At 42.2% G+C, this 72089-nt stretch overlaps 1 protein-coding gene across 1 annotated transcript; it reads right to left on the bottom strand.

Moving 5' to 3' along the window:
• Nucleotides 1–10325: 10325 nt before the first annotated feature.
• On the bottom strand, nucleotides 10326–58911 carry LOC126458185 (farnesol dehydrogenase-like). The gene is made up of 6 exons (XM_050095061.1): nucleotides 58749–58911; nucleotides 36610–36775; nucleotides 25796–25925; nucleotides 25582–25711; nucleotides 21279–21425; nucleotides 10326–10473 (listed from the first exon to the last, which is right to left on the bottom strand). The coding sequence occupies exons 1-6, from the start codon at nucleotides 58878–58880 to the stop codon at nucleotides 10420–10422; spliced, it is 759 nt and encodes a 252-aa protein (XP_049951018.1). The 5' UTR covers nucleotides 58881–58911; the 3' UTR covers nucleotides 10326–10419.
• Nucleotides 58912–72089: the final 13178 nt, after the last annotated feature.

Here is a 72089-nt window from a genome sequence, read left to right on the forward strand (position 1 = left end):
GGGTGGAATATGATGATAGAGGGTACCACGAGGAAGATGAAGTATTTTGTGATGGGAAAATAAGTAATGTTTCTTATAGTGAACTCGCAGCAAGAAAGATAAGGGAAGCTAAAGCTTTGATTACAGAGGATAAAAAGGAACTAGGAAAAAAATGGAAATATAGTGATATATTTGATAAGATATAATTAGAGTGAAAAGTTATCAATGCACACCTAAGTTGAAACCTTATGACATGTTTTCCATGAAGCCTAATGTTGTACCCATTTGTAAAAGAAAAGCACTTGAAAAGGAGCTGCAGAAAATGCAAAAGTGGAGGATAGTGGAAACCAGTTGTAGTCAGTGTAATAGCCATTGGTGGTAGTTTGTAAATGACAACATTGGATTAGGCCAGTTCTGGACTCAAGGCATTTGAACAAGTACTTGGAGAGAGAGAGACTTATCTCCCAGAAAACATAAATGACTTAATGAATAAATTTGCGAATGTAATATATATGACTAGTCTTAACTTAACTTCTGGTTTTCAGAAAATTGAATTAGAATATGAACTAGAAACTATATTGAATTTTTATATAATGAGAAGTGTTTACAGTGTTATGTGGTCCTATTTGGGTTGAACGTTTCTGTTGATGAATTCGTCAGGGGTGTTGGATTTTGTTTTGGGGAAGGAACTTCTAGCCAAATTAACTATGTATGTAGATGATATTCTGTTATCCATCAGGAAGGATTATATGTGTGCATTAAGGGAAACTGGGGAGAAACTGATGGCAGGGAGGTATGACTTTGAAGTTAGAGAAGTGCAAATTTGCTATGAAACAACTTACTTTTCTTGGTTACAGAATAACAGAGGAAGGAATTTTGCCTGACAATGAAAATCCAAGCCACTGCAAAATTTCCTAAGTCTAAGAGAGAGCTAAATCTTTCATCAGTCTTGCAGTTTCATATAGAAAGTATGTCAGAACTCAAACTTTAAATTCTCCTTCATTAAACAATATGTGGAAAAAGAATGATATGTGGGAATGAAGAGTGTGAAATTCCTGAGATAAAATAACAAGTTTGTAAGAGTGAAGTTCTATATAGACCAGATCTTTCTATGCCAATCTGTTTAATGACTGACAGCAGTGATTCAGGCTTGGATTTTCACTTGTTTCAGGAAAAAGAAGTAAATGGGGCTAGAGAACATCATTCAATTGCATTCGCCAGCAGAACTTTACATACACATGATAAGAATCACATCATCACTGAAAAACAACTTTTGACAACAGTTTGAGAGTTCAAGAAATTCAGGAATTATTTACTTGGTCATAAAATTAAAGTTTATTAAGATCATAAAGCCTTATGTTATGCTCAGTAATGTAAACTTTATCATGAGAGAATCGCCAGGTGGGCAGTTTATTTACAACAGTTTGATTCCACAGGAGAGGACATTAAAGGGAAAGAGAATGTTACTGCTGATCCATTGTCTAGGTTACCAAGAGGCGGCAGGTGATGATGAACACAGAAATTGAAATCAACAGAGAAATGTCAAAATTATGCAAACAAAATGAGTAAAAGATGAGAAAGGCAACAGGAGAATTTGCGGTCATTTCAGGAGAAACCAAAATCATGATGGCCATTGGAAATTAGTTGAAAATTATTTGGGGAAGGAAGGCTATGAGAAAGCACAGTTTTATTATCTAGTTTATACAGCTATATTATTCTATGGACATAGTACAGATAGTGACAGACAGAAGGTATGTCGGCCTGAGCAGTACATTAACACTCTCATTAATTGTACACATGAAAGTTTTGGTCACTGTCGTTCATTAAAATGCATACAGAATATCCAAGAAAGTATTTACCTCCATAATATACTCCATAATATAGCTAATATATGTAGGGAATGTAATATCACTTGTGATAGATGTGAAAGAGGCAAAGTCGGCAACCAAAGATGTAGAGCTCACTAGCGAAGTGTAATTCCTAACAAACAGAGTGACCTAGTTGGTATTAATCTATTTGACCAACTGCCTAAAACAAAAGGAGGATACACGTATGTACTTGTCATGGTAGACTTATTTTCTAAATTCAGTAAACTTCATTCTCTGAAGAAAGCTATGAACAGGTAGAAAAATTGTAATCAAGATTACACAAGTATACTTTCACAATGCTGATGTTCCAAATGCTATTCTTTCCGATAATGGAAGTCAGTTTACATCAAAAGCCTGTAAAGATTTTACTCATGTTTACAACATAAAACACATAGCTATTTCCGTTTATTCACCATCTTGTAATGCTACTGAAAGATATGTGAGGGAAATAGACCACATGTACACAACTTACTGTGCCAAAAATCATTCGAATTGGATAGATTATATTGGCTGCTTCGAAGATGTACTAAGAAGCTTACAGCACACCACAACTAGTGTTTCTATAAGAATCCTGCCTATCTCATCAATGGATTAGTTGAATTTTCATTAAGTATTAATATTTCTGCAGCTGAGAGAGAAGACATAGTTAAGAAGACCATGGAACAACAATATAGTAAAAGAAAACAGACAACAATTTAAGATTGTAGACCTTGTATTAACTGAGAGTTATGTAAAATAAGAATTTATAAACGGTGAGATTTTGAAGTTTTTTGACATATACGTTTAACCATTTCAAATTTCAGGAAATCTGCATCCAAATGCATACCGACTTACCTATCCAAAATCTAGGAAGCTTTATGGACTTAGTAATGTAACGTAGTTGAAATTATACAGACATACAAAGCGAGCTAATGACTGATATATACTAGTTTGTTTATTTGAAATTTTATGACATAATACAGCTTGACATCCCTCAGGGGGATACACACTCATTTGTGCATCTAGTGTGTGACAAGGGCCCATGTGACATTTACTTCCATGGTAACACAGTTCTGATGTCACAGGTTTTCTTAGACTGTCCTTTATCTCTAACTCACACACCTAACTATATACACTTGACTAATTGAGTTTTACATTTTGATCTTTCGATAGGCACATACTTGATAGAAGATGGAACTTGGATTATGAATATGTACTTCGTTTTTCCCTACACAAACACACTGCTGATACAACATTTGTACCTGGAATAATTCTGTCATGTTATGATGAGATGGTTTTGTTTACACTATATTATACATGTATATATACACATCTTTTGTTTACCGAAAGTTCTTTCATTTGTGGATTACCTGTACACATCCCTGTGTCTAGTAAACTACTTGGTGCATTCATTTGAGTCTTCAATACCTTTTACCATAGTTCTACACAGTATTGGAACTGGTAACTATAAACAGAGTCTTACTGCATTTGTCTTGTTAAACCATGTGTTTCAAAACTCTTTGGACACCATACTCTGTTAATTAATTATTTGCAACTATAGCTACACAGAGTTCAGCAACTACAGAGTGAATTGTGCATAAACATCTTGAGCACACAGTTACTTATGAGTGGAAGCTTTATTAAGCTATGTTTAGCATAATGATGCACTGATGATTATGGATATTATCTATTATACTACACTATGATACTTTGATTATGTGCAGGAGGAGATGACGCTATGTTTACTTATTCAGATTGCTGTTGCATTCAGTTCTTCTAGTGTCATGAATGATGAGAACTGAAAATACTCTACACTTGTTTCAGAGATTATGAATTATGGCCCATAGTATTAACACACAGGAGACATATTGATAATGAAGTTGTGAACTACTCAGCTACAATTCAGGATATGTACTGTTATGTGAAACAAAAATTAGAATTAAACAACTGTAGGAACCTCTTAGCAAGTAACAACTGTGCGCGACTTCCTAAAGGATTATGATACACTGTTCATGTTAACATCTGGCCAAGTCAAAATTGTACCAAATTCTGCAGTCACATTTCATTTATTTAGATATAGAGTGTAGGTTTTGTGCCAATGCCTGCCTGTATGATACTTTTAATTTTGTGAGTTGCAGTATAGCTTTAAACATAGATCCTTGTTTCACCATAAGACAATAGGAGAATTTTTGTTCTATACATAGTATTACTCTTTCAAACGACCAATTGCTGCTAGAGGATGCATTGTTTATATTGTATTTACTGCCATTTGTATGAATGCTTAAGTTAATATAGTTTCATTGCCATTTTGTCAGTTGTCTGCAAATTTTTTGTCCAACTGTCGGTTGTACAATACCTTTTTCATGCAACTTCGAAGTTCATTTGGATTGCATGATTAACTGTTATGTCATGAGATAGTACCCACGCAAATAATTTCGACTTTTGAGCTCTGTAACGTAATTTTCAAGAGCTCCATGTCAAAGCATTCACTAATATTATGTCCATCTACTTGTAGGAACATGTACTGTCAATTTGTTTAACTGTCACTAGGGTTTCACATTTGCAATCAATCAACTAACAAGAGAGATAACAAATATATTGTTGTTATAATGCTTGAAACAGCTCTATTTACCATGCTGTCAGCTTGGTATGCTGTTAGCTGAATAACAATACCTAATTACTTGTAATTACTGTAATTCACAAAATGAAGCAAGATTAGCAATGTAAACTATGTGTTTTTTGGACTGCTGTATTATATTTGGAAATTCTGTTCGCACTAAAAAGTAATGTACTCATATCTGAAACAGGAACGTATGAGAGAACGCAGTTGTAGTGTAATTAACAAAAATTAAATGATGTTGTTTATTCATATTATTTCACTTACTTTTCTATGAAAACAAGAGAGGTGTAATCGGCTTTGTGTTACATTCCTTGCATTCAACTGCAGTGAAGCACCAAAATGAAGCTAAGCTTTGATCAAAGTTCATTATTTTGCACAAACTGTGTTACACCCAGCAAATTTAAAGAAATTTATTTCAGTTACTATCTACAAATTTATATTTCGTGAAGACGCTTACTTTTATTGACTGCATTAATCCTCAGCAAAATGGTTACACAGCATATTCTGACCCCAATTTTGTTCAAGTTCCAACACTTTGTTGCGTGATGTACTCATTGGGGAATCATAAATAGTTTAGTACTATAATAAATCTTTAAGCTGATGGATTGCACCTTTTCTTGCATTATTTTTAATTTGTAACTTGATTGCTACTGAGGGATGACGCATTCTTTCATTCTTAGTGTCCTAAATGTAGTGTTGGCAGAAGAGCCAACACTGTTTTTCTAGAGGAGGCCGAAATGCACGCGTTTAATTACACGCTGACTGGCGTGAGGTCTGGAACAGGACAATATCTTGAGAATTGCAAATAAAGTACGTAGTTGATATAATACTTAACTTTAATCCACAATTGTATAACATCGCCCTTGATGATACATGCTTCACATAATAAATATCAATTGAATACGGCGCCTTGCTAGGTCGTAGCAAATGTAGCTGAAGGCTATGCTAACTATTGTCTCGGCAAATGAGAGCGTATTTGTCAGTGAACCATTGCTATGAACGTCGGCTGTACAACTGGGCTAGTGCCAGGACGTCTCTCTAGACCTGCCGTGTGGTGGCGCTCGGTCTGCAATTACTGACAGTGGCGACACGCGGGTCCGGCGTATACTAATGGACCGCGGCCGATTTAAAGGCCAACATCTAGCAAGTGTGGTGTCTGGCGGTGACACCACACTACAGATCATTTGAAAAAGGAGGATTTTGATGGATATGGAATGAGTCAAGGAATACATTAACAAATGTCAAGCAAATTATAGAGACCCATCGTGTACCCTATATTAACAGTGAAATGCCATTATACTCTTTAATACCATGTGTACTGATGCCATTAAATGTTATATGCTGAACTAGAAGGAACGGCGCTACTTTATAAAAAGCTACTACCTTCTCCATTATAATACACAGCTACTGTTTTTATTTTCTGTTGGTAGCTTAATATTTACTTAATTTCATTGACATTATACAAAGAAATTATCTGCCTATATCTCGAACCACAGAGGCCCGTTTACGATACAGTACTAACTGTCATTCGGTTTTACAATGAACACTGCTATTGACTCATAGCTAAATGGAATTTTCGATCAGTTCCTTGCAGTATTTGTTAGTTCAGTTTTATAACGCTATAACAGGTGCTTTTATATTTATGTATACTGAAATAAGCTAATATTTTAGATACAGCATGGTTTAATAGCTTATAAGCATCATCCAGATTTTTTAAATAAACAAAATTAAGTACATATAACCACTTTCTTCTTCTTCTTTCGATTTCGGCCATCTTTGGACCACGTTCAACAATTCACTTGCCCGGCTTTTTGATCTTTTTTTCTCTCTTCCCAATATTTCCTCATCATTTTCGAGTGGTTCCTCCTCCGCTCTTCCGACCATTTCCTTTTATTATCCTTTTGTTTCGTTTTTTCTGGAAAACACTTAATTTCGTTCACTATTTGTCTAAACTTTTCCCTGTCCCTGATTGACTCACGGGTGACATTAAAATAGGCCAAATCCTTTTTCACCATCTGTATCCATTTATTGTTGGTTTTTTCGTTCCTGTTACTATGTTCAAACACTTTTCTTGTTAGTCTGTTTCCATCCATCCTCGACAGGTGACCATAAAACGTTAGTCTGCGTTTACACATTGCCTCACTCACTTTCTCAATAGTTTTGTATATTTCCTTATTACTCTTTAGCTTGTACTCTTCTCCAATCTTTCTCGGTCCTAATATTTTTCTCAAAATTTTCCTTTCTTTCTTTTCCATGTTTTCTATTTCCCCCTTTTTGTTAAGAGTTAGGCACTCCGATGCATACAGGCATTCTGGTCTAATGACAGTTTTATAATGTCTTAATTTAGCTTGAATCGAAATGTTTTTTTTTGTTATATATGTCTTTGGTTTTTTGAACAATTCACTTGCCCGGCTTTTTGATCTTTTTTTCTCTCTTCCCAATATTTCCTCATCATTTTCGAGTGGTTCCTCCTCCGCTCTTCCGACCATTTCCTTTTATTATTCTTTAGTTTCGTTTCTTCTGGAAAACACTTAATTTCGTTCACTATTTGTCTAAACTTTTCCCTGTCCCTGATTGACTCACGGGTGACATTAAAATAGGCCAAATCCTTTTTCACCATCTGTATCCATTTATTGTTGGTTTTTTCGTTCCTGTTACTATGTTCAAACACTTTTCTTGTTAGTCTGTTTCCATCCATCCTCGACAGGTGACCATAAAACGTTAGTCTGCGTTTACGCATTGCCTCACTCACTTTCTCAATAGTTTTGTAAATTTGCTTATTACTCTTTAGCTTGTACTCTTCTCCAATCTTTCTCGGTCCTAATATTTTTCTCAAAATTTTCCTTTCTTTCTTTTCCATGTTTTCTATTTCCCCCTTTTTGTTAAGAGTTAGGCACTCCGATGCATACAGGCATTCTGGTCTAATGACAGTTTTATAATGTCTTAATTTAGCTTGAATCGAAATGTTTTTTTTGTTATATATGTCTTTGGTTTTTTGAAAAGCAAATTCCATTTTCCTTGCTCTCGCCTGGTTTGCACTCTTGTCTAAACCATTCACTTGAATTATTTCACCTAAATACTTAAATTTTTCTACTCTCTTAATATTGCCGTATTTAGTAATAAGATTTTTCTTGTTATTTCTATGATTAGACATATACACGGTTTTTTCAAATGAAATCTGCAGTCCAGCTCTGGCCGAAACTTCTTGTAGTTTCTCCAGGTAGTTCTGAGCTATTTCTTCGTTTTCTGTAACTATTGCCAGATCGTCTGCAAAAGCTAAACAGTCCACTTCTATTTTTTCCTTTTTTGTTCCAATTCTGATGTCATTCTTGGTGCCTTTGAGTTCTTCTTTCCATATTCTCAATATCTTTTCCAGTACGCAGTTGAAGAGGATTGGGGATAAACCATCACCTTGTCTAACACCTGTTTTAATTTCGAACTTCCTTGAAATTTCACCCATAAATTTAACTTTGGCCTTACTGTTTGTTAGCGTCTGTTTGATAATTTGAATTGTTTTCTTATCGACCCCAAATTCTTCCAATACTTTCAGTAATGTTTCTCTATCTACCGAGTCGTATGCTTTTTTGAAATCTACAAATACTATTGCAAATCTCTGGCCTCTTGAGATTCTGTAACGAATTAGTGTTTTCAGGTTAAATATTTGTTCAACACAGGATCTACCTTGTCTAAAACCTGCTTGATATTCACCTATTTTTTTATCCAGAACTGGCTCCACGATTTGAAGTAATTTCCTTGAGAAAATTTTGTATCCTACTGGTAGTAGCGAGATCCCTCTATAATTATTAACATTCATCTTATCCCCCTTTTTGTGTAGTGGGTGTATCAGGGCACACTGCCAGCCTTCAGGAATTCTTTCTTCGTCCCAGATCTTCTTAAACATATGTTCCAAAACTTGTGGGAGGTTGGTATCCATTATTTTTAGGATTTCTGGTACTATGGAGTCTTCACCTGGGGCTTTATTGTTTTTTAGACTGTGTATTATGTGTTTTATTTCTTCAGCGTCTGGAGGTTTTGACTCGGTATTAGTATTTCGGTGGTTTTCAAAACTCATTTTATCTTTGGGTGGTTCACAATTTAGTAGATTCTCGAAATATTTTGCTAATATTTCACAATTAGTCTTGTTTGTCAAACCTAGCTTGTTCTCTTCATCTTTAAAACATAAATTTGGGGATTGGTATTTGGTTAGCTGTTTTCTAAAAGTTTTGTAGAAATCTCTAGAATTATTTCTTTTAAAGTCTTCCTCAATCTGTTCTAGGTTATCCTGAAATTGTCTTCTTTTTTTATTACGGAAAAGCTTGGCTGTTTCTCTTCTCTGGATTTTAAAATTGTCAAGATCTTGAGGATCTTTTGTGGAGTTCCATTTCTGCCACAATTTCTGTCTCTTCTCCAGGTTCTCATCACATTCATTGTCCCACCATGGATGTCTTCTTACTCTTTTCACGAGACAATTTTCTTTTGCTATTTCAACTATTTCGTTTTTGATCTCCTCCCATCCCGCTTCCTTATTTATTGTGGATATGCCATCGCTATCTTTGTGCAATGCTCTTTGAAACCGTTGTTTAATTTCTTCATTTTTTAAAGTTTCTGTGTTATATTTTGGAATTTTGTAAAAGGTTTTCTTCTCTTTTCGAAATGGGAGTGGTCTGAATTTAATCGTAGTCAAATAGTGGTCTGAATCAACATCAAGGCTTTTCAGCACTTTAGTGTTTTGAATTTCTTCTTGACAATGAAGTGAGATAGCCACATGGTCAATTTGGAATTCTCCGAGAAGTGGATTTGGTGATCTCCATGTTTTAGTTTTTCGGCTCAGCTTTTTGAAATGTGTTGTCATTATTTTCAAGTTGAAATGCCTACATACCTCTATAAGCCTTTCTCCATTTTTTGAAGTTCTTTTGTGACCTGGGAAGAGGCCTACTGTTCCATGGTATTTTTTCTCCCTTCCTATTTGTGCGTTAAAATCGCCTACTAACATTTTTATGTTCTTCTTTGAGCATCTATCCAGTTCCATTTCAAGTATCTCCCAAAATTCTTCAACTTTCTCCGGGTTATTTTTGTTGTCCTGGTTTATGGGTGCATGACAGTTGATTATAGAGTATCCTTTGTTTTTACATTTAATCTCAAGAATGGATAGTCTCTCAGAACTCGAGTAGAAGTTAGTAACTGAATCTAAAATTGAGTGATGTACCAGAAATGCTGTTCCCAGGTATGGCATTTGTTTCATTAAGATTTTACCTGGTTTTCCTTTAAATAAACGATAGTTTTCAAAATCTAAAGCAGTTTCATCTAAAAACCTTGTTTCTTGTAATGCACATATTAAAATTTCTTTCTGGTTCAGCTTTTCAATCAATAATTTCAATTTTCCTACTTTAATTAGAGAGTTTACATTTAGGGTTGCAAACATAGTTGCTTTCTTAAATTTCAGTGTTGAGGGCTGCATACATGTTGGTTGGGGTCCTCCAAAATCCTTTGACCCCTTTGCATTGTTTCTACGAACAACGGAGGATTTGCCATTCGGTCTACCTCTTGGAGTAGTGTCTATCTTTGACGACGTTCCCATCATGCTTTGCAGTAATTGTTGGATAATAAATTGGGGGATCGGGTTGCCCCGAATCCGAAATTAAAACCAAGGTAGTAAGCCCTGGAGTTAGCTCTTCCGCTCTCTCTGCCGTTGGGAAATTGTTCCTCTTCCGCCATTGAGACCGCCATAACCACTTTATATATTCAGGAAGTCACCCCTCCTCGGCGAAAGCTCCAAATATTCTTGTCCCAAATTTCATAATGAATGCCGAAGAATTCACTGTGGAAAATAATGTGTTACGTAGGAAAACATGGTGATAAATTAAGAAGAAATTGAGAAGGTCGGTATTATACATTTATTTTGACCATGCTGACAATGTACATCAACATAACGGCGTGCAGTGAGGTGCCCACGGCAAGGAGACAGTGTGTCCGTTACATGTCGGTCAGCATCTTTTGTTTGACTGGCATCACCATCATCTCGTGCACCTGAAACGTGAAAGTGATCTCTGACAAGCCTCAGCTAGCAATTGCAGGACATCAACCGCGGCATGGTATTTCAGCATCTTCAAACAGGAAAAAAAAATTACGTTCTCAGACAGAACAATACGCGAAATAGTAGGAAATAGAGGTGGCCCTCTTTCTCGTAGGGAGAGAGAAGGGTTGTTAGAAGTTTAGGAAACAGTACTATTATATTTTGAAACTTGTAAAGTAGTGTTCGGAATGTCATTAGCAACGTTTCATGGCTGTTGCGCAGGAGGTGTTAATGTCTGGGTAATGAGTGATAATTCTATCACTGAATGAGTATCACAAAGCTGTGACTGAACAAGATTGCTTCAGCGCTGCGAAGCACCAGATTTTAACACCTTGTTTAGCAGCAAGAAAATATCTGTTCGACCGTCCTTTACCTTAGCTGAGTGGTCAGTGCATCTGACAACCATACAGCGGGCCCATATTCGATGTCCCAGCAGGGTTGCAGATTTTTCTCCACTCGGGGACTGCGTGCTGTTGCTGCCCTCATCATCACTTCATAATCATCGACACCCAAGTCACCCACTGTGGTGTCAACTGAAAAGATTTGGAAGTCGGCGGCCGAACTTCCCCAGGTGGGGGACTCCTGGCCATCAATGCAATGCGATCATTCCATTCCACTTGCTAGAATTATTATTTTCTTATCGCAGGTACAACCAGGTGTATGTCAGATCAACGTTATTTATTCATTACTTTCAGAGGAAATTTTGCGCGTGTGTGTATGTTGTAAGTGGTCTCGCAGTGAAACCACTGGTAAATCAGGTTTGTTCAGTTTTTGTGATGCTGTAAAAAGCAGTTCTTGTTGTGTTCGTACGGAGTCAAACACCACCTGTCAGGTACATCCATTTTTTATGATTGGGATGTCGCACTGCGCTACATGGCGCACACCTTTTCGATTTTCCCTTTGCAATGGTGTGTACTCTTTCAGTGTGGAACGTATGGTGTGCAGCATCTGACGTGTAGCGTTTTATGTGTTTTTGTTGTCAGCGAATACACTGATTGCCCCCATAAGCCCTACAATGAGATGAATTCTAAATTCGTTCTGGCTTTTCCATTGACAACAGCCACATCGAGAAAATGCCTGATCATCACTTACATGATCACCGTCAGAGTACTATTCACTTAATAATCCATCCGGTAGCTGATATAGCACTCACTGGTCGGTCTATCAGGACTCAGATTCCATATTTCTATGGCTGAGAGCAGAATATGACTGTCCTTAATTGCCACTGGTTACATAATGTAATCAAACATGATTTTCTTATTTAGTTCCAAAGTTGACTCGCAATAAGGACTTGCGATATACAGAACATAATTTTAGAGACACATAAATTCTTACCATCAGCAAAAACTGTAATGAGCTGAACTACATACTTACAAACGAAAAAGAACAACTTTGAGAGATTAAACACTATAAGAAGCACAGAACATAAACTTATCAAGTAGCGTACGAAATAAATTAGCAGCGTTTTATAGCTGTAGCTCAGAAGGTATTAGTGTTATCGGTGATCAGTTCGTCACTAAATAACTATAACAAAACTGTGACTGGTCAAAGTTGCAACAGCGCTGGGAGGCACCAGAATTTAATACGTTGGTTACCTCCACAAAATGTTGGTTAGAATTATTATTTTTTCAAACAAAGGTACAACGTGGGTCGGCAACGATGGTAATCGCAAAACCGTGGAATATGGGAAACGTTTGCTATTCAGCACCAAGTACTGAAGGTGACAGCCAGAGATTAGTAGGTACCAGGAAATGTCATGGTTGCGTTGTCACACTGACAAAGTAGATGGTCGACCTAAATAAGGTCCTGTCGCAAAGCAATAACTGGTAGGCATAGGATTAAGTATATAGGAAGCCGAGTAATCTAGAAGTCTCCCAGTCATTCGCGAATAAATCTCATTCCCAACATTATTGTTGTTGTGGTCTTCAGTCCGAAGACTGGTTTGATGCAGCTCTCCATGCTACTCTATCCTGTGCGAGCCTCTTTATCTCCAAGTAGCTACTGCAATGTACATCCCTCTGAATCCGCCTTCTGTATTCATCTCTTGGCCTCTCTTTACTATGTTTACCCCACACAGTTCCCTCCAGTACTAAATTGTTGATCCCTTGCTGTCTCAGAATGTGTCCTACCAACCGATCCATTCTTTTTGTCAGGTTGTACCACAAATTTCTCTTCTCCCCAATTCTATTCAGTACCTCCTCATTAGTTACGTGATCTACCCATCTAACCTTCAGCATTCTTCTGTAGCACCACATTTCAAAAGCTTCTATTCTCCTCTTATCTAAACTGTTTATCATCCATGCTTCACTTGCACTGATGGGTACACTCCACACAAATACTTTAAGAAAGGACTTCCTGACACTTAAATCTACACTCTACGTTAACGAATTTCTCTTTAAAAGAAAGATTGCCTGGACTGTGGAGTCATGCTGTACTCTTGTACTCTCCAGTAGGAGGGGAGAATGCGCGGAAAAACAAATGAGGCAACAGATCCCACTTGTCAACAGCACAGCCTTCAATCCGGTGTAGGTATGAACTGGGGTCCATCATGTATCCAACGTGTTCACGTTTAGAGGGTGCCAGCAAGCATATCGTGTTGACTATCACCGTTCTATTGTGAAGTGTGGCTAGGATTCAATGAAGCTCTAGTCTTGGTCTTCTCTTTGCCATCCGATGATGAAGTCCAAGACCGAAGCCCTCGGATTAGAAAGGGGGTAAGACAGGAATGTAGTCTTCCCCTCCCCCCTTCCCCCCTGATGTTTAATTTGTACATCGAAGAAGCAATGATCGAAATAAAAGTAATGTTCAGGCGTAGAATTAAAATTCAAGGTGAAAGGATATCAGTGATACGATACGCTGACGACATTGCTATCCTGAGTGAAAGTGAAGAGGAATTACATGATGTGCTGAATGGAATGAACAATCTAATGAATACAGAATATGGATCGAGAGGAAACCGAAGAAAGACGAAAGTAATGAGAAGCAGAAGAAATGCGAACAGCGAGATACTTAACATCAGGATTGATGGCCACGAAGTAGATGAAGTTAAGGAATTCTGCTACCTAGTAAGTAAAATAATCAGTGACGGACGGAGCAAGGACGACATCAAAAGCAGACTCGCAATGGCAATAAGGGCCTTCCTGGCCAAGAGAAGACTGCTGGTATCAAACATTAGCCTTAATTTCAGGGAGAAAATTCTGAGAAAGTACGTCTGGAGTACAGCATTGCATGATAGTGAAACATGGACTGTGGGAAAACCGGAACAGAAGAGAATCGAAGCATTTGGAATGAGGTGCTACAGACGAATGCTGAGAATTAGGTGGACAGATAAGGTAAGGAATGAGGAGGTTCTGCGCAGAATCGGGGAGGAAAGGAATATGTGGTGGGCTGTTTGGGGGAAGAGACCAAACAGTGAGATCATCGGTCTCGTCGGATTACGGAAGGACGGAAAGGGAAGTCGGCCGTGCCCTTTAAAAGGAACCATCCCGGCATTTGCCTGGAGCGATTTAGGGAAATCACGGAAAACCTAAATCAGGATGGCCGGACGCGGGATTGAACCGTCGTCCTCCCGAATGCGAGTCCAGTGTGCTAGCCACTGCGCGAACTCGCTCGGTGAATATGTGGAAAATACTGACAAGCGGAAGGGTCAGGATGATAGGACATTTGTTAAAACATCAGGGAATGACTTCCTTGCTACTAAAGAGTGCTGTAGAGGGCAAAAACTATAGAGTTAGACAGAGATTGGAATACATCCAACATATAATTGACGACGTAGGTTGCAATTGCTATTCTCTGAGGTGAAAAGGTTGGCACAAGGGAAGAATTCGTGGGAGGGTGGGGGGTGGGGGGGAGGGCATCAAACCAGTCAGAAGACCGATGACTAAAAAACATGAAGTCCAACACCTTGTTTGGCCTCATCAATCTCCTGATCTCAATAAAATCGAATCTTTGTACGTGATTTTATAAGGCAAGCAGCACAAATGGATGCATTTCACTTCGACTGTTGCGCATGACATGTGCTTGTTCATTACAAGTCGGAAACAAGTTGTAACTCGTGAGAAACGGGTAGTTGGTCCATTTACAAAGATTCTGTTTCCGTTCACAAGTTTTAATATTATTCATATCACTTTGTACAGTCCATCTGATTCTGCACAAACTGGTGTCACCGCTAGGCTGCAACAAGTGGATTGCAGTCGCATAATAGTCTTACTTACACTCAGTTTATAGCTGTGGTATCACATTTTACAGATAAAAAGGAAGTAACACTCAAAGTGCAAAAAAGAGCAATAAGAATAGTAAGGAGAAACCAATATTTCGGCTACAGGTAAAAATCTAATTGAAGAATTGTAGTTTCTGATTGTACTATCTGAGAAAATCTATCAATCCATTATGCACGTTAAGATAAACGTTAGTATTATCACACTAACAGATCGGATTGGTGCGAGAGCCGGAGTTAACATAAACGCATCGAGAAAATGAAACAAAGCCAGCATTTTCTACGAAGGAGTCAAACTGCGTTCTAAATTTCGCAAGAAAATGAAAGAGAAAACTACGACCAGTATGTTTAACAAGCTAATTAAATCATACTTCTCGCGTAATACGTTATGTTGTTCTAGCGGCCTTCAGTGGGAAGATTGGTGTGTAGAGAGATCTGATGATTAATGAGAAAGTACTGAACCAAGAAAAGGAATTTACGGCGCAATTTGACTAAAGGAAGGAATTAGATGATAGTACACGCTCTGAGGCATCAAAGATTCTTCAATTTGTTAATGGAGGGAGGGGCGGGTGCTACAGATTGCAGAAGCAGACCAACACAGTAACCAGAGTCTCATGAATGTAGACTGCAGAACTTCCAGCAGTGATAGAGAGGCTCGCACAGAATACAGTTGCGTGGGGAGCTCGATCAAACCACTCATCGGATTGAAGGTTACAACAACAACACCTTCAGAATATATTCTTGTAATCCAGAGAATTGGTAGACCATATGTTTCTTGATATTTTATTTTAGTGTATAAGCTTATTTCGGCTTTATTGCCTTCATCAGCACGTGTCCTGACGTTGTAGATGGGTATATGTCAACTTTGAGTGAACTATTGCTGCTGTCTGTAATTGTTAAGTGTAATACTTTTTCAGTAACATTTTAAAGTTGTTGCAAGTATATTATAAGACGTTTTTTGTTGTTTTGACAGTTCTGGAAATTTAAGTTTGACAGCTAGTAGTTTACTTTTGTCTACCATAAAACGTTACTGAAAAAAGAAATTACATCCAATATCTACAGACCAGCAATAACAGTTTAGTCATAGTTAACATATGTCCATCTACAACGTCAGGACGTGTGCTGTTGAAGGCAATAAAGCCAAACTAAGCTTATATACCAAAATAAAATATCAAGCAGCGTACTGTCTACCAGTTGTCTGCATAATGTCTCTTTTTTTTTCTTTATTGAGTTTCGATTTACCCCGAAGGGGGCGGGCTGGTAGCAGCTTAGTTCGCCGCTCTTCAGCCTACAGAATTTTTAAAACATAAGAAGAAGATAATAAACAATAAAAGCAGGGGACAAAAACGCCAACATAAATTGTAAAATGGTGGAAAATTGTGAAAGTTCAAACACAAAACAAACGGTTGGCGATGCTAATAAAATACACAGGAAGCAGAACGGGTAAAATAGTAGACAAACAATTAAAAAAACACGGCGACAGTCTAGTTTCTGTTCGCGAGAGATATAAAAATCACTCCCAGCGACAGTATGATTTCCGTTCACAACACTTCGGAAAAGACGCACAACACTTAACATTCACTTGAAACACTGCACTAAAAAGTTGGCACGAAGATGACTCACCACAGCCAAGGGCAGATGGGGGGGGGGGGGGGGAGGGGACCTGGACAGATGAGGGGGGAAAAGGGGTGAGGAGAGGAAAAACGAAGTGGAGGGGGGGAGGGGGGGACCGACAGGGGGTGCATAATGTCCTCCTGTGATATAATAAATGCTGCAGGTCCCACAATAAAGAAACATATTCCACTTTACATTGTCAACAGCTCTCTAAAACTACAGATGCTAAAAAGTAAGTTTCACTTTATTCAATCTACGAGAGGAGTCTCTAAGGGGTAATGCAACAAATTTTTTCTCGGCCAATTTCGGTTGAAAAAATGCAAATTTGTTGTGGGACATAGTGGCAAAATCGTACGACAGCCCCTATAGTTTCATGTAGTTCCAATAGGTGGCTGCGCTATACATAACCTCAAAATGGCGTTTGTAACAGGGACGCGTTCCAAGCAAAGAGCTGTCACTGAGTTTATTTTGGCGGAAAACCGGAGCATCGCAGATATTCATAGGCGCTTGCAGAATGTCTACAGAGACCTGGCAGTGAACAAAGGTATGGTGCTTCGTTGGGCGGGGCGTCAGTTTAACATCGCAACATGGTCACGAAAATCTGCACGATCTCCCTCGTGCCGGTCAGCCGCACACAGTCGTGACTCCTGCAATGTCAGAACGTGCGGACATTCTCCCTCTATTTTTTTGGACAACATGGTTGTGGAGAGGAAGCAGCGATTAGTATGATAATGAATTATTCAAAAACAGTCTTAATCACATTTATTATTATTGTACCGCCAACCGGTTTCATCCCGACGTAGGGGTTATCTTCCATTGGTCGACTGCTGGTGGTGTCACTCTTGTCTACATAACGGCAGGAATGACAGGAGTGACACCACCAGCAGTCGACCAATGGAAGATGACCCCTACGTCGGGTTGAAACCGGTTGACGGTATAATAATAATAATAAATGCGATTAAGACTGTTTTTGAATAATTGACTCTCACTCTAGGTGATAGATGGTTCTCAGTCAAACACCTCGCTCTCAACTGGGCGTCTCTGTCGGCAGTGCTGACACATTCGTCTGCCAGTTGGGGTGCTCAAAGGTTTGTGCCCATTGTGTTCCTCGCCGCTAACAAAAGACCATAACGAGCAACGAGGGAACATGGGTGCGACATTGCTTGCGTGTTATGAGGCTGATCGTGACTGTTTTTTGTTCGAACATCGTCACAGGCGATGAAACGTGGCTTCATCATTTCAAACAGGAGTGGTACCACCCCACCTCTCCTCCGAATAAAATGTTCAAACCTGCTCCCTCAACCAGTAAAGTCACGGTGACGGCCTTCTGGAACTCTGAAGGGGTTATTCTGTTTGGTGTCCTCCTTCATGATGCAACGAACAACTTTGAAGTTTACGTGTTATCCTCAAGAAATTGAGGAAACAACTTCAGCGTGTTAGTCACCACAAAAGTGCAACGAACTTATCCTTCTCCGTGAAAACGCAAGGCTTCAGACAGGTCTGTACACTCGAGAGGTGCTCACAAAACTTCATTGGACCGTTCTTCGTTGTCCACCCCACAGCCCGGATCTCGCACCTTCGAACCTCCGTCTATTTGGCCCAAGGAACGACGCAGTCCGCGGGAAGAAGTACGCAGATGATGGGGAGGTTATTGACGCAGCAAGACGATGGCTCCGACATCGACCAGTAGAGTAGTACAGTAGGGCATATAAGTCCTCCTAGTAAGGTGGCGTAAGGCCACTCCATTGAACTGAGGTTATACTGAAAAATAGGATTTTGTAACGAAAAAAGTGTGTGTGTGTGGGGGGGGGGGGGGGGGGGGAATATGGTGTATTGGAATCCTGAATAAAAGCAACCTGCTTTCAGAAAAAAATGTGTTGCATTAGCTACTGAACGCCCCTCGTATCTTCCACGAGAGTCACTCCAAAAGAAATGCACACTATTTTTGAAAGAATACAGTTGCCATTCTGCATGTGTGAAAGTTTTACAGTGTGTAGATACATCCTTCCCGCTTGTTTTCAAACTTAGTTCAACCTGTTCCCGTGAGTGGCGCCGTCACAGCATGTCAGCATGCCTTCAAGATGGCTGCTACACTTGACGTTCGTCAGAAGCAACGTGCTGTCATAGAATTCCTGTGCTGTGAAAACGAGACAGTGAGAAACATCCACAAGAGGTTGAAAAAGGTGTATGGAGATGCTGCTGTCGATGGGCAAGCAGGTTATTTGATGAAAGCGGGCACGGCAGTATTGAGGATTGTCCTCGCAGCGGCAGGCCTTGTACTGCACACACTCCAGACAATGTGCAGAGGGTTAACGAATTGGCGACTGCTGACAGACGCATCACAGTGAACGAATTGTCACGCTACGTTAGGATAGAGGAAGGAAGTGTTTGCAGAATACTGAAAGTGTTGGCATTAAAAAAGGTTTGTGCTAGGTGGGTTCCCAGGATGTTGACAGTGGCTCACAAAGAAACAAGAAAAACCGTATGTGGTGAACTTTTGGAACAGTACGAGAATGGTGGAGATGAGTTTCTTGGAAGAATTGTGACAGGTAAAACTGGTTCCATCATTTTTCACTAGAGACGAAGAGGCAATGAATGGAATGGCATCATGTAAATTCACCCAAGAAAAAAAATTCAAAACCACATCTTCTGCTGTAAAAGCTATGGCTACAGTGTTTTTCGATTCTGAAGGACTTTTGCTTGTGGACATCATGCCAAGTAGACCCACCATAAATTTTGATGCATATGTGACGACACTGAAGAAACTTCAAGATCGACTGAGTCGTGTTGGACCACATCGGCAAAAGCAGGATGTTTTGCTGTTGAACAACTGTGCACGGCCACATGTCAGTCGAAAAACCATGGAAGCGATCACAAAACTCGGATGGATGACACTGAAACACCCGCCTTACAGTCCTGACCTGGCTCCATTTGACTATCATCTCTTTGGGAAACTGAAAGACTCTCTTCGAGGAACAAGGTTTGAAGATGATGACTCCCTTGTGCACGCTGCCAAACAGTGGCTCCAACAGGTTGGTCCAGAATTTTACCGTGCGGGTATACAGGCGCTGGTTCCAAGATGGCAGTTGAGAGGGATGGAAATTATGTGTAGAAATGAAAATATTGTTCCTAAAGGATGTATCTACACACTGTAAAACTTTCAAACATGTAGAATGAAAGATGGATTTAAAAAAAAAATAGTGTGCCTTTCTTTTGGAGTGACCCTCGTAAGATTAGTTGTAGGATGGTCATTGTCTCGCGGGTTAGTACTTTTCACCGGAACTGAAAATGTTCTTCCCCAAGGTCGGCTTCTACCAATCTTTCCATTCTTTTGTAAATAACTCATGTCACTTTTTCCAGTCTCGACTTATTAAATACTACACTCCCGGAAATTGAAATAAGAACACCGTGAATTCATTGTCCCAAGAAGGGGAAACTTTATTGACACATTCCTGGGGTCAGATACATCACATGATCACACTGACAGAACCACAGGCACATAGACACAGGCAACAGACCATGCACAATGTCGGCCCTAGTACAGTGTATATCCACCTTTCGCAGCAATGCAGGCTTCTATTCTCCCATGGAGACGATCGTAGAGATGCTGGATGTAGTCCTGTGGAACGGCTTGCCATGCCATTTCCACCTGGCGCCTCAGTTGGACCAGCGTTCGTGCTGGACGTGCAGACCGCGTGAGACAACGCTTCATCCAGTCCCAAACATGCTCAATGGGGGACAGATCCAGAGATCTTGCTGGCCAGGGTAGTTGACTTACACCTTCTAGAGCACGTTGGGTGGCACGGGATACATGCGGACGTGCATTGTCCTGTTGGAACAGCAAGTTCCCTTGCCGGTCTAGGAATGGTAGAACGATGGGTTCGATGATGGTTTAGATGTACCGTGCACTATTCAGTGTCCCCTCGACCATCACCAGTGGTGTACGGCCAGTGTAGGAGATCGCTCCCCACACCATGATGCCGGGTGTTGGCCCTGTGTGCCTCGGTCGTATGCAGTCCTGATTGTGGCGCTCACCTGCACGGCGCCAAACACGCATACGACCATCATTGGCACCAAGGCAGAAGCGACTCTCATCGCTGAAGACGACACGTCTCCATTCGTCCCTCCATTCACGCCTGTCGCGACACCACTGGAGGCGGGCTGCACGATGTTGGGGCGTGAGCGGAAGACGGCCTAACGGTGTGCGGGACCGTAGCCCAGCTTCATGGAGACGGTTGCGAATGGTCCTCGCCGATACCCCAGGAGCAACAGTGTCCCTAATTTGCTGGGAAGTGGCGGTGCGGTCGCCTACGGCACTGCGTAGGATCCTACGGTCTTGGCGTGCATCCGTGCGTCGCTGCGGTCCGGTCCCAGGTCGACAGGCACGTGCACCTTCCGCCGACCACTGGCGACAACATCGATGTACTGTGGAGACCTCACGCCCCACGTGTTGAGCTATTCGGCGGTACGTCCACCCGGCCTCCCGCATGCCCACTATACGCCCTCGCTCAAAGTCCGTCAACTGCACATACGGTTCACGTCCACGCCGTCGCGGCATGCTACCAGTGTTAAAGACTGCGATGGAGCTCCGTATGCCACGGCAAACTGGCTGACACTGACGGCGGCGGTGCACAAATGCTGCGCAGCTAGCGCCATTCGACGGCCAACACCGCGGTTCCTGGTGTGTCCGCTGTGCCGTGCGTGTGATCATTGCTTGTACAGCCCTCTCACAGTGTCCGGAGCAAGTATGGTGAGTCTGACACACCGGTGTCAATGTGTTCTTTTTTCCATTTCCAGGAGTGTATATGGGTGAAGGATTACTTAAATGACATAGAGTAGCTGGTTTAGTGGAATGGCACGCAGTTCACTCTCTGGACCGGGTGCTCTCGTTTCGGTGTTGGGAAGTTTCTAGAGTGGACACCTACGTACCAGCACAGAGGGCGGGGCGCCCAGGACGTAGATGACGGCGTCGGCGATGTCCTCCGGCGTGATGTGCGGATGCTTCAGCATCGCTTCCCGCGAGAAGAGCTGCAGGTTGTCGAAGATGTCCGTGGCCACCAGGCCGGGGCTGATCTCCTGAAAGGCGAAGCAAAATCAACACGACTACGGACCACAGTTACTTACGCCATCCAGGTAAACTTCTGATAAGTTTAAAATGGTTCAAATGGCTCTAAGCACTATGGGACTTAACATCTGAGATCATAAGTGCCCTAGACTTAGAACTTTAGAACTACTTAAACGTAACTAAGCTAAGAACATCACACACATCCATGCCCGAGGCAGGATTCGAACCTGCGACCGCAGCAGCAGCGCGGTTCCGGACTGAAGCGCCTAGAACCGCTCGGCCACAGAGGCCGGCGATACAGTTTACACGTAGGTACAGATGATGTAGCAACCCTAACGACATTAGCGAGACTTCATTTTAAAATAAACAAAATACGAGGCTGCCCAGTAAATTTTTAATTATCACTTCCAAAAACAGAGGTTCCTAATTAAGCTTTTGTTTGTTTGTTTGCAGGCGCGTGTCTGCAGTCCCGGTACAAGTTCAGCGACGGTTGTAGGGATGCATGTTGGTAGTTAGCAGGAGGGGCAGTAAAAGATAAAAACAGGTCAAGCAATATACTGAAGAGGAAGGCTTAATTACGACTGTAGTGAGTATGGAAGATAGGTGGAAGTAGCATAGCGTCAGGTGAATTAATGGGAGGTGGTCCAAGAAAGTTACCAAAAGATGAAATAAGAAAATATTAATGGGACGATCTGATCAACATGCTTGTGAAGAGCTGAAGGCCAGAAAACATAGACAAGTTCTGAAGAATTCTTTAGGTAGCAAGGGATAAACATTATGACAAGGATGGTGGTGATACTTTGCAATGGAGAGGTGCCAATGCTGTTATAAAGGAAACAATGACGTCTGAGTGAACTCCACTAAGAGTTCCCGCTTTCGTTTCCTCATTCTAGCAGCATACACTATGTAGGGAAGCGTGGGCGGTAACAATCGTAGAGGAAGACTAAGAGATGATACAGTAAGTAGATTCAGAAGGATGTAGGTTGCAGTAGTTATTCGGAGATGAAGAGGTTTGCACAGGATAGAGTAGCATGGAAAGCAGCATTAAACTGGTCTTCAGACTGAAGACCACAAGAACAACAATGTCAGCCACAGGTCAGACAAGTGATACAATTACCTGTTTCAGGATAGTATGGAGACATCATCAGGTGATGGAAGATGGAAGATACCCCGACAGGCGCTCGCGGTATTTGAAACAAACAGAGTGCAGATATGTTTGATTCAATTGACGAGTCAATGTGTAACGTCTTCAAATCACCTGATGATGGCTCCTTAATAAGTCGAAACCCGTAATTATATCACTTGCGTGTCGTCAGGTTGCAATATAGGATTAAAAAATTCTACTAGCCGGTCACTGTTGTTGCCTGAGGCCTCAGGCAACAACAGTGACCGGCTAGTAGAATTTTTTAATGTCTAGTCTGTGTGTATGTTATTACTTCGCGATTGCGAACATCGAGTCTACATTGTAACTGAAGCAATCTAATGAGCCTATTAATACTAGTCGGTTGTAATTCCTTGTTCAACGTGTGTGAAATCTTATGGGACTTAACTGCTAAGGTCATCAGTCCCTAAGCTTACACACTACTTAACCTAAATTAACACACACACCCATGCCCGAGGGAGGACTCGAACCTCCGCCGGGATCAGCCGCACAGTCCATGACAGCAGCGCCGCAGACCGCTCGGCAATCCCGCGCGGTTATAATTCCTTGTATTCCTCTTCTTATCCTTCCTCTAAAACAGGTGTGACGTGCACTCTTTTCCAGTCCTCGCCGACATTTATACTGAGCAAGTCACTGTACAGTGCATGGCGGAGGGTACATCGTACCAATATTATCAATTTTCTACCCTACTCCATTCGCGTATTGAGCGAGGGAAAAGTGTCTCTATGCCTCTCTACGCACCCTAATCTCTCTTACCGCGTTTTCACGATCTCTAATCGCCGGAGTGGCGTCCAACTGAAAATCCTGCAACAGGCTTTTGAGCCATACCTAATTATTATTATTTACGCTAAATAAAATGTACGTTAGTGGCAGTATAACGGCGGAGCAATCTTACGCAGATACGGGTTCTTTAAGTTTACCTAACAGAATTCACGAGTACTTTGTTGACATTGTAAGGGATCAACGGTCTCATACTCAGAGGTAATAATATTTGGTGGCACAGTTCGAGGTTAGGTACAGAACCGACTGTTAAGCGCCGAGTGCATCCAGCGAGAGATATTGTTGCCAAATGCAGTTGAGTCAGTGAGCGGTAGTGGTTCTTGAAACGGTGTCGCAGGACGAGGCACATCGTACCGGCTAAGTGGGTCACCGTGGCCGTGGGTTGACGCTCCGTAAAAACGTAAGAACTATACCGAATGATGACAAATGTTTTTACCAAAAAGTGATTACAAATACGAACCGACTGCTGAACGGTTCTACTGCTACCAGTTTAAATTGAGGTGACAAAACCCATGGGGCACCTCCTAATATCGTGTCGGATCTCTTTTTGCCCGACGTAATGCAGCAACTGGAAGTCTCCCGTAGAAATACTGAGCAATGCTGTGTCCCGCCCCCCTCCCATAACGGTCCATAACTGCGAAAATGTTGCTGGTGCAGAGTATCGTGCACGAACTGACCTCTCTATTATGTCCCTTGAACGTGTGATGGGATTAAGAACAGGCGATGTGAGTGGCGAAATAGTTTGCTCGAATTGTGCAGAATTTTCTTCAAACCCATCACAAAAAAATGTGGCCCAGTTACATGACGCATTTTCATTCATAAAAAGTCCACAGTTGTTTGCTGTAAATGGTCTCCAAGTAGCCGAACATAGCCATTTGCAGTCAATAATCGGTTGAGTTGTATTAGGGAATCTAGTCGATTTCATTTGAACACAGCCAACGCTATTATGGAGACATCACCAGATTGCACAGTGCCTTGTTGAGAACTTGGGTCCATGGCTTCGTGGGGGCTGAGCCCCATTCCAACCCTACCATCAGCTCTTATCAAGTGAAATCGAGCTTCATCTGACCACGCCACGGTTTTCCAGTTTTCTAGGGTACAACCAATGTGGCACAAGCTGCTGCAGGCGATATCGTGCTATTAGTAAAGGCACTCGTTTCGGTCGTCTACTGTCGTACCCATTTTAACGCCAAATTTCGCAGTACTATCTTAACAGATACATTTGTCATACATCCCACAGTGTTTCTTGACTGTTAGCACTGACAACTCTACGCTAACGCCGCTGCTCTCGGTCGTTAAGTGAAGACCGACGGTCACTGCATTGTCCGTGGTGAGAGGTAATGCCTGAAACTTGATGTTCTCGGCAGACTCTTGACACTGTGGATCTCTGAATATTGAATTCCCTATTTCCGAAATGGAATGTCCCATGAGTACAGTTCCAACTACCATTCCGAGTTCGAAGTCTGTTAATTCCAGTCGTGCAGCAATAGCCGGCCGGAGTGGCCGAGCGGTTCTAGGCGCTACAGTCTGGAACAGCGTGACCGCTACGGTCGCAGGTTCGAATCCTGCCTTGGGCATGGATGTGTGTGATGTCCTTAGGTTGGTTAGGTTTAAGTAGTTCTAAGTTCTAGGGGACTGATGACCTCAGAACTTAAGTCCCGTAGTGCTCAGAGCCATTTTCGTGCAGCAATAATCACGTTGGAAACCTTTTCAAGTGAATCGCATGAGTACAAATGAGAGCTCCGCCAATGCACTGCTCTTTTAAACCTTGTGTACGCGGTACTACCTCCGTCTGTATATGTGCATGTCCCAATCCCATAATTTCTGCCACCTCAGTGTACGGAAAGTTAGTGCTTCCTGCTCGTCGACACTCCCGGCTGATCCTGAATATATATAGAGCAATTACTGTATTTCAGATTTGTTTGTGAACGGTCTAGGGTTTACAAAGTGACGTCTTACATTCTCATGTCAGTGTATGTGTCACGTAAGGACGATGAAGAGAAGAGAAATCAGGGATCATACGTAGGCATACAGAAGTCGTTTCCCCTCCCTCCATTTCCAAGGGGAATAGCAAAGTGTAAGACTAATAGAGGTACAGGATACCCTGCGCCACGCACTGTGTGGGTGCTTGTAGAATATGTATGAAGATGTAGGTACTACAATGTGCCAGGAAATACTGGAGTTTAGTGCTTCAGGAGAGATTCTAAGTTGGTGGGAGTACTCACAGTGACCCTCATGCTGGAGTCCCGCTGGAGGAACTCGCGGCGGAGGCCCTCGGACAGCACCCTGACCGCGTGCTTGGTGCCGTAGTAGAAGGCCCCCTCCGACATAAGGGGTAGCCAGTGGCCCGCCACGCTGCAAGCACACAACACAAAAGTAGTAATGAGGCAATGATTAGCGTGAGCAGCAGGCTGGTGGGAGAAGAGAGGCGAGCGTTACCTGCCGATGTTGACGATGTGGCCGTCGTCGATGCCCTTGGCGCGCATCAGGTTAACGGCTTCCTTGGTGCACAGCGTCAGACCCAGCACGTTTACCTCCAGCATGCGGCGGAACTCCTCTGTGCTGCCCTCTGCACATACACAGCCACACGCATTACCCAGGATAGGTCTGACCTGACATTGCAAGTTTCAGCACTGTGCACTGATGAGCTCAAACACTACGACCACCATGCTCAATAGCCTTCTGGTCCAAGTTTAGAACGAAATACAGATGCTGTCCAGCATGGCATTGATTCGACAAGTCGTTGTCATGTTTTCAGGGGTATGTCGTACCACATATCTACGCACAAGAAACGCGAATTACAGGCTTGTGCTTTGTCGGTGTGGAACTGACGCCTGACAGCGTCCCACATGTCGTTCATCTACATCTACATCTACATCTACATCTGCATGATTGCTCTGCAATTCACATTTAAGTGCTTGGCAGAAGGTTCATCGAACCACAATCATACTATCTCTCTACCATTCCACTCCCGAACAGCGCGCGGGAAAAACGAACACCTAAACCTCCCTGTTCGAGCTCTGATTTCTCTTATTTTATTTTGATGATCATTCCTACCTATGTAGGTTGGGCTCAACAAAATATTTTCGCATTCGGAAGAGAAATTTGGTGGCTGAAATTTCGTAAATAGATCTCGGCGCGACGAAAAACGTCTTTGCTTTAATGACTTCCATCCCAACTCGCGTATCATATCTGCCACACTCTCTCCCCTATTACGTGATAATACAAAACGAGCTGCCCTTTTTTGCACCCTTTCGATGTCCTCCGTCAATCCCACCTGGTAAGGATCCCACACCGCACAGCAATACCCTAACAGAGGACGAACGAGTGTAGAGTAAGCTGTCTCTTTAGCGGACTTGTTGCATCTTCTAAGTGTCCTGCCAATGAAACGCAACCTTTGACTCGCCTTCCCCACAATATTATCTATGTGGTCTTTCCAACTGAAGTTGTTCGTAATTTTAACACCCAGGTACTTAGTTGAATTGACAGCCTTGAGAATTGTACTATTTATCGAGTAATCGAATTCCGACGGATTTCTTTTGGAACTCATGTGGATCACCTCACACTTTTCGTTATTTAGCGTCAACTGCCACCTGCCACACGATACAGCAATCTTTTCTAAATCGCTTTGCAACTGATACTGGTCTTCGGATGGCCTTACACGACGTAAATTACAGCATCATCTGCGAACAACCTAAGATAACTGCTCAGATTGTCACCCAGGTCATTTATATAGATCAGGAACAACAGAGGTCCCAGGACGCTTCCCTGGGGAACACCTGATATCACTTCAGTTTTACTCAATGATTTGCCGTCTATTACTACGAACTGCGACCTACCTGACAGGAAATCACGAATCCAGTCGCACAACTGAGACGATACCCCATAGGCCCGCAGCTTGATTAGAAGTCGCTTCTGACGCCTGTTCCGTCGGGTTCAGATCAGGTGAATTTGGTGGCCAGGACATCAACTCGAATTCACTATCATGCTACTCAAACCGATGTAGCACGATTCTGGTCTAGTGACAAGGACAGTTACCCTGCTGGAACATGCAACATCTGTCGGGAATACAACATGAAGGAATGCAGGTGGTCCATATCAATGTTAATGTGGTCCACAGCTATCATGAGGCCTCTGATTACTACCACAGATCCCACGGAAGCCCATGTGAATAAGCAAATACTGCCACCATGGGTCTGCGTCTTTGGCGTGGTACATATTTCGATCAGCTATTAGCCTGGATGACGGTGTATCCGAAGACGACCATCGATCTGGTGTGACAAGGAATCTCAAAAAAATGGTTCAAAAGGCTCTGAGCACTATGGGACTGAACATCTTTGGTCATCAGTCCCCTGGACTTAGAACTACTTAAACCTAACTAACCTAAGGACATCACACACATCCATGCCCGAGACAGGATTCGAACCTGCGACCGTAGCAGTTCCACGATTCCTGACTGAAGCGCCTAGAACCGCACGGCCACCGCGGCCAGCTGGTTTTATCTCGATGCGCCGTGTACACTGCATTCGTACTTGTCGATAGTGTTGTGTGAACATGAGGAGACGGGCAGTTCATTTGTTGTGAAGGCCTATGCGCGCTGAACAGTGTTTCCTGAAACACTTACGCCTGCTCCAGCATTGTACTATGTCGTCATATCTGCCACAGGTCGCCGCCTATCCTGCTTAACAGAGTCGGCAAGCCTCCATTCTCATCGAGGCACAGACGTCCATCACCTCGTTGTCTACTCATAATTTCGCCGTCCTTCAGTCATTTTCCACACATGCTCGCGACAGCAGCATGGGAACAACCGACCAGCTTAGCCTTTTCCTATATGCTCGTTTCAGGAGGCCAGGCCATAATAATATGTGCTTTGCCAAAGTCGGTTATGTCAGTGCCTTTTCCCTTTTGCAGCTCGTATCGTCACTAGAGTGATTCCCACTCGTCACTGCTCTACTTATACACAGTAATTCAGCTCCGCCTACCTAAGGGTTTTATGCAACTGCAACGTCTTCAAACATCACACATATGATCTTCACATTCTCTCACTTGATATGCTCAAACTATAAAATATGCTCAAACTATAAAGCCTACAGAAAAGCGAGCAGGACTTTTTTGTAGGAAATTTAATGTAGTTAAATTTTGTATGGGGATATGTTTTTGCTTGAGTACTTTATTTTCGAATTATTTAACAAAAACGTACAAAAGTCAGCTTCAAACGCGTCTTTCTTGAGTAATTTGAAAACTGTGGCCTCCAACGGAAACGTATCCCAGTACAAAATTTAAGCACATTAAATTTTCTATGAGCAAAGGAAGTAGGTTACAGTACACTTGTTCGCCCAATGCTTGAATACTGCTCAACAGTGTGGGATCCGTACCAGATAGGGTTGATAGAAGAGATAGAGAAGCTCCAATGGAGAGCAGCGCGCTTCGTTACAGGATCATTTAGTAATCGCGAAAACGTTACGGGGATGATGGATAAACTCCAGTGGAAGACTCTGCAGGAGAGACGCTCAGTAGCTCGGTATGGGCTTTTGTTGAAGTTTCGAGAACATACCTGCACCGAGGAGTCAAGCGGTATATTGCTCCCTCCTACGCATATCTCGCGAAGAGACCATGAGGATAAAATCAGAGAGATTAGAGCCCACACATAGGCATACCGACAATCCTTCTTTCCACGAACAATACGAGACTGGAATAGACGTGAGAACCGATAGAGGTACTTAAGGTACCCTCCGCCACACACCGTCAGGTGGGTTGCGGAGTATGGAGGTAGATGTAGATGTAGATGTACAGGTGGATCCTGTTCATTTTTTTCTGTAGAACTTATTGTTTACGCATAACGGGCGAGACAATATGAAAATTACACGTGTGGTTTTTGAATGCGTTGCGGGTTCCATAAAACCCTCAGGTAGGGGCAACTGAGTCGCTCTGTGTACTTCGCTTACCGCGTCGCGTGTCCACAACGCTGCGAGGTGGTTTCCAATGTCGCGGCTGTGGTCCCAGTGTTTGAGCTCAGCACTATCTGTATGTAGGTTACTACGTTTGCATCATTCAGTGCCGTGAGCCTGACTTGACAGTCCCCGATCATTTTGTGTTGTATTTTGGACAAATGAATCGAGGTTGGGTGCAGACACTGAGTCAACGAAGTGTCAGTGCATATCAGCTGCAAACTACACCCCAAATGCAAACTCGTATGACGACTGTGTAGACTGTGTGCAACTTGTACCTATGTTTGCTGCTCTATGATGCTTAGAATACACTCTTTCTGAAAGTAGCAGGAAGCACAGAGTCATCTACAATTGACGCAGAAACAAGACTAAGTTACAAAGAATCGAAGGTAGTGAAAGAGAAGCAGTCGTTGAGAAGGGAGTGAGATGAGACATGGTGGCAGCTTGCTCCCAATGTTATTCAGTTCGTACACTGACTAAGCAGTAAAGAAAACCAAAGAGAAATTTGGGAAGTGATTTGTAGTTCATAGAGAAGAAAAAACTTTCAGGTTCGACAATGGTAATGTAATCCTGCCAGAGACGGCAGAGACCTGCATGATCAGTTGAATGGAATGCACATTGTCCTGAAAGGCGCTTATAACAGGAACGTCGATGAAAGTAAATCAAAGGTGATGAGTATAGTAGAATCAAACCAAGTGATGAGAAAAATGGAACAGTAAAAGAAGTAGTTGAGTTTTACTATTTGGGCAGAAAAATAACTGACAATGGCCGAAGTAGAGAGTATATAAAATGCAGACTGGTAATAGCGTGAAAAACTTTTCTGAAAAAGGGAAATTTGTTAAAATCTAATAAAAATTTAAATGTTTGGAGCTTAGCCTTGTATGGGATTGAAGCGTTGACAAGCAACTGTTCAGACGACAAGAGAACAGAAGCTTTTGGAATGTGGTGTTACAGAAGAATGTTGAAGATTTGAGGGACAGATCGAATGGCTAATGAAGAGGTACTGAATCAAATGGTGAAAAAAAACTGTGGCACAATTTGACTAAAAGAAAGAATCAGTTGATAGAGCACAACCTGAGGCATCAAGGAATCGTAAAATGAGTAATGGAGGGAAGAGTGTGTGTGTGTGTGTGTGTGTGTGTGTGCGTGTGTGTGGGTGGGTGGGTGTGTGTGTGGGTGGGTGGGTGGGTGGGAGGGTGGGTGTGGTAGGGAGTGCAATTGTCGAGTAAGAACAAGAACAAGAACAAGAACAAGAATACAATAAGCAGCTTCAAATGAATGTGGGTTGCAGTAATTATTCGGAGATAGGGAGGCTTCCATAGGAAGATATGTGTATTGTGGAGAGCTACATCAAACCAGTCTTCAGGCTGAAGACCACAACGCAAACATTTCTGTACGATTTCCATTTGCTCACAGCAAAGGTCTATAAATACGTCGCGCCCCAGTGCTATAATGCAGGCGATATATACATTATATCTGAATGTTTTCTAGCCCTACTCAAGGGTGATGAATATAAATTCCCCTTTCGTGCAGAACATTGAACAAAGCGTTCCATTTGACAGGGATGTAGAGAAAGGATGCGAATGTTCCTAGTAAACTCCAATTTCAGTCCCATCTTATCACGACCACAGTCTCACCAAGTAAAAAAATAGCTAGCGTCAAATATCCGACAGAAGCTGTTCGTACAAAATCACTACTTTTCCTTGAAGATTAACGTAAGAGCAATGTTTATTAAATTTCATACTCGTCAGCCACAATTTTGTCATTTTGGCTATCAGTAATGTTATGTGCTGCAGTATGTCACTTGCAAATATTTCTGACCTATGCACCCTTTGCTCAGTATATGTTTTATTACTTACTGTGTCTACTGATTCTGTTCTACGTTTTCTATTGCTGCACTGCTGGTAAAACTGTTGTTCTTCCTGTAATACTAAAAACAACTTTCAGCACAGTAGACACACTCTTCCACCATGTTAACCTGTTTAGTGTTATCTAGTGTTCCCAACTGTGCGGTTTTTAACAAACTCATACAATACCAGGAATATGTAAGTTGAAAGTGCTGCATGGAAATGAAAATGTGTAAGATTACTGGATATCATGACCGCCTGCTATGCAAACAACTGTTATCACATAAACTCAAACAGGTTTCAGCATCTTTGTGCCACGGTCAGTGGTATTCTTTATCCAGTTCCGTAAAATGAAAGCATGTTTTAAGGAATAATTATTCTAACAAAATTAGGCCTGAAACAGTTTTTTTGTCTTTTGTTGTCATTACCTAATTTTTCTACATTATTGGTTTATGAGGGAATGTCTATACATTATTGGTTATCGGTAGTATCTCATATCCAAAAATTTAAAGAGAGTCCACCACATTTGTTGAAGACGTCGCCCGGTTGCATTCCAATAAGTTGTTCGAACATTTTATACACCAGGAGAAACTCAAGTTTCCCAAAAAACTGTGCGTGTCCAAGACTGTTTATGCGCAAGAATAGAAATCTTAAATGAAGAGAATTATAAATTAGCAACTGTACATCGTAGAACCAATATTTAGAAAGGATGTGTTGTCAAATATGTAAAAAACAACAATAAATTGAAGACTCTTACGTTAAACTTATTACGTCACTTACACGATTTATGTTTGTAAGCAGACTAGCTTAGCGGCTGCTGCTTCGTTCGCTTAGATTGTATGGTCTGCACAGATTTCTTCTGTTTTTCTTTAATCGGATTTTTATATTGTTGACATATTGCAATACCTTCTAAACTATTCGACTAGCCTTAAAGCTACAGAAGAATGGTCTTTTACGAATGTGCTTCTTACCAAAAGGCGATTCCGGTTGCTAAAGTCCAAGGCTTTTATTAATTATGCCTTGTGCTTTCTTGTGATGATATTTCCGTAGAAACTTTCATCCCCTAACACATATTTCTTTGTATCTAACCTAGAAATGAAATATCAGTTTTCATAGATCTAGCTTAAAATTTTTTGTTAATATAACGAAATATTTGCTTAAAAATTTTCATCCACTGTTTCACCCCCTTAGGGGTTGAGTTTCCAAAAAAAGTGAAAAACGTAATTTTTTATTTCTAACAGAGAAACAAAACACAAATTTCATTGATTTAGCTTTGGAAATGCTTTCATAATGAAATAATTTCATAAAACCTTTCACTCCCTATTTCACCCCCTTAAGGGGTTAAATTTACAAACTTACTGCTATACGTATTATTTTTATTTCCAGCCGAGAAGTCAATAGCAATTTTCATAGATATTGGTTTAAAAATTCTTTAGTAGATCTTCACTAATGATTTACTTTCAAAAAAACTTTCACCCCCTATTTAACCCTTTTAGCGGTTAAATTTCCAAAAATGCTGAACGCATATTTTTTTTACATATTTCTCACTGAGAAACCAAATACAAAATTTCTTAGTTTTAGTTTCAAAACTGCCTTAATAGCAACATTTTTTAAAGAAGCATTTCGTCCTATATTTTACCCCATTATGAGGAGAATTTCGAACAGTCCCTTCTTAAACGATAAGGTCCAAACCCTCTCCAAATTTCAAGTTTTTCTCCTAGGAGGTTTGGGCTGGGCGACGATGAGTCATTGAATCAGTCTGGCCCTACTTCGCATCCTCCTAAGGATCGAATTTCCAAACACAGTGAAACACGCATTTTTTCATTTCTAAATGAGAAGCCAAATACCTGTTTGCATAGATTTAGCTTTAAAAATGCTTTCAGAATGAAATATTTTCATAAAACTAGCTGAACCCTGCCAGAGACTGTGGTCATATGTGTGTGTGAGGAGTTGCGTTTGCGTGACTGTGTGTGTATTTGTGTCTGTCGTATATTTTTGATAAAGGCCTTGTTGGCCAAAAGCTTATTTTGTGACAGTCTTTTTCTTGTGCCTATCTGCGACTCAGCATCTCCGCTATATGGTGATAGCAACTACCCTTTTCATAATATTGTTACATTCCATCCCGGATTTTCCACTGTTTGAAATGTGTACTTTTTATTTCCAACTAAGAAGTCAAATTCAAATTTTCATAGATTTGGCTTCAATAATGCTTTGATCCCGTATATCGTCTCCTTAGGGGTTGATTTTCCAAAAAAAAAAAAAAAAAAAAAAAAAAAAAAAAACAATTTTCTTAGATGCAACTTAAAAAAAACTTAAGTACTGTAATTCTTTAATAACTAATTATTTAAAAAAATAACTATCTACCACTTTTTCACTCTGACAGAGCTTAAATTTCCAGAAATGCTGATATACGTATTTCTTTACTTCTGACCAGGAAATAAATACCAATTTTCGTAGATCTGCCTTGAAAATTGCCTTCACAGAGACATGTTTTCAAAACACCGCTCATCCCCTGTTTCAGCTCCTTAGGGCTAGAATTTCGAAAAGTCCCTTCTTAAACGACGCCTACAGTATAAGATAAAAACCCTACCCAAATTTCAAGTTTCTGTCCTCAGCGGTTTGGGCTGGGCGATGATGAGTCAGTGAGTGAATCAGTGAGTTAGGGCATTGCCTTTTGTATATAAAGATTAAATATGATTTTTAGGTAATTTTTAAGAAAGTAATAAAGAGATTTATTAATAAATCTCGACTCATTTCATTATTAATGTCCTTCTCAAAAGAACAGTTCTGTATGGCAGTGAATATGGGATTCTACGTTAGTTACAATTTGAAATCCAGAAGGGTATTTCACTATATGTGCCATCTACCATTCCAACGACTACGTATTAAGATGAAACGAAAAAACTGTTACCTATTTGGATTCTATTTCATCTGAGGAATTTGGCTGTGTATAACAAAACATTTTTCCATTTTTTTTTTTTTTTTTTTTTTTTTTTTTTTGTCTTCTGCGTTGCAACTTAAAATTGGTTCATATTATCTGCAACTGGGAAGAAGTAGTTAATGGAAAAACTAAAACTAAACTAAACTCCTTCCGAACAGGCCATTAAGGCCCAACGGTACCGACCGGCCGCCGTGTCATCTTCGGTCCACAGGCGTCACTGGGTGCGGATATGGAGGGGCACGTAGTCGGCACACATTTCTCCCGGCCGTATGTCAGTTTGCGAGACCGGAGCCGCTACTTCTCAATCAAGTAGCTCCTCAGTTTGCGTCAGAAGGGCTGAGTGCACCCCGCTTGCCGACAGCGCTCGGCAGACCGGATTTTCACCCATCCAAGTGCTAGCCCAGCCCGACAGAGCTTAACTTCGATGATTTGACGGGAACCGGTGGTACCACTGCGGCAAGGCCGTTGGCAGTTAATGGAGTTGCCATACATAACTATTTTCTGCATAGAGTAAAATCACTACTGCTGTTCCTTCGGGTTCAATATGGGCGTCTTCCAATCAATAAATAATTTCCCCTGTTAAATGATAAAGCTCACATAGTTGTCTTAGTTGTTGATCCAAGCATCGTAATTATGTTAGTAGAATTGCACCAAAACTGACTTTCTTAGCATTATAGCGGATGATCGCATGATACAAGCAACATACAGACTACTAAGCTGATAAAATAAACGAAGCCAAACTTGCCAGGTATGCCATTCAGTTGGTCGAGATATACAGGGCGTTACAAATAGGTACGGCCAAACTTTCAGGGAACATTCCTCACACACAAAGAAAGAAAATATGTTATGTCGACATGTGTCCGGAAACGCTTACTTTCCATGTTTCAGAGCTCATTTTATTACTTCTCTTCAAATCACATTAATCATGGAATGGAAACACATAGCAACAGAACGTACCAGCGTGACTTCAAACACTTTGTTACAGGAAATGTTCAAAATGTCCTCCGTTAGCGAGGATAAATGCATCCACCCCCCGTCGCATGGAATCCCTGATGCGCTGATGCGGCCCTGGCGAATGGCGTATTGTATCACAGCCGTCCACAATACGAGCACGAAGAGTCTCTACATTTGGTACCGGAGTTGCGTAGACAAGAGCTTTCAAATGCCCCCATAAATGAAAGTCAAGAGAGTTGAGGTCAGGAGAGCGTGGAGGCCATGGAATTGGTCCGCCTCTACCAATCCATCGGTCACCGAATCTGCCGTTGAGAAGCGTACGAACACTTCGACTGAAATGTGCAGGAGCTCCATCGTGCATGAACCACATGTTGTGTCGTACTTGTAAAGGCACAAGTTCTAGCAGCACAGGTAGAGTATCCCGTATGAAATCATGACAACGTGCTCCATTGAGCGTAGGTGGAAGAACATGGGGCGCAATCAAGACATCAACAACAATGCCTGCCCAAACGTTCACAGAAAATCTGTGTTGATGATGTGATTGCACAATTGCGTGCGGATTCTCGTCAGCCCACACATGTTGATTGTGAAAATTTACAATTTGACCACGTTGGAATCAAGCCTCATCCGTAAAGAGAACATTTGCACTGAAATGACACATTGTTGGATGAACCATTCGCAGAAGTGTACCCGTGGAGGCCAATCAGCTGCTCATAGTGCCTGCACACGCTGTACATGGTACGGAAACTACTGGTTCTCCCGTAGCACTCTCCATATAGTGACGTGGTCAACGTTACCTTGTACAACAGCAACTTCTCTGACGCTGACATTAGGGTTATCGTCAACTGCACGAAGAATTGCCTCGTCCATTGCAGGTCTCCTCGTGGTTCTAGGTCTTCCCCAGTCGCGAGTCATAGGCTGGAATGTTCCGTGCTCCCTAAGACGCCGATCAATTGCTTCGAACGTCTTCCTGTCGGGACACCTTCGTTCTGGAAATCTGTCTCGATACAAACGTACCGCGCCACGGCTATTGCCCCGTGCTAATCCATACATCAAACGGGCATCTGCCAACTCCGCATTTGTAAACATTGCACTGACTGCAAAACCACGTTCGTGATGAACACTATCCTGTAGATGCTACGTACTGATGTGCTTGATGCTAGTACTGTAGAGCAATGAGTCGCATGTCAACACAAACACCGAAGTGAACATTACCTTCCTTCAATTGGGCCAACTGGCGGTGAATCGAGGAAGTACAGTACATACTGACGAAACTAAAATGAGCTCTAACATGGAAATTAAACGTTTCCGGACACATGTCCACATAACATCTTTTCTTTATTTGTGTGTGAGGAATGTTTCCTGAAAGTTTGGCCGTACCTTTTTGTAACACCCTGTATACATATTGAGTAAGCTACCGATCTTTGTGTTGTTTTGCTTCAAATATCAGATACTCATACTGCCGTGTTGACATGTTGATGAGATGGTCATACCTCAATGACTACTTCACGTATGTGCTAGAGGCAAAGTTTAAATGTGCTGATTTGGTCTGTGCAGACTAACCTGTAATCTGAGAGTCAGAGAAGACGCCAGCGTTGTTGACCAGGATGTCGACGCGGCCGAGGTTGTCCTTGATCCAGCGGAAGGCCGCCTGTATGTCCTCCTCTTTGCGCAGGTCTGCCTGGACTGCGTGCAGCTTGCCAGGGTACGAGTCGGACTTAGCAATGGCCTGAAACCAAAAAATATACCAAAAAACTGTCTTAAATGTGTGGATTCCCTGCACAATATCCGACCACAGGTTCAGTACTTCAATTGAGTCAAAATTCTACACTCTTATATACAGCCTTGGAAACGAGACGAAAGCAAACGCAAGATCATGGTATTTGTGACCTCGTCAGCTCTTGATGTGAACATGCAGATTAACTCTGTTACTCCAGAGAATGATATTCCAGGTGGGTGTGGAGAAGATTTTCAAGCAAAAATGGCTGGGGCCAGAGCCAGAGTTGACGCCAGGCAGGCTATCACGCAATATCTCGGTTGGAATGCCAATGAGGAAGAACAGCTGATGAATGTAGAATGGGCAGACCAGAGTTAATTGCCACACACCACCCAAACTAAATGGATGGCCAAAGTACCGTTGCAGCAGAGTGGCCTCGTGGAGAAGGGAGCATAACATCAATTTTTTTTACCACGCACAGTGAAGTAACAACACGTAAGTTGGGTTCAAGAGTGGCTATTCAGCAGGCAGACAGACCAAACTGGAAACTTTAAGACTGGAATTATGAGACCGCAGTGTGGTGTAGAAATTTGACAAGTGCAGGAAACTAGGGCACACTCGATCATTCTCGACACCCGATAATGTGATTTGCATGGAGCAATTGGTACAAGAACCCTGACTCGAAAGTTTAGTTCTCAGTTGGCAGCTAACCAGTCCCGAGGTGGGACCTGTGACGTACCATCTGCGATCTGCCAAGATGACTTCGACCTACAAATCAACAGCCAGCCTGTTCTGAAGCACTTGGCTGACGATGGCGGCTGGCGCCTCATCTTTGCCTAGAGGCCTTGGGTGCATCCCATCACCAGGCCACCTCGAGGTCTAGCTGATGGTACCTGGTGAGCTGCCAAACCACCACCTTTCCAGGGAACCAGAGTTGCTCCCAACCCCGTACCAGAGTGCATGAGCGGACACCTCCATCACTGGCCCTCCTCTCGCTGAGAGGCCGTGACTCTTTGTGACTACGGCCACCTCGTGCAGAGCTCTGTGTTGCCTTTCCGGACTGTGTGAAAACAACACTACAGAACGATAATGATTTCTTTTTTCCGTTTTCATGTACTTTCTTTTCACTTTTTCTGATTTATTTTCGCGATACGTTGGAAGAATTACTTTAGCATGAGTGCTGTAAATTTATTTCTTTGTACAACTACATTTCTGTTTACGTCCTTCAGTGGCCATGAGTGTAATTGCTTTGATGCTGCTTGATTTCAGGTTTATTAACAGGCTGTTTAAATTCTTTTTCTGTGAACGGAATGATATGAAGTCATAATTTTCATGAAACTGCAAATCGATGTTCTTGGAATTGTTGAAAGTGTAATGTGAAGCGAGATGGACTGAGTGGTGTAGAAACATGTCGCTAGGTCGACAGAGAAAGCATCAACAAAGAGTTGGGAGCGAGAACGAGAAGCTATTGTCGTGCCTCGCCTGTGCTAGTGCGTATTGTGTATATGGCCGACGTAAAATAGCTGTTTCAACGGTGATAACGTTTTGCGATTCTTTTGGGTATCGCGGACAAAGAATTAAGTGTCGCGTTGGTTATTAGTCGGAACTGCTACTCGGCAGGTTAAGCTTAACAGTTATGACGGGCAGACAGCTTAGCTGCGTGAACGCTCGCAAGTGCTCGATTTGATTGTAGGCAGCACAGATGGTTTATTGCGTACCGTGGACTGTAAAACTAAACAGAAACTTGCTAACGCATTTCCTTGTCGTGAACTGATATGTATAACTTTAATCTCGAATGGGCGATGTGCCGATCACCGCGCAAATGATATGAGTACGCGGTGACCATTGTGCACGGTACATATTGTGTGATGTGTACCGTGGACTGTCAGGTCAAGTTACAACTAACTTATTGTACTTTCTCATTGCGGACGGTAGTACTACGAAAAGTGCCGAGCCGCGATCGAACGGAAACTGAGAGGGGTCGTTCGCGCCCGCTTTGCTGGCGGAACCTTCCGGAGTCGAACGACGAAAACTTCTTGCCGCGACGGAGATAGATGATGGATGAGTGGCTGCAGTCTTCCTCTTGGTGATCCGTTGGACTGGTCGAGGCACATGGTCGGTCAGCCGGACGTTCCAAGCCGTTGTTGTATTGAGTCAGCACGAAGAATTTTACGAAGGGGCCCGAAGGAACTGTTGCACACCGCCATTCGCCGAATTGTGGACTCTGACCGACATTAAAGAGCCACATAAAAAAAAGTGATGTTGGTCGAGATGGCCGTTTGCAACAGCCTATGTGGATTCTTGTGGTCGTTACAGCTTGTAAAAGCGCATTTACTGCTCACCCGATTGACTGTCTTGGTTGTAGTGAATACGTTACTGGTGCACATCGTGGTTATTGTATTGAATCCACGTGGGTTTGGATGACCGTGCTGGTCTTGACAAGAACTATATTTATGTTACATCATGTCCGCCCCCAGTAGCTCAGTGGTCAGCGCGACAGACTGTCAATCCTAAGGGCCGGGGCTCGATTCCCGGCTGGGTCGGAGATTTTCTCCTCTCAGTGTCTGGGTGTTGTGTTGTACTAATCATCATCATTTCATCCCCATAGACGCGCAAGTCGTCGAAGTGGCGTCAAATCGAAAGGCTTGCACCTGGCGAACGGTCTACCCGACGGGAGGCCCTAGTCACACGACACTTATTACATTTTGTTGCCTACTGTGTATCCTGTTAATCATTTGATGCCGCGCGGGATTAGCCGAGCGGTCTGAGGCGCTGCAGTCATGGACTGTGCGATTGGTCCCGGCGGAGGTTCAAGTCCTCCCTCGGGCATGGGTGTGTGTATTCGTCCTTAGGATAATTTAGGTTAAGTAGTGTGTAAGCTTAGGGACTGATGACCTTAGCAGTTAAGTCCCATAAGATTTCACACACATTTGAACATTTTTGAATCATTTGATTATTGTTGAAAAAGGTGTCGTTCACATGTTAATGAGTGAGCTATCAATTCAAAGTAGTAATGGACTTCTCTGTTGTGTAAGGGTTACCTGTGTTCCATTTAATATTATCTGTTGTGAAATGCAGGACGGTAACACCAGTGCGTAAATTTGAAACTTTCTTGTTAATTGATGGTGGGACCTGTGCGATTTCCATCTGCCATGTTAGTTAACGGGATTTGTTCCTTGTGTATAGATTATCTGTGGGCGCTTTAAAATTGTTTGTTCTAAATGCAGGAAGGTGAACCCAGTACATAATTTGAAAGTTGTTTTGGTTGATTTCAAGTACGCTTACATCATGCTGATCTCTTGTTAATCCCTCATGAGATTTGTGCGATTTCTGTCCGCCATGTTAGTTGACTGGATTTGTTTTTATGTCAAGATTATTTGTGGGCCCTTTTAAAACTGTTCATTGTAACTGCAGAAAGGTGAACCCAGTACATAATTTGAAAGTCGTTTTGGTTGATTCCAAGTACGTTTATGTGATGCTGGTTCATTAGGTGCTGTCATAATATTAGCTGTTTCTTAAAGGTAAAAGGGGAATGAAAGTTTAAATTCAAATTTTACCTGCTTATTGATCTTAAAAGTTGTATTTAAAAAAAAAAATACATTGTGCGATAAAATTGTTCTATCGATCCTCTTGTAAGGCTAACTGAGGGTTCACCTCTTGAGTTTTCTGTTTAAACATTTATGTGTAATAAAAGCATGAAACTTTCTTCATCACCGCTCCATTTCTACGTCACATTTGTAATTTTAGGTGTGTGATTTGATAATGGGCGTGTCAGCCCGAAACCAGTAACCACTACAGCTGAATCTTATATCATTGATACTGAGACGGATGAAATGAAAAATTATAGAATTCCTCGATGTTTAATTAGAAACCATCCCATTTACAAACAATCCGTCGAACAAGAAAATTGTGGATTCCCTTTGCCCATCTTTAGTTCGGGACCGTCCGTCAGTGGCGAACATCAGATTGCAATTGACACAGACTGTCATCTCTCCTTTCCAAAAACTGACCAACAGGGTGGTTCAGTGTCTATTCTTAACTCATTTTATAAAGTGTGAAATCAGTTTGACCGAATCTGTCGCTTAGTTGGGCGCCATTGCCTCCCCTAATCGAATGTAAGAGTTCAAGATGTCTTCACGTGAAAATTCCTCTCTGAACGTGGGTTTATATTCAAATAAGCACCTACTTCTAATGACAAAGTTCGTGTAGATATAGCTACAATAAACTAATGCCTTCGGACCCTTGCTGTTCGTGAGGTATATTAACAAACTTGTAGGTGATATTATTAAAACGGGGTGTTCAAAAAGTCTCTCGACAGTGCCGTATGATTGTTAGCCGCGCGTGCCGTATGAGGCAGTCCATATACCGAAATGAAACTCAGTGAAATACAAGTTATTAATTTACTGAATATTCATTTTTACTTAACATTTTCACATTAAATGTTGGAAGTGTCCCCTCTGCTGTTGAATACACAATTCCATTCGTCTAATCATGTTTCCAAATACAAGCTGTAACATTTCTTCTGTAACAGAAGCAGTAAAAGTGGATATTGCAGTTTTCAATTCATCGATGGATTTTGGACGGTTTTTATAGACAGTTGCTTTCACTGCACCCCAGAAGAAAAAGTCAGGTGGTGTTAGGTCAGGCGATCGTGGAGGCCCAAGTCCGTGTGAAATTATGCGATCACCAAGAACATCAGCAAGCAGTGACACTGAAACGCGAGCTGTTTGCGCGGTTCCACCATCTTGTTGAAAATAACCGTTCAGTATTTCACTTAACCCAAGTTCTCCTATGAATGGGTACAGAATATCACGCAGTATCGTTGTGCGTTTATTGTTTCGTTGTAAAAACCAGGCAGGCGAACTGTCATACGGCAGTGCCGGGAGACATTTTGAACACCCCGTAGTAATCTCAGATGGTGCAGTTATCTATCTAGGCTACTGACTGGAAAAGGCTGCGCAAATATTCAGTGAAATCTTAATTAGATTCCAATGCATTGCAAAGATCTGAAAGTTGCTTTGGATTTTCAGACTTGTAAAATTACGTACTTCACAAAACGGAGGAAGTAGTATCCTGGGACTATAATATCAGTGAGTCACAATTGCAATCAGACATTTCATAGAATTGCCTGGGTGTAACAATTTTTACGAATATGAAACAGAACCATTAGAAACGTTTAGTCGTGGGTAAAGCACGGGACTTCGGTTCATTTGCAGCATACAACGTAAAGTACCCTCTACCACGCGCTTCACAGTTGTTTTCAGAGTATAGATGTTGTTCCCGTTGCTCCCGCTATACCCTTGGCACTCTCCATGTTGAATATCATTGGTAATCGACGCGTTTAGTACACAGAGTACTGCCTACGTAAAGATCACGTTCTGCTCGGCAGCATAAATCCTGAAACGACACCGGCAGTATACCCCATGATTTCCTCTCTCGCTATCTATCACTGCGCCAGGCAGCTGCCGAGCCGCAACACTTATCAGGAACACGTGAGAGCTGCCGCATGCGGTGTGCAGTGCTATGCACCAAATGCTTTAGCGCTCCGCTGACAACTCGATAACTGTTCCTTCCAACAGCAATGTCACATGTCTCCTGCCCACAGTCACGGCCGTGCGCATTGTGCTAAGACAATACGTGACAAAGTTATCCTACACCAAATGTCCCACTCAGGTTTGGTGCCGACAATGGCAGCGGCCCAAAGGACATCACGTACCGAATTTTCGCATGGTTTTGACCTGTTTCATCCATAGTACTGCGTTAATAATTGTTGGAATATTGGATGCGTCGCTTGAACAACCAGAAAATGCGATTTTTGTTTACACAATACGTCCTCGAGACACAAATTTCAAATTTTATTGAAAGGCTACTTGTCGCCTAGGAAAGCCGTTTGTGACAACAACCGCACGAAAAATAGCATAACCATAAAGAAAACCACTCAACTAGTGGAGGACATAAAAAACGTATACCTATTACCGAAGTCTGGTGTAACTGCAATGAATCACATTTAACATATAGTACATGAAGGTTACGGTAAATGGTTCTAAAGTGGTCTGCTGGTACAGATACATTGATTATGTTTTTTACCTATTAAGTGAACACAAGGAAACAGAAGAACTGCATAAAGAGAGCGAGCGATTAGGCTAAGGCGCTGGTTAAGACAGGGTCTCGTATTCGGGTGAACAGCGGTTCAAATCTCAGGCTGCCATCCACATTCACATTTCACGTGGTTTCTGTAAATCGTTTAAAGAAGTGCCGGTATGTTCTTTTGAAAACGACAAGGCTGATTTCTCCGCATACGTCCAAAATCCTTGCTTGTCCTCTGCCCCTAATAACCTCGTCATCGACGGGAGGTTAAACGCTAATCTTCGTTCGCTCCAAAAAAAGTTATAAATGCAATACAATGAAACATCACTTCACGGTAGAGGAACTGGACGAAACCAAACGTAATTTATTAGACAATATCGTGAAGACATAAAACAGTGGGTAAGCTTTCGCTATATGCAGGAAGTCCATAGGAAGAGATATAGTTTACATATAAACTGTAATCACACTCATAACCAAAAGCAGACAGCACTGATACACGTGCCTCATTCCACGTCACTTCTAACTCGGCATTCAAGAGGTAACTCACACAGCAGGCAGAATAGCTCGGAACAATAGCTACGACATAAAGATAATGCATATAGAATTTCTGATGATCCACGTTGGACTTTTAAGTACGGGCACAAACACTGTTACAAGCTAACAGGCCACACAATCTCTATACAACCTAAAACAAACATATGCAGCAGATTATTGAAAGCAGTGACCATGTTTCGTAATTGTAGTGTAAATTCACTACACCGATGACGCTTTGGGGACAAGTGTATCGTATCTGGCGTATAAACGCATCACATTTCAGAGTTGCACAAGTGAAGATCTCAGTAAGTCAACATGTTTGTGTCGAAAAATCAGTTCGGCAGATTTGACACAAGAATAGTATACCAAGTATTACGAAACAGTTTAGTAAGGTAACTTATTTTGCGTGTTTACATGCACATCTGCGATACTGACTTGCAGACACCTATTCAGTACCATGAAACCTCTCGCTAGAAAACTGTAGCGAAGTGCAGGAAACTTTGCAGAGGATTGGCGCTTGGTGCAGGGAGTAGCAAGTGACTGTCAAAATAAATAGATATAACGAACTGCGAATAGACAGCCAGAAATACCGTTTATTGTTTGATTACATTATTGCAGAACAATTACCGAAATCAATTTGTATGATTACACTAATGCAGAACAATCACCGAAATCAATTTTTTCCATAAACTATCTTGGCGTATGTGTACTGAGCGATTTGAAATGGAACGGTCACATAAAAGTAATCGAGTGTAAGGCAGATGCCAGACAGATTCATTGGAAGAATTCCCAGAAAACGTAGTCCATCAATGAAGGAAGTAGCTTACAAACACACTTGAATATTGCAAGTCAGCAAGAGATCCGTACCATAATGGACTGAAAGATGAAATAGAGAAGATCCAAAGAAGAACAGCACATTTCGTTACAGGTTCACTTAGTAAAAGCCAAAACGTCACGGGGATTCTCGTCCAACTCCACTGGCAGAGGCTGTGAGAGAGGCGGTCTGCACCTCTGTATGGTCTACTGTTCAAATTTCGAGAGTGTAAGGTCCTAGAAGAGTCAACCAACGTGTTGCTTCCTCCTAGATAAATCTCGGGTGACCCCACGTAAAGGCTTACTAGCAACTGTTCCTCCCGTGAACCATACGCGACTGGAACAGGGAAAGGGGGAAGTCACACTAGTACACAAAGTGTCCTTCGCCCCACATGTGATCGCCGCGACGTGTCATCGACTCCACAAGAAACGGAAACTGTTGGGAGGCATCTGGAACCACGATCTCTTAGTCATAGTTCACAATTTACGGAGATGAGGAAAGCTGCTCCCAAGACAAGCACACCTGTCTCAATGGCAACCCAGATTTACTCGACAGGCTTGAGCTGAGATGCTCTGGCTGGCCTCTATAAACACGCCTATATGTACACCAAGTTCTCGAGCAATTCTCTCTCAGTTCGCAAGCGACGGTGAGGTGCATTGTCTTGCTGAAGGTACAGGTCGCATGTGATGTTCTGTAGGCGAACAGTCGGATGTACAGGATCAAACAGTGGCTTGCTGTGTCTCTATCCAGTGAGAGACGCATCAGGAGTCGCCAAAACGCGCCCCTCAGAAGCAGCCGTCTCTGATTCAAACGCTCGTGTGTGTGTGTGTGTGTGTGTGTGTGTGTGTGTATCTGTCTGTGTGTGAATAACAAAGCTATGTGTAGTGTAAGTGAGTAAGCTCAACACGACCAGTGCATTAAAAAATCTCAACGATTAACGTGAACTGCGTCCTTTGGCATATGCATGTGATACTAAACAGCTACCAGCATTCTACAGAAGAAAATTTCCCTATGCATGTCTACACCCGTACTCTGAAAGTCACCATGCGGTATCTTGCCGATAGTGTACTGTGTACTACTGTCCCCCCTTCTCACTTCCCCCCCCCCCCCCTCTCCCATCTGTCATTCACGGAGCACTGATGGAGGCGGTAAGAACGACTGTTGTTAAGTCTCCCTACAGGCCGTAATTATTTCACCTTAACCTTCATGGCCACTAAGCAAGACGTACGAGAACCGAAATGATACGTATCTCGGTTCGCCTCGAAACTCTGGTCTCAGAATTTCAAGTTTTTACGTGATGCATCATTCGTGTTTAAAACTCTAAAGTGGCATCTTTTTCATGGTTGTTTATAAGTATATGGTCTAAGTACGTTGAATTAAATCGTTTTTGATACCCTGAGCTAAATATAGAATGTGACGAGCAGCGATCGCAGTTTCAGTTCAGGGCGGTCTGCAGCAGCAAATCAAAAAGAAAATGGGAACTATGAGGCTGATGTAGAGATGGGATACAGCTCTTCGAAGAATGCGAACATATTCTAGTTCCGATTACGAATATAAATAAGTAATCGTTTTCTACTTTTCACCAAAAGCACCTGCAAGAGCTCAGCAATTGACGAAAAATTGCTTCTTTTTTTGGACTGAAAGGAACGCTTCCTGTGTAACGCTTTCCGTGCCAATATTTATCCCAGTTATCTCCTGCATAGCCATGTCATCAATCAGCTTTGTTCATCCACGCTTTTTGGTTAATTTTTCACTTCAATCTGAAGAGGGTGCTCTGACATTTTCCAGCTGCTGTTTTACTCTATTGTTATGAGGTCGCTGGCAAAGTCAGGTTTACAATGTCCAGCTCAGCTCTGGACGAAACATCAGGAACGTACAGGATTCATGGGTTACGACCACACAATCTGTGAAATTCACTGGTGAAGTCTGATTCAGTTATACCAGAGACCATCTGACTTGACTGAAGTACGCTGTTTGGAAAAGAATACGTAGGAATCACAATCAGGCCTCCAAATTGATCAAGCATGTTAACTATTGGGCTATATACCCACAGTTCGAAAAACTGTATTATTGATACATTCTCACAATGTTTCGAGGTCTGTAAGAAACGCTCCAATACCATAAATATGTGAAAATTGAGTTTCTCCCAGCGTATAAGATGTTACAGTATTACCAGGAATAGACAGGTGACGTTTTGGACAGCTTCCGATATTTTGACAGATGCACACCCCGTAATTTTAAAGACACAATGCAATGAGAGTGAGTGTGCTATGTGAGAGAATTTAAATCCTCAATTTCTGGGGCCAATCGAACCAAGAATCATAACATGGCTTATGCGGAATGGCGAAACAAACAAACAAACACACACACACACACACACACACACTTACGCACACATTGTTGCACTGTTGCGGCAGAGTCGAGGAAGACTCACATCTGTCCTGCAATGCTATTCGGATGACGTGTCGATCTTCTCGGAGGATGGTCTGGGTGGTGCGACCTAAGCCATCTCGTTTCGTTCTACGACCTTCCAAGAACCATTCTGCACACATCCCTTGCACTGCCGAAACACTTGGTCCCACAAGAGCAGCAATTTCCCGGATGAATGTGTCACATTTTCTCACGCCAATAAAAAAAATGTGTGTGAAATCTTATGGGACTTAACTGCTTCGGTCATCAGTCCCTAAGCTTACACACTACTTAACCTAAATTATCCTAAGGACAAACACACACACCCATGCCCGAGGGAGGACTCGAACCTCCGTCGGGAGCAGCCGCATAGGCCATGACTGCAGCGCCTAAGACCGCTCGACTAATCCCGCGTGGCTGTTAGTGTACTCTCACGCCAATAATGCGCCCTCTTTGAAACTCTCTGATCTGACGGTATGGTTCGTGTACACATCTGCGAGGCATCCTGAACGTTTGCTAAAGTCATACTGATCCATTACCTTCGGTTTATAGCGACAACGAGAGCAGCTGACACATTTTACCAATAGATGGTGTGTTGCGATGTCGATGTTGTCCTTGAACCTGCGACCCGACATGGTTGAAATGCCAACCATTTTTGCAGATCATACTAATGTGCATGCCCTGTGAATATGAACGTCCTATCTCTAGTCGTTCAAGGTGTTCTGTTTCTTATGAACATGAGCGAAATTTTGTAGGTACCTTCGATAGCATAAATGGATACAATCTTCTAAGTGTTTTGCGAACAAAGTTCGTAGTAAAGAAGTTATAATCAAAACGTCGTGCGTGATGCTGACGTTTTAGTGCACGTACTCCGAAAATGTAATAAGCTATGAACTTTTTTTGTTTCATCTCTACGTCTTCGGTGTCAGCGAGAAAAAGTTTCGTAAGCGTTTTTAATTACACTACTGGCCATTAAAGTTTCTATACCAAGAAGAAATGCAGATGATAAGCGGGTATTCATTGGACAAATATATTATACTAGAACTGACATGTGATTACATTTTCACGCAATTTGGGTGCATAGATCCTGAGAAATCAGTACCCAGAACAACCACCTCTGGCCTTACTAACGGTCCTGATACACCTGGGCATTGAGTCAAACAGAGCTTGGATGGCGTGTACAGGTACAGCTGCCCATGCAGCTTCAACACGATACCACAGTTCATCAAGAGTAGTGACTGGCGTATTGTGACAAGCCAGTTGCTCTGCCACCTTTGACCAGACGTTTTCAATTGGTGAGAGATCTCGAGAATGTGCTGGCCAGGGCAGCAGTCGAACATTTTCTGTATCCAGAAAGGCCCGTACAGGACCTGCAACATGCGGTCGTGCATTATCCTCCTGAAATGTAGGGTTTCGCAGTGATCGAATGAAGTGTAGAGCCACTGGTCGTAGCACATCTGAAATGTAACGTCCACTGTTCAAAGTGCCGTCAACGCGAACAAGAGGTGACCGAGATGTGTAACCAATGGCACCCCATACCATCACGCCGGGTGATACGCCAGTATGACGATGACGAATACACGCTTCCAATGTGCATTCACCACGATGTCCCCAAACACGGATGCGACCATCATGATGCTGTAAACAGAACCTGGATTCATCCGAAAGAACGACGTTTTGTCATTTGTGCACCCAGGTACGTCGTTGAGTACACCATCGCAGGCGCTCCTGTCTGTGATGCAGCGTCAAGGGTAACCGCAGCCATGGTCTCCGAGCTGATAGTCCATGCTGCTGTAAACGTCGTCGAACTGTTCGTGCAGATGGTTGTTGTCTTGCAAACTTCCCCATCTGTTGACTCAGGGATCGAGACGTGGCTGCACGATCCGTTACAGCCATGCGGATAAGATGCCTGTAATCTCGACTGCTAGTGATACGAGGCCGTTGGGATCCAGCACGGCGTTCCGTATTACCCTCCTGAACCCACCGATTCCATATTCTGCCAACAGTCATTGGATCTCGACCAACGCGAGCAGCAATGTCGCGATACGATAAACCACAATCGCGATAGGCTACTGTCCGACATTTATCAAAGTCGGAAACCTGATGGTACTCATTTCTCCTCCTTACACGGGGCATCACAACAACGTTTCACCAGGCAACCGTTTGTGTATGAGAAATCGGTTGGAAACTTTCCTCATGTCAGCAAGTTGTAGATGTCGCCACCGGCGCCGACCTTGTGTGAATGCTCTGGAAAGCTAATCATTGGCATATCACAGCATCTTCTTCCTGTCGGTTAAATTTACCGTCTGTAGCACGTCATCTTCGTGGTGTAGCAATTTTAATGGCCAGTAGTGTATGTGTAAAGTCTGTCTGAAGTCGCTATGTTCTGTTATTCTCAAATAGTATAACGAATTGTGTGTATTTTCCAGCCGTCATTTACGTTGCTTCATTACAAACACACAGCTTCTTACTGCAATACGTAATTTATTTGTGTTAAGCTTTGAACATAATGTTACACCTCTTAATGAGTAGATTATGACAGCATTTTAAAGTTTTAAATTGGTTCAATAATTAATCAATTTTGGTTGCCTCTTCGTTGCAACTGGTATCGGGATCCGATACACTCGTAGCGTTCCTGGTATTACCCGTCGCCACCGATTCGTCCACATTTATGACATAATACAAGGTGATTTAGTTGCCCCTAACGCTGCCGTTTTATGTAATCCGTAATGTTATAGCTGGTCTTCATAAATCACGAGAGAGATTTTCATATTCCCTCACTCGTTACGCGCAGTCTACAACTACTACAGGAAAATGAACACGATATCTTTGTAGAAATTTAATGTAGTTAACTTTTGTACGGAAAAAAAGTATTCCCAAGAGGCCGCAGTTTTTGACTTAATCAAGAAAAACGTACTAAAGTGATCTTCAAACGCAGTCCTACTCCCACGCTCGGCCCCCACCGGTCAGTATTTGTTGTATGTCATTCATGACACTACTTCCTACCACTGTACAAATATTTGAGGCTGCATGCATTATTTCCGACATTAGATCTTATTACGCCAAAGGCTTAGTCAAGCACTTACAAATTGTAAAATCGACATCTGTTTAAATTTTACCTAACAGTGTTGTGAGTTTTAGCAACATCACATAAACACTGTAGCATTCGTCAGGCCTTCTGACTACGAAACTACTGTGCTCGTAAGGGATAAGTTTGAATCGGATTGTTAACATAATTAGTTTTAGTGTAACGTATAGAAAAGTTATTTTTCCTTAATTACCCTCACGGGCACGTTTAAATTGATAAAGTTAACGAAATAGACGACTATGCTGATGGTTTAGTAGCCCAATCCATAGAGAACAAAAAAGGTCGAATATCGCGAATAGTTGATGCAGTCAAAAATTTTTGTACAGTGTTAGAATCTTGACTGGTGAGGTACGAATATGGAGTGGAGGTGCGTTTGAAGGACATTTTTATAAGTTTTCCTTCAATAGCTCGAAAATCGTAGCCTTCAGCACAAATGTATCCCAACACAAAATTTAAACTACATTAAATTTCCTACAAAAAGTTTTTTCTGTAAACTAACAGTTTCTGCGAAGCGAGCGAGAGAATATGAAAATCTCGCGCGTGGTTTAAGACGGCCAGCTATAAAAATGCGGATTACATAAACCGACAGCGGTAGGGGCAGCTGACTTACCCTGTGTACAGGACTTGGCCAAAAATGAAAGTGAGGAAGTGGGAGCTCCAGATGGTCAAGCATTTAGAAAAAAGCAGCGTTTTTGGCGAGACTCCGACGAGCCATGAACCATTCACGTTAACGTAGTTTCCCGGCAACGGCTGGTGTAGTGGAAAGAGTACAGACGTAATCAGAGGGTGGTGGGGCCGAGCCCATGTCGAGAGCCTTTCTATTTCTTTTTACACACATCAAAAAAAGTTTTGTAATACCTCGGTTCCCAGAACGCCTGAAGATAGCCGTTGACTGTGGATATTGTAGCACGGATACAGTCTCTCTGACTGTTCAGAGGTGTCATTAAACCCGCCCAAGCCGGCCGCGGTAGCCGAGCGGTTCTAGGCGCTTCACTCCGGAACCGCGCGACTGCTACGGTCGCAGGTTCGAATCCTGCCTCGGGCATGGATGTGTGTGATGTCCTTAGGTTAGTTAGGTTTAAGTAGTTCTAAGTTCTAGGGGACTGATACCCTCAGTTGTTAAGTCAAATAGTGCTCAGAGTCATTTAAACCATTTTTTGAAACCCGCCCAAAGATGTAAACAACCATGCATGAGCAGCGCCTATTAGAAGGAGGGTGTTCGACAGCCGATCAGTTCTAGTCATTCCACCAGAATGGAGGTAGGCTACACGGCTCGTGTTTTCTGTAGTTCAACCTTGCCTAGACGGTCAATACCGCGGTTCGATCGCGTCCGCATTGTTACTTTGTGCCAGGAAGGGCTCTCAACAAGGGAAGTGCCCAGGCGTTTCGGAGTGACATGGAGGAGATACAGAGAGACAGGAACTGTCGATGACATGCCTCGATCAGGCCGCCCAAGGGCTTCTACTGCAGTGGATGACCGCTACCTACAGATGATGGCTCGGGGGAACCCTGACAGCAACGCCACCATTTTGAATAATGCTTTTCGTGCAGCCACAGGACGCCACAGGACGTCGTGTTACGACTCAAATTGTGCGCAATAGGCTGCATGATGTGCTACTTCACTCCCGACGTCCATAGCGAGGTCCATCTTCGCAACCACGACACCGTGCAGCCCGGTACAGGTAGGCCCAACAACATGCCGAATGGACCGCTCAGGATTGGCATCACATTCTCTTCACCGATGGGTGTCGCATATACCTTCAACCAGACAATCGTCGGAGACGTGTTTGGAGGCTACTTGGTCAGGCTGAATGCCTTAGATACACTGTCCAGCGAGTGCAGCAAGGTGGAATTTCCCTGATGTTTTGGGGTGGCATTATGTGGGGCCGACGTACGCCTCTGGTGGTCATGAAAGGCGCCGTAACGGCTGTACGATACGTTAATGCCATCCTCTGACCGATTGTGCAACCATATCGGCAGCATATTGGCGAGGAATTCGTCTCCATGGACGACAATTCGCGCCCCCATCGTGCACATCTTGTGAATGACTTCCTTCAGGACAACGACATCGCTCGACTAGAGTGGCAAGCATGTTCTCCAGACATGAACCCTATTGAACACGCCTGGGATAGACTGGAAAGGACTCTTTATGAACGACGTGACCTACCAACCACTCTGAGGGATCTACGCCGAATCGCCGTTGCGGTGTGGGACATGTGGACAAACAGTGGACTGTGGATAGTATGCCACGACGGATACAGTCATGCACCAATGCAAGAGGACGTGATACTGGGTATTAGAGGTACCAGTGTGTACAGCAATCTGGACCACCGCCTCTGAAGGTCTCGCTGTATGGTGGTACAACATGCAATGCATGGTTTTCATAAGCAATAAAAAGGGCGGAAATGATGTTTATGTTGATCTCTATTCCAATTTTCTGTACAGGTTCCTGAGCTCTCGGAAAAAAAACTGTGTGAAATCTTATGGGACTTAATTGCTAAGGTCATCAGTCCCTAAGCTTACACACTACTTAACCTACATTATCCTAAGGACAAACACACATACCCATGCCCGAGGGAGAACTAGAACCTCCGCCGGGACCAGCCACACAGTCCACGACTGCAGCGCCTAAGACCGCTCGGCTAATCCCGCGAGGCTCTCTCGGAACTGAGGTGATACAAAACTTTTTTTGATGTGTGTGTTAATCTTCTCTTTTTACGTTACTTACACGGCAAATAAACCGAAATAATGCTCATTATAATGTATTTGTTAATGTTTTCGTAAAAGACACGAAAAGGAAAGGCAAAGGAAAACTTGCAATATACAAATAAATGTCCAGGAAAGGATTGCAAGTCATATACGAGAACTTTATATATACAGTGTAGTAGGGGTATAAGTGCAGATATTTCTATTGGTGACTGAGGACAGTGTACTGAACAACATTGCGTTAGTGTTTATTTAATTTGCAAGTGGCAACAACAAACCATTAATGCTAATTTTGCTCTGGACAGCTTGTCAAGTGCTGACGTGTAGAAACGTGCACGCAAAACGTTTAGTGTATACTGACAGGCGTATTCGAGTAAGTGTTGCAATTACGATCGTAGAGAAAAAAATCAGGTTGTAAATTATGTGACGTGTTTGCGGGAAGACTGTCAGACATAGGGAAAAAAGATCTAACGCACTGAAGTACCCGCATTTATATACGTAACACTATGTATAATTATATAGTTTTATTATTTTACATTGTTGACTTAGACATGCTGGAGCGACGTTCATTGTAAATGTAGTGGAAGCAGTAATTACCTCGGCATCCTGTAGACGTTACAAACGCAGCATTTTTACAATAACATGGTTGTTTTAAAGTTTGTACAGAAAAACGAACGTCGTTTACATTCATAGAAGGTGATCTCGAATCACACAGTGCGGCTGCAGATGAACAGTAACACAACAGGCCACCAGATATTCGGGAGGGTAGCTGATGGTTTACAGTATAATGTACTTTGATTCAGTCTTCTTGGGGTACGATTTATTTTTCTCTTCCACTGAGATAAGAGCAGTTTTTAAGCTTTATGGCAGTTTATTTATCTGGCGACAAAAATAGACATTGTAGGGTTGTACTAGCGGAGTAAACTCGTATCGCTTTAATACTAGACAACGGCAATCCTTCATCTCGAAAGATCTCGTCGTATCACTGAGGATTTGTTTGTACGCGCACGAGCCAGTTAATATAAGAAATGTGTCTCATGCACGAAAGACTTAATTCTCAATCACAACTTTTCTTTGTCTTACCATTTCACACCTTTTATGAAAATATTAATAAATACAACATACTCAGCATTATTTCGGTTTACTTGACGTATAAGTAAGGTAAAAATTACAAATGAGCAAAAGATTCCACGTAGAGCCTCGACAACACGACCCTTTGATTACCGTTCTGTGCTCATCCCGCTGCTCCAGCCGCCGCCTGGAGCCCACACTAACATAAACGGCTCGTACCCTGCCCGACCCGCTTCAGAAACGCTGTTTTACTCTGAACGCTTGGAGCACCTATTTATGTCACTTTCATTTCTGGGCAGAGTTCAAAATGGTTCAAATGGCTCTGAGCACTATGGGACTTAATATCTGTGGTCATCAGTCCCCCAGAACTTAGAACTACTTAAACCTAACTAACCTAAGGACGTCACACACATCCAAGCCCGAGGCAGGATTCGAACCTGCGACCGTAGCGGTCATGCGGTTCCACACTGAAGCGCCTAGAACCGCACGGCCACACCGGCCGGCTCTGGGCAAGACCTACATACGCCACATATTTGGATGAAATAGGCGCGGAACCCTTGTTAATAATACGGAAGATATGAGTTCGTGTCGTGCTACTTACTTGAGGCACTGGAGAAGCTACTGGTGTGACGTGCCCAGCTTAGGGGCGCGCTCCCTGGGGCTGGAGAGGGCAGAGCAGTGGTTTCTAACGCACTACCGCTGAGTGTAATCAAATACTAGCTAGTATCCCCCCCCCTCCCCTCCCACACCATGGTCAACATTAGCACCTAATTAAAAAACAATTTTCTTCGCATACTTGAATTTTTAAAAGGACGAAAAGTAATTGATATTTAGTTTCTGCAGTTTTATTAAACCACGAACAAATAAGCCAATGAGACAATTAATATTGCTTATTTTTAACAATCTCTTTATAGACGTGATGAAACAATTGTCAGTGAACAGCGACTGCTACGTACAACTCATTCGCAGAAAAGAAAGCTAATTATCCAAATTAAGAGTAAATAATTGAAATAAATGGTTGTAGCTCCGTCATAAGTTGCATTGAGAAGTGTCTTTTATTTTATTTCTTGATGATTACTCGTTTCAGACACCTGTCTCCATTTTCAGACCATCCATATCGTAAGTGTGATAAACACAAGCGGTGGCCTTTGTACGAAAAATCAACAACAGTAAATAGACCACATGGGACGGACATTAGAGAACTAATGCCCTGAGTCGGCCAAAGTGCCACTTTGGTCATCACTGCAGGAGCAGTTTATGTACATAGGATATTGTCTGTATTTGTCACATAATACGGATGGTTTGAAAATGGACACAGGTGTCCGAAACTAGTCACCATCAAGAAGGAAAAAAAATTAGTTCTCAGTGCAACGTATGACGGAACTACAACCATTTATATCAATTAGAAAACAAGTTAAGGAACTAGTTTTCACCCGCAACATGCTACAAGTTCGTAAGAGTAAATACTTGTTACAAAACATGCTTCTTCTGCAACATGCTTCCTCTGCACCGCTTCTCTCCCTAGCAACACGTACTTCATCCACTCTCTTCCCCCCCCCCCCCCTTTTAAAAAAAAGCAAATTAAATTTTGGGCATTATTTATTTTTTTAAGGAAACGTCCAGGTTAGCTGCAATAAGTTTTATATTTTTTAGTATGACAGCTGTTTCGGCTCTACTGCCATTCTCAAGTGACCTACGAATACAGCATTAGTGAAATTCTCTACATATGCAGTCTGTTGGGGCACCTTTGTATCACTTTTTTCCTTTTTTGAAAATACTGGACGCAAAGTAAGTTACATATCAGAACAGACACTGTAAATTTTTATATTAGGAGAGTGAAAATTTACACTAACTGTGCCCTTACAGATTAAAATTTCTATTTTAATACTGGGAAAAAGTTGCACTGTCATGTTGGGTAACTTTAAACCAGTCTTAAAAAACGTAGTATTTCTCTTATATCGAATCATCACAGAAGCAAATCGGGTAAGAAAAAAGTAAAAACAAGCAGTTCTAATTCAGTACTTGCAGGTTTACTTTGAAATATCGAGATATCTGTATAGACCTGGCATTGTTCGACTTAAATCAGTGGCGCCAAAAGCTCTGTTCACAGCCAGTGCTAATGAATTGTACTCACAGGCCTGAAAGAGCAAGTAAGCATTAGCAGCAGCTAATTGAAACAAAAGTAGTAAGTGGTAGAAAGATACCCTGACTGGTAAAACGTTACCCTGATTAACTATTTGGCGGTTGTCCATGTGAATACTTATACATTGGAGTAGTAGATTGGTACACACGTCTAGTTTCATTTGAATTCCATATTGCATCTATAGTAAGGTGTCATTGCCTAATTCGTAGAGATTTCATGGCATTTAGCAGTTATGGAATGTGTTTTTCCACTTACTTGATAGTTCGCTTACTATGAAGTATGATTTTACATTTATTTGACAGTTTGTTTACTCTGATGCTATATGTTTACAAAGCATAGTTAGCTAAGTAACGGTAACGTTATATTTCACTGATTGAATTTTGCTGTGAATTATGTCTTTGGTCTGAGCATGTTTTACTGTCTGTATCTACTATCCCTTCTCGTGTACCATGTAATTGTGTTTATGGTCGTGTCTTCGTTTAGCATGTCGTCTGGATAGTCTTTTTTGTGGTGGTGTATCTCCTGTTCTTGGAGTATTTTCGTAGTTAGCCGTTTCCCTAATCTGTGTAGTATCTGCAACGCAGTCTCGATTTTCTTGGCTGTGTGATTTTGGCTTTTATGTGTAAAAAGAGGCTAGATTGATTACTGTCACTGTTACTGGTGTGTTCTTTGAACGTGATACTAAAATTTCGTCCTTTTTGGCCGATATAGAAATTATTGCGATTGTAGCAAGTGATTTAGTATATTCCCAGATTGGTATATTCTGAGGTTTTGGTTTTGCCTGAATGCATTTTTATTATGACATTACGGAAACCAAGTTTGATGTACATGTTCTTGAACAGTGAATTTATCTGTTTGATATACCATTCCAGAAAATCGCACTTTATAGTAAGCGGACTATCAAATAAGTGACAAAATGTATCCCATACGTTTAAAATTACAATATGTCATGTAATCTCTACGAATTAAGCAATGACAGTTTACTGTAGATGCAATATGGAAGTCAAATTTAACTAGACGTAAGTACCAATGTACTATTCCATTGCATGATTATTCACATGGGCAGCCACCACATGTGTAGACAATTTCACCAATGCTGTATTCGACGATTACTTGAGAATAGCAATGAAGTTGAAACAACTGTCGTAATGAAGAATATTAATTTATTGTAACTAGTCTCGATGTTTCCTTTTGAAAATGTCATATTATGACGTGTATTATGCTGCGGGCCCAATCAAACAAACAAATTGTGCATTATACTTATTTTGAATGAAGTGATGCCCACTGGCTGTAAAATATTTTTTCACAAAAGTCGCGATTGGTTTGAAGATGGATCCTGAGGTGACAAAGATTCTTTTTAATAAGCGATAGCGGAAAGGTAACTGCTTTAGAACCACTCCCCATCATTGACGGCAAGTAATAAACAAAAAGCGCGCTAAAAATGGTAGTCCATATTTAAAATGAAGGGGATGGCAGAACCGTGCCACGAGCACGGAGATGTTTGCGCGACAGTATATTTATACCTTCTCTGCTTACTTATTGAGTGGCAGTTATTCGAAGACCTTAGACTGGCTATTCTTTCTGTCCAGAAACTATTACTACTACTATTACTGCTAGTACTGCCAGTGCTATCAATAATAATAATAATAATAATAATAACAATAATAATACTGTGTGGGGGCTACATCAGTGAGTGGCCATTACATAGTTACTGTTGTGTTCTGCTGTCGGGTAGTTCTTTTAATGTTACGAACCGGATAATTCAGCAATTTCTGGTCTCCAGAATGAAATTTTCACTCAGCTGCAGTGTGTGTGCTGATACGAAATTTCCTCGAAGATTAAAACTGTGTCCCGGATTGAGACTCGAAGTCGGAACATTTACCTTTCGTAGGCGAGTGCTCTAACAGCTGAGCTATCCACGCATGGCTCGGGATACCAAAAAATTGCTCTGAGCGCTATGAGACTTAACTGCTGAAGTCATCAGTCCCATAGAACTTAGAACTACTTAAACCTAATTAACCTAAGGACATCACACACATCCATGCCCGAGGCAGGATTCGAACCTGTGACCGTAGCGGTCGCGCGGTACCAGACTGTAGCGCCTAGAACCGCTCGGCCACACCGGCCGGCTCTGTATACATCCTCAGAGCTTTACTACTGCCAGAATGTTGTCTCCTACCTTCCGTTTTCTTCTGCCAGGACGTTTCGTATCGGTTCGCACTCCGCAGCAGAGTTACGATTTCATTGTGGAGACATCGCCCAGGCTGTGGCTAAGCCATGTCCCTGCGGTATTCTTTCTTCCAGGAGTGGTGGTCTTGCAAATTTCGCAGGAGAGCTTCTGTGAAGTTTGGAAGGCAGGAGAGGAAGGGTCGTGAGTCGTGCTTGGGTAGCTCAGCTGTTAGAGGGCTTACATGCGAAAGAGAAAGGTCCCCAGTTCGATTCTCGGTTCGGCATATAGTTTTAATCCGCCAGGAAGTTTTAATTTGTGGTCTGTTACGAAAACTACGTACAACCCGGAGAGAGGATTTTCATAATAATAATGTCGTGTGACTAGGGCCTCCCGTCAGGTAGACCGTTCGCCTGGTGTAAATCTTTCGATTTGACTTGCGCGTCGATTGGGATGAAATGATGATTAGAACAACACAACACCCAGTCCTTGAGCGGAGAAAAACTCCGACCCAGCCGCAGAATCGAACCCGGGCCCTTAGGATTGACATTCTGTCGCGCTTACCACTGAGCTACCGAGGGCGGACAGGATTTTCATGAGATATTTAGACATAGGTGACCATATGTGACGTATAGTGCCCAGTTTTATCGCCATAACTGAATGTTACACAGTACAAAGTACTTGTATAGTGGGTGAACTGTGATAGGAAGATGTTCGCAAGCTGCAGTGTCCACCACTATTTGAAGAAAAGACAGTGTGATTATTTGTGACTTCTGCGATCAATATTATAGACTTGCGAGGCAGTGTTAATAGTCGCGCTTTTTTAAAAAAGAATTTAGTTTTATAACCGATGCACAATTCCTTGTTTTTCCCCTCAGGAAATTACATTTTAGCCCTACTCATGGGGTAACTAACTGCAGGCTGGGGACGACTCCACTAGGGCAGAGGGTGGAGCACGCGACTGACCTGCACCCTGTCGGCGCGCCGAGCCACTCCCACGACGGTGACGCAGTGCCGCAGCAGGGCGCGCACCACTGCGGCGCCGATTCCCGCGCTGGCGCCAGTCACCACCGCCACCCGGCCCTGCCAGCGATCCATGTCTCTGGTCTCTGGTACCGTCTGGCGCCGCGGCGCCGCCAGCGGCTGTTATATATACGGCGACCTCGCCTCGCTAATCGTAGCTGCCGCGCCATCTGCGGAGATAGAGTGGCCGAGGTCGGGCGGGAGGTTGGCGAAGCCTCGCGGGCAGCAGGCGCGCCGCTCCATTCCCAGCACCTCGCCGGCTGGTCGCCTTACCTGGAGTCTCCAGCACCTCACCCGGGCGTCACGACATCCCGACTGCACGCGGCACACTGCCGCCGGTCAAACCAGTCGCGTCGTGCAGGAGGGACTGGACACGCCCGTCCGACGTGACGCTGCTGTTTACATTTCGCACTGTCACCTAAACTTTCATATCAAACATACTTTTACCGTTTTCAGGCGTTTATTTATTACTAACAGCAGTGGTGCTCTACCATTGCAGTTGGAGCAGAAAATCGAAACGGGTCAAATGAGGACAAGTTTTTTTTCCATAACAACTAAAACGAACGTGACAGATGTGAAAATTACCGAACTATCAGTTTAATAAGTCACAGCTGCAAAATACTAACACAAGTTATTTACAGACGAAAGGAAAAACTGGTAGAAGCCGACCTTGGGGAAGAACAGTTTGGATTCCATAGAAATATTGGAACACGTGAGGCAATACTAATCTTAATACTTATCTAAGAAAGATTAAGGAAAGCCAAACCTACGTTTCTAGCATTTGTAGACTTAGAGAAAGCTTTTGACGATGCTGACTGGAATACTCTCTTTCAAATTCTAAAGACGGTAGGGGTAAAATATAGGGAGCGAAAGGCAATTTACAATTTGTACAGAAAGCAGATGGAAGTTATAAGAGTCGAGAGACATGAAAGGGAAGCAGTGGTTGGGAAGGGAGTGAGACAGGGTTGTAGCTTCTCCCCGATGCTATTCAATCTGTATATTGAGTAAGCAGTAAAGGAAACAAAAAAAAAGTTCGGAGTAGGTATTAAAATCCACGGAGAAGAAATAAAAAATTTGAGGTTCGCCGATGACATTGTAATTCTGTCAGAGACAGCAAAGGACTTGGAAGAGCAGTTGAACGGAATGGACAGTATCTTGAAAGGAGGGTATAAGATGAACACCAACAAAAGCAAAACGGGGATAATGGAATGTAGTCGAATTAAGTCGGGTGATGCTGAGAGAATTAGATTAGGAAATGAAACACCTAAAGTAGTAAAGGAATTTTGCTATTTGGGGAGCAAAATAACTGATGATGGTCGAATTAGAGAAGATATAACATGTAGACTGGCAATGAGAAGGAAAGCGTTTCTGAAGAAGAGAAATTTGTTAACATCGAGTACAGATTTAAGTGTCAGGAAGTCGTTTCTGAAAGTATTTGTGTGAGGTGTAGCCATGTATGGAAGTGAAACATGGACGATAAATAGTTTGGACAAGAAGAGAATGTGGTGCTACAGAAGAATGCTGAAGATTAGATGGGTAGATCACATAACTAATGAGGAGGTATTGAATAGAATTCGGAAGAAGAGGAGTTTGTGGCACAACTTGACTAGAAAAAAGGACCGATTGGTAAGAAATATTCTGAGGCATCAAGCGATCACAAATTTAGCATTAAAGGGCAGCGTGGAGGGTAAAAATCGTAGAGGTAGACTAAGAGATGAATACACTAAGCAGATTCAGAAGGATGTAGGTTGCAGTAGGTACTGGGAGATGAAGAAGCTTGCACAGGATAGAGTAGCATGGAGAGCTGCATCAAACCAGTCTCAGGACTGAAGACCACAACAACAACAACAAAACAAACGTCTCATTATGATTATCATATGGCTCACTTGTATATGTTGAAAGATACAGAGAAATGTTAAAGAGAATTGTAACCTTCCGGTATAAATAAAAAAATATACAAAATAATGACACGTAACCTTCCCGAACAGAAAATAAAAAACAAAAATAATGAAATTTGGATAATTAAATTCTGACGTATGTAAACTGATAAATCTTAACTCATGAAAAACTGATAAATTTTGACGAAAGCAGCCATGGCCCTGTGAAATCAGTCTGAATCTGTCCGTGAGAAATAAACTGGAAAATTCTTACCTCGTGATCGTGTCGCCGGATAACGCTGTCTATATATCTGCTCGTAAATGGCACAGCTTAGTGCAATGCTGACCTATCTACTAATATTCGATAACGTTTGTCTGAGATCTGAATTACGAGAAAAACTGACTTCAATTAGTAACACAGCAGCACAGCTGGTCGTCTGATTACTAAAGAGCACATGACTACGATCTGACAAAAATGGGGAATATTTTAATTTAGATAAATGATCGGGACTGGCAATGACTTAAGGGAAAATTATACTTTTATAGTTGACTGGTAAAAACAATTTTATTCTGAAAATTTTTTACGTTATTGATAAGCATCTACAATCCATTACACGTGAAAAGCGAATATATTACAAATCTGGGTCAAGTGGTGCTGACGAATCACAAAAGAAAAGATTGAAATAAATTCATATTAACATCTTAGACAAGTGACTTAACTACGCGCATGCCAATAAAAATAATAAAAAATACCTTACAGTAGATGGTTGACTTCCAGAATGAGATTTTCACTCTGCAGCGGAGTGTGCGCTGAAATGAAACTTCCTGGAAGATTAAAACTGTGTGCCGGACCGAGACTCGAACTCGAGACCTTTACCTTTTCGAGTCTCGGTTCGGCACACAGTTTTAACCTGACAGGAAGTTTCTCATCAGCGCAAACTCCGCTGCGGAGTGAAAAATCTCATTCTGGAAACATCCCCCAGGCTGTGGCTAAGCCATGTCTCCGCAATATCCTTTCTTCCAGGAGTGCTAGTTCTGCAAGGTTTGCAGAAGAGCTTCTGCGGAAGGTAGTCGACGAGGTACTGGCAGAATTGTACCTCTGAGTCGTGCTCGGGTAGCTCAGTTGACAGAGCACTTACCCGCGCAAGACAATGGTTCCGAGTTCGAGTCTCGGTCCGGCATACAGTTTTAATCTTCCAGGAAGTTTCGATGGTTGACTTAACTATACTGTTGATTTTTCATTATATTAACAATTATTCATTTGTACATCATCATCTCATTCCATGGTATCATTTAGCTCTGCGGCTGATCACAATTATTATTCAGTTGCATGCAATAAAATTTTACAATTTGTTCTGCACTGTGACTTTAACAACTACTAACTATAAACTGCGCTGTGCCAGCGACAGACTACAACTACACTGCAGCAGCCAGCGACTGCCACTGCGATAGAGACTGCTCTGACCTGCGACTCTATTGCAATTCTCTTTTAACAGGGGCAAAGATATTTTCTGTCTCAGGCAGCGCCTGTAAATTGTCGTTCTAGCAAGTGAGCAATACATCGAGATTACATTTGCTTCAGCAGGGTGTATGTCTCAGGTAGCGCCTGTGAATTGTCATTCTAGAAAGTGAGCAATACATCGAGATCGCGTTTGCTCCAGGAGGGTGGTGAACCCCTTACAAAATTAGCAAGGCCAGATTAATCACTGCATGGCCATATACAGGGTGTTAAAAAAAGTGTGACATGCTGGGGTTGGATAAAAATACACTACTGGCCATTAAAATTGCTACACCAAGAAGAAATGCAGATGGTAAACGGGTATTCATTGGACAGCTATATTATACTAGAACTGACATGTGATTACATTTTCACACAATTTGGGTGCATAGATCCTAAGAAATCAGTACCCAGAACAACCACCTCTGGCCGTAATAACGGCCTTGATACGCCTAGGCATTGAGTCAAACAGAGCTTGGATGGCGTGTACAGGTACAGCTGCTCATGCAGCTTCAACACAATACCACAGTTCATCAAGAGTAGTGAGTGGCGTATTGTGACGAGCCTGTTACTCGGCCACCATTGACCAGACTTTTTCAATTGGTGAGAGACATGGAAAATATGTTGTGGCCAGGGCAGCCGTCGAACATTTTCTGTATCCAGAAAGGCCCGTACAGGACCTGCAACATGCGGTCGTGCATTATCCTGCTGAAATGTAGGGTTTCGCAGGGATCAATTGGAGGGTAGAGCCACGGGTCGTAACGCATCTGAAATGTAACGTCCGCTGTTCAAAGTGCCGTCAATGCGAACAAGAGGTGACCGAGACGTGTAACCAATGGCATCCCATACCATAACGCCAGTATGGCGATGACGGATACACACTTCCAACGTGCGTTCACTGCGATGTCGCCAAACACGGATGCGACCATCATGATGCTGTAAACAGAACCTGGATTCATGCGAAAATATGACGTTTTGCCATTCGTGCACCCAAGTTCGTCGTTGAGTACACCATCGCAGGCGCTCCTGTCTATGATGCAGCGTCAAGGGTAACCACAGCCATGGTCTCCTAGGTGATAGCCCATGCTGCTGCAAACGTCGACGAACTGTTCGTGTAGATGGTTATTGTCTTGTAAACATCCCCGTCAGTTGATTCAGGGATCGTGACGTGGCTGCACGATCCGTTACAGCTATGCGGAAAAGATGCCTGTCATGTCGACTGCTAGTGATACGAGGCCGTTGGGATCCAGCACGGCGTTCCGTATTACCCTCCTGAACCCACGGATTCCATATTCTGCTAACAGTAATTGGATCTCGACCAACGCGAGCAGCAATGTCGCGATACGATAAACCACAATCGCGATAGGCTACAATCCGACCTTTATCAAAGTCGGAAACGTGATGGTACACATTTCTCCTGCTTACACGAGGCATCACAACAACGTTTCACCAGGCAACGCCGGTCAATTGCTGTTTGTGTATGAGAAATCGGTTGGAAACTTTCCTCATGTCAGCAAGTTTTAGGTGTCGCCACCGGCGCCAACCTTGTGTGAATGCTCTGAAAAGCTAATCATTTGCATATCACAGCATCTTCTTCCTGTCGGTTAAATTTCGCATCTGTAGCGCGTCATTTTCGTGGTGTAGCAATTTAAATGGCCAGTAGTGTATGAAAACACAGCGAAAAACGCATGTTTGAACATATATGCAAATGGTACCGAAGACTATAGGTTGCTCTGTTCTATCTGACCACGACAGGTGCTGGGTAATGTCCGCAATAAGTTGTACGTGCGTTTCGTTGGAGCTAAGTGAATTCGAACGTGGACAAATTCTTGGTACTCGTATCGTGTGTACTTCATGAACCGAGGTAACCAAAGTGTTTGCTGCTTCAAGAAGCACCGTATCGAAGATTTATAACGCATACTGGCAGAGCGGAAAACATCATGTGTGTCGAGCCATGGTTACAGACGTTCACTGAAGAGCATTATGACGAAAACTAAGAGGACAGCAGCCGTAAAAGTCACTGCAGAAATGAGTGACGCACTTGCGAACCCGCTAGGCGCTAAAGCAGTACGAAGGCATCTCCACAAGCTGGCAATTGCAGGGCGAGCTAGAATTTCAAAACCGCTCATCAGTGATGCAAATGACTGTAGCAGGTAATCGTGGCGGCGTAAACATAAAACCTCCGTTATGGGGCAACGGAAGAAACTCATTTAGTCGGATGAGTCTCGTTTCACACTGTTTCCATCTTCTGGCCCACTTTACATCGCAAGAGTAAAACATGGCGGATGGGTTCGGTAATCATTTCGGCAGCCACATCGTGGCATCCTGTGAGCCCTGTGGTTATTCTGCAAGGGCGCATTACTTCCAAGGTTTATGCAATCATTTTAGCTGATCAGGTGCATGTCATAGCACACTCTTTGTTCCTCAATGGTGACACTGTGTTCGAAGACGACAGGGCACCCTGTTCACACAGCTCGCGTCTTCCAGGACTGGTTTTGTGGGCACCAGGATGAACTGTCGCATCTCCCACAGTGACCAGGTCTCAAAATTATCATTACCTTGGAGAGAATGGTGCGTGATGTCTATCTATCTCCATGGTCGTTACCTGAACATGCTATGTTTTTCAGGAAGAATGGTATAAGACCTGTATCTATCCATTCTGAGATGACTGGAAGCCATTTTGAATGCCAACCGGTTTCCTGCACTGCATTACGCATTGTAATACGTTGTATTTTTGGTGTTTCCTCGTTTTGGCCACCCCCTCGTATACGGGGTGAGTCACCTAACATTGAGAGGCACCCACATGCCTTGCTCATACTGTGGCATCAAGCAGTCAGGCCTGCAAGATGAGTGCTCTGCCAAGCGAGTGGATTCATTCTTAATTTATCGAGTAACATGAACTCTCGTACTCACAATTTAAGTTACAAGTTATCCTCCTATATGATTAATACGCGACGGAAACACGCATCTGACTATCAATAATTTACAGAACTCTGACTGTACACTACGCACTGGCAATACTACATTTTCTTTTTTTGTCTTTTATTTAACGGCTTTTGTCAACACGTGACCACCGCACACATTATAAATTCGGGACATTATGACAACATACAATTCGAAGTAAAAGTCCACCAATCTTTTTCTTTTCACTATCTTATTTATTCCGATAAATTCTCTAACCTAAACACACAAATTCTACAACCTACAACAATAACACATAAGAAATTCCGCCCAGTGGGCATGGCTTTACAATGGTGAATCTCTATATTATGGTCTCGTAATTACTTTTAACGCTACAGTGCACTTTCTGGATAGGATGGTGGATCTTTTATTATACCTCACACTTCGACTCTCACAATCATCATCACTAAACTTTCCTCCAGACCGAGCGGTACCGAAGGAACAAGCATAACCCACTAATCTTTTGAAACTACCTCGCTACTCTCCCATGCAAACCACACATACCCAAATTACATGACATACACCACACCACAACATGAAATACTACACAGAGAATAGTCACAACATTATCACTTTCAGCTTTCCCACTTCAATTAATATTCATCCCAGTTTCACACGACACTGCCCCACTTTGTAATTCAACTTTCCTACTATGGAGATATTTGCACGTCTTCCTGTGCAATGCAAGCCAAGTGGCGTTGCTGGATAGACGGCCGACTCACCTTGCTTCTCTCTCAGAGTTTGAATCAAGCGTCACACGGAATCATATCACGCAAAGCAATATTAAGAACATCACACACGCGAGTCCTCAACTGATACCATGGACGAGTACTTCTCTTTATCCTTTGTCTCATACGCAGATTGAGACTCACACAGTACTCACCACGTGGAAGTACTCGTCTCTAATTTCAAGTCCTGCACACGCCATTTCTTAAATATTTCAACTTATGGTACACAAGCTATTTCTTAAATATTTCAACTTATTGTTCACACGCTAGTAAATCAGCTTAACTTAACCACACAGAAGTATTTCAACTTATTGCTACACGTGGTTTCATTGTGACCGTTGGTCACTTCCGAAGATTACTACAATACCATTAATATTACCTGCCTGACATTTAATTCTCCCCACAAAAGTTCCTGAAATAGAGAAATTAATATTTCAAACTACTCTTAAATATTCCACATGCATACCATGTCTCCACTCCTTCATCGTTACGGAGCACAAGTAAAAGAGGTCTTAACAGCACAAGATCCAGCGGCAGAGTGCTGGAACGTGGCCGTTCTCGAGGTCCTCTCCCATCTCTGTCGAGGTGGGGGAAGCACCTTGCTATCGTATTGGTCAGCCACATTTCAGGCGCTCAAAGCTCTGGTAAATTTCATCTCTTTGGTCCCACTAAAGGTGGCCAAAGGATCGACTCAAAGATGATCATATATTCACATTAACTATCTGCGGTTAGCAGACGACCATACATTCATTCATTTCACAGATCTCATCAAACTGGATGTAGGGATTTACTTTGTGGGAGTGCACATGTGATCAATTAAATAAATAAATTGTCATTCTTTCCCACACTGGTATCCGGCTTCGCTGTATTAATTGAAATTGAGTTAGTTTTACAAAAAAAATATGTTGTTCTGACAAAAATAATGAAGTACGTTGTACCTATTTTCAATGTCGGGCGGTACTGTACCCTTTCACCACCGGCTACCCATGCAGAAAAAAATGGCACGGTACTATCCTTGCAATGCGAGGGTAGTTCTGAACATTTTTTTTTAAGAAAGCTGTATTAGAACAAACTTAGCAAGTCATCAAAATAACCAGGAGGAGACCTTAGCCCCTGGTGACCTCAAATAGACGACCAAATGCTGTTACTTTACCAAAGTATTGACACAGTTGTTCCATTATTGTACTCTCCACAATCCGGAGTAACGTACACATACAAGTTTGCAACAATCCACATGACAAATAAAACATTACATCACACAAATAAAAAATACTGTTGAGATAAAAATTGGCTTAGTTACCGGGATCTTCGTTATTTTTATGTGTAATCCAAACTTCACTAATTCTATGACAAATAAAAAAAATACTAATTGTACTCATGAAATTTCAAATAGCTCACCGTCCAAACACAGAATAAGTAATCTGACATTCATAAATTGCGTTGTAATAATCTTTACACGGCAATGTCTAAATACAAAACGAAATCAACAAAAGAAAAAAATTTCGTACACTAGTTACACGTAGAAGTCAGGCTCCATATCAATACACGCAATAAACAGTTTAGCAATAAGTGCTTTAACCCACCAGTAGCTCTCGTATTTTACTCTACTGCTCATTTCTCTGTTGACACACACTTAGACGACAAGAACTTGCATTTCGACTAGCCTTCGATACACTTTAATGTGAAATATCACCACTGTGATAATGAAAATAAGTGGCTTCAGTCAACACACCAACAAGATCATTGCTGTCCACGACATCAAAATGCATCAGTTAATTCCGATATTTGTTGTGCAATGCAAACTCTTGTCCCCCATGACAATCTTGCTGATCAATGCTACAACGGCCGCTACGTTAGTATTACGGCACTGGCTAATAATTAAAGCTTCATTGTACCAAATATTCTAATAAACATGCTATGTGAACTTGATAACCCAGAACAAACAAAAAACAAACACTAACTATTCTAAACACAAATGTTAATGAAATACAATTACACTTGCTGTCCCTTCACGAATGAAACACATAAAAAAATTTACACAATTACAAGTACAAATACATTATTCCCTATCTTGCGAGTCACACGGAAACATTTCATTCTGTGATTTTCTTGAGGTCAAAAAGTTGCTGATAGTTTTCCTAGAAACACTGTCTCGGTGTCTAAGCTCTCCCATGGTTTCCCGGACGAAAGTCTTTAAGTCACTCAAATCGGCATTTTGAACACGCACTGAACAGTAAACTGTATCTCACATTAAACACAAATGTCATAGTCACACTCAGCGTACCATCCACACGAATCTGGTCGTCCAGAAATGGCCCTACAACTATTATTACCCACGGTTCTGTCCTTTCAGTTCATGGTGTAATTAAAAGTCGTAAGTTCCAACAAACAGCACTTATTCCCGCACCAATTCAAGAAATGTCTCCTACTACAGACGCAAATGTCAATGTCCCAATCTAGTTTCTTGCGTTCTTACAATAATTAGTCACCAAATGACAACTGTCCTCTTCAAGAATACCAAGCATCCCACATGCAATTCACAAAGAACACTTAACAAGTCACTGCCAAAAGTTTATGGATCCCACCATCCAGTGGTCAAGACAAAACAAAACGATCGTCCTGTCTGCTAAAGACAAAATCTTTTCCACTACTCACAACGTGGGAACACCAGTCTTTCACTTTCCACCTTATGGAGACATACGAGCAGTCATCTTGCTTCACGGCTCCACAGTCCAGTACTAGTTAATAGTTGCTGGTTACAAATGCCTGCCGGGCTCTGCCGCGCGTCTTTCTTTCTGCCGTGGCGCCGCTGCACGCGCCGTTGAGCAGAAGAAACCACCCGCTGTTGCCTCCGCGGGATACTTTCCCCAGTCGTAAGGGTGGCGGAACTTATGAATGGCCAGTGGTACGTGCGTGTCGCCCCAGGCCGTTGACCTGCTGTAGCGGGCGCGTGGAGTGTACCCCGTCCGGCAGTGGAGTGAGGAGTGCCGCAGCTCTGTCGCCCGTCTCCATGGCTATGTCAGCTCGGCCCGCTAGCGGTATGGGCGTTATGACACCCAATCAGTCAGACCCTTCCGTGCATCTCGCAACATTACAGACAAAAGGATATATTTAAATACTTATTGATTACATGTATGATCTATTAGATACATTGGTAATAAAAGAATCTTTGTTCTAAAAAACATAAAACTATACACCCTAGTTTTCTACACATACATCAACATTTATCCCTTTTCTATATACAGCCCACACTTGCGCTATTGATTGTACCTGTCGTCCCTCATACAAAACATGAAAGTGTAAAAAAAACATAAGGAATAATAAACAATCTATACAACTCATAATTACAATATAAAATAGTAGACTACTCTAACATCCTATCACAATAAACATTTTAGAAACTGGTGACTCTAAATCTACAACATACAATGCACCTTTGTGCTTGTGACAGACTGAAATTAGTATCTCTTTATATATTTTACCTTTTTTATTATTATATAACAACATTTCTAGGACACATATGTACCATCCACATGATTTCAGATCCTGACCTGTCATCGAGGTTCATCCAAATCAAACAATACACAATAATGTTTTAGTTACAGATCGGTAGCATCCCCTTTACAGGAGTGTGCGCATTGATCACACTACTCTACGACTCTCACTCACCAGGCATCACATTTTCCTTCTCATTCAATCCATTAATACACTAACAGAATAGGTCTAGAAGTCAGCTAACCTTAACACCACCACACTCACGACAACATACCATACCTTTGCTCCCTTATACTCATAACACCACCACACTCACAACATACCATACCTTTGCTCCCTTATACTCAACCACTTAACACATGAAGCTGTTTCGGAGATAGCATTCCAGTCTCCGAATTCGTCCTTTCACTCTGGCACCTCTCTCCATCAGCTTACCTCTGCATCCGCTTTACCGACTATTCCTCCTGCTAAATATCACTTTAGAATTGCGACATTTCATCTAAGAACAAAAATACACAAATTATTCAACCTGCAAAATAACTGTACACATTCTTGGTACCGTTTTGATTAGTTATACTGGTACCAGGCTTCAACAACAACAACAACAAATATTATTTTTGCCAAATCGCAAATGTTATGCTAAGAATTAGATCTACACTTATATTACATCTTACGTCAGTATTCCACAAGGTTCACCATCTGGATCTCATACTCCCTTTATGTCCTTTCACATTGTGCAGTTGTCCTCATCTCTTCATTCGTATTTCGGCTCTCCGTCCGTCCATTACTCCATCATTTCCTGGTCTTCCTTCGCCATTGGCATCAATCTCTATTGCAGCATACACAGGCCTCTCTGTAACATACATCTAAGACATCTCCACATTATTAATTCTACTCACCTTTATTTACCACTGTTTCATCACGTCGAATCTCTCTTTATTAATCACACTGCTTCACGTCGCTTCTCTCCTTAAATATCACCTTTATCCACTACTATTTATCACGTCGCTTCTCTATCTACCATCTTTATCCACTCATTAATCATCACGTCGTTTCTGCTTGATTCTTATTCATATGACAAAAAATACGAATGGTTCAAATGGCTCTGAGCACTATGGGACTCAACTGCTGAGGTCATTAGTCCCCTAGAACTTAGAACTAGTCAAACCTAACTAACCTAAGGACATCACAAACATCCATGCCCGAGGCAGGATTCGAACCTGCGACACAAAAAATACGTACATACACCACTCTGTCGACTCCTGTTCATGACTCATTCGACCAGTCTATTCCGTCATACTTCCTGACATCCCGCCTGAAAATTCTTATGTTCGATTTGACCCTGCACAACGTTACACACCACAAATAAATACACTGACTATCTACCATAACTTGGCTACTTTCGATCTGTCCTTAACTTTTCCATAATTTGATGTTAGAAATGTGATGAAGCCCACGAGATTGTTTTCCCTTGATCGTCTCAATCAGTACAGCATTTTCATGGACAATCCGCCTCACTCTGGATGGTCCACTATACACAGTAAAGAATTTGCTAGTTAGGAATCTAAGCTTACATGAAAATTAAATGTGTGCAGAGAATATACAAGCTGGGAGAGATGGGACAGCCTATGTGTTAGAAACTTTGGTGCTAGTGGCCTCTTTCACTAACACCAGATTCCGAACAACCATACACAGCACCTCATTATAACTGTCACCACGACAATGACATACTATAGATCAGATGGCATCTAATTTAAAAACTTCGATCACATATTGACTTTTTACATTACCTGTTAAGTACCTGCAATAGTCAAATCGCACTAATTACACTGGACTTATTGGCATTATTACATAACATTTTAGCAACTGGTTTCTTTGAGGAAACAGTCCTTTTTACATTACTGTTCGAAATAAAAATTTGCACATTTTGCTCTGAGAGACCGGCCTAACAGATGCCATTACTGGTGTTTTATTCTCTGATCAGAAGTATGGTATTTGCACTCCTACATATCAGTAGAGTATGTCTGCTACATAGACAATTTTCAGTGCCAGCTGCATGTGTTTTAAGGCAAGATGCTAAGGGCTGATATGTTGGATGAGTTTCTCCTGTCTTTCAATCCATTATGACAAGAATGAAATGCCAGGATTCCATGCTCTCCTGTCATTCTGATAGTTTCTGCCGTTCCTATCCTCGACTCTGTCTGACCTACGAGTCGTGGCTCCGTTTACGATGTTGCTCTCATTACCAAGTTCCTGTAACAAGTGTTGAAATGACGCGGAATCGTCTAAGCCTCTGCCTGCTATCACTATATCTCTGGGCAATTTCACTGGCAACTTCGCTATACAGATCCTAATGAGCTCCCCAGGTTCGTATGTCACATCCAAATACCTATTTTGTCTCAGCATTTCCTGATAGCAAATGACGCGGAATCGTCTAAGCCTCTGCCTGCTATCACTATATCTCTGGGCAATTTCACTGGCAACTTCGCTATACAGATCCTAATGAGCTCCCCAGGTTCGTATGTCACATCCAAATACCTATTTTGTCTCAGCATTTCCTGATAGCACGACACTGGATCTCTTATACCACCTTCGTTACGATTTGGCATCATCAATATGCTTTGCGTAACCTGGTCCTGCTTACTTTTCGACCAGAATTCATTTAAATAGCTGCTACAGTCTTTAATAACTTCCTGCATTTTCGCTCTAGCGTCGTCCCTCAAAT

Source organism: Schistocerca serialis, chromosome 2, assembly GCF_023864345.2.
Source record: "Schistocerca serialis cubense isolate TAMUIC-IGC-003099 chromosome 2, iqSchSeri2.2, whole genome shotgun sequence".
Lineage (NCBI taxonomy): Eukaryota > Metazoa > Arthropoda > Insecta > Orthoptera > Acrididae > Schistocerca > Schistocerca serialis.

Coding starts and splice junctions, on each gene's coding strand:
- LOC126458185 (XM_050095061.1), bottom strand. CDS start 58,880: ATGGATCGCTGGCAGGGCCGGGTGGCGGTGGTGACTGGCGCCAGCGCG. Junction 25,712..25,795: donor CACATCGTCAACATCGGCAG/GTAACGCTCGCC, acceptor GTGTGCTTGCAG/CGTGGCGGGCCACTGGCTAC. Junction 10,474..21,278: donor GCGCCCCGCCCTCTGTGCTG/GTACGTAGGTGT, acceptor TTCACGTTTCAG/GTGCACGAGATGATGGTGAT.